The following is a 52,570-nucleotide window of genomic DNA, read 5'->3' as shown; positions in this document are numbered from 1 at the left end:
ATTAATTTATTATAAAGAATAATGGGAAAAATGAACCCATAATAAGTATTTACATATATACAACTTTCAGCAAAGCAACAATTATTACAATGTGGGGAAAAGAACTTGGACCATGCCAAAATCAAATAAATAAATAAAACAATAACCAATCTTACTAAAAGAAAATAAACACTCCTAATCTAACCCAATAGTTAGACTTCACAAGAAGCCCAAATAAGAGAAAAAAAATCTTCAGCGCCAAAGCGCCCTAAATAAACTACTCTCACTATAACCCAAAATACAAGGGGTGGCACGCATCACTAACCTAGTGTTCTAACACAATTGAAAACCTCAGTGTGGCACATGTATATCACCTGATATCTTACATGTCCCTTTTCTTTTCCACATTTATCATCGGTTAAACCAGGATAAATTAACACAAAGAGAGAAGATTAAAAGGAACGAATGAGCCGTGATACTAAGGAATCAAAGAACATGTCACGAACCCCGCTCCTCTGCCCCATCTCCGCTTCCTCGAGCACGCACCCATACACTCCGAGCGTGCTCGCTTCCCGCTCCCTCGCTCCGCCCCCTTGAGCTCGTACGCTCTTTTTCCTCCCTCAGGCTTTCACGCCCGGTTTGCTATTACGAGCTCTCGCTCGTAAACTCTCTCCCCCCTCTGACACACATGCACTCCGCGAGCGTGCTCTCTTCCCGCTCATCTGCCAGAACATTATGACCACTTACACTCACGCGCTTCCTATCCCCACACATTAGTTACACCTGCACTCGTCTCGTCACCTGTCATTGTTTACACCTGCACTCGCCCCTATAAATACACTATCCTTCCGTTTGTTTCCCGTTGGTTATTGTATGTATTGTATGTATTTAGATTCCCGTGTTTATGCCCCCGCTAGTCTCGTCTAGTTTTGCCCCTGCTAGTTTCGGTCTAGTTTCGACCTCCCTCCTCTTGATTATCCTCTTAGCTTGCCAACTCTCTCGTTCCCCTGTCTTTGTTCCCGCTAGTCTCGTCTTGTCCTTCGCCCTAGTTGTTAACTGTTTTCCCGCTTATCGTTCACCTCCCTCATTAGATCTGCCCCCTTGTTTATATCGTTGTTTCCCGGCTTCCGACCTTACGCTCCCCTCGACTACTCTCACTGGATTTCCCTTGTTTTGTACTTTTGCCTGCACTGCTTTTAATAAACATTAAAAGCAGTTTCATCCACATTGTGACTGTCTCATCTTGTGTGTGTGTGACCGGGTTACAGAATAACCAACCTCACCGTGAGACAGTCACAATGTACGCCACGGATTCGCGCAGCTCTCTAGAGCGGATTTTTGTGGCGTGTTCTGAGCGCTGGATTTGCGGCTGGGAGAGATTACCACGCACTCACGGCCCAGGGACAGCAGGTAAGCACTTTGTTTGACTTTTGTCACCCTGTTCTACCTGTGTCTGTCCCTGAGCCCGTTGATGCTCCCAGCGCATTTCTGAGCGCCGTGAGCCTTCAACCCCTGAGAGGTTTGACGGCTCTTCGGACGCTGAACAAGGGGTTTTTTGCGAGGCAGCGGTTATGTAACCCATAGCCCCGCCCTTAACATTGTGGAGCCAGCGGCTCGACTCGTGTGTTTGCGCCAGGGGAGTCGACCCTTGGAGGATTATGTTGTGGATTTTTGTGCCCTGGCCAACCAGGTGAATTTTAATGAGGTGGCTCTGAAGACTATTTTTCAGTGTGGACTGAATGAGCCAACCTCATCATTAATGCCTGGTGGTCGCTGCTCCCTCAACCTGGCTCAGTTTATTGACCTCGCCCTACTGTACGCTGGTTCCTCGTTGTAAGGTATGGCGGAGGATCAGTGCCTTAACAGATTCCTGAACAAACAAGAACTTACTGTTAAAAACCCCCCTAATTACTGAAATAGCGCCAACCAGCCTCCACAAGCACAATAAATGTATTGACAAAGAGACAATGAACTATTGACAGAGAACCGCATGTGACATCCGCATGCTCACCACGTGCTTATCATGTGGACAGGAAGGGGGAAACTTTGAACGTAAAAATGTGTGTGTGTGTGTGTGTTTTCCAGTTAAACACAGAACTGCATATTGCTAATGAAATACGTGTAATCCCTGTATGTTGTGTATTTCTGAGGTATATCAAACTCGTTAGAACTGTTTCGTTGTGTGTTTTAAACTCTGAGGCCTCATATTTAATAGCCTCAGTGTATATTCCCTTTCTAAGTGTACTAAATATACTTTTCTTGGTATCAAATTAAACCTTACGATTTGGCCTAGCTAAATTCGAATATAAGATCTTCAGTAGAATGATATTACGTTATGTTTTGCCATCTTTTGAGTCATTCAGCCCAAAATCTCTTACCGTCATAAACCCAGCCAGAAACATGCAAATGAGCCGTGACGGAACAAAGGAATCATTCTCCTGCCCAGAGTAATGGAGGCCTTTACGACCTCCAAAGGAATGTTCAGAGAAGTGCTGACCCTCCCTTCATTCTCTTACTGAGAAAGAGAAATGAACCCTGTTAATCCTATATATATATTCTATATATCCATGTGATAAATATTGACATATATCTAGTGTGCCATCTCACATTTTCCCTTAAATGTGCTTGATCTATGTTTTCTTGCAAACTAATGGGTTAATGTTTCAGACTTTGCATACTATGGTTAACCAAAATCATATGTGTGGCATATTTGGTCTCTATAACTTGGTATTTTGAAGATCGAAATGACTGTGTACATGATATGTCGATAACAACAACATATTAGTATTAAAAGTATATTTCCTATTTTCTTTCTTGCACATGCAATGGGCAATTTTACAACAAAGAGCAATAAACCAAATTCCCGCCTGGAACCCAAACCCTTCTCATTGGTCGAGCCAATGAGAGGTGGGACCTGTTTCCCGAGGGTATAAAATTGCTGCGCCCACTTCCTCTCTCCTCTTATCTTACCAACTCTTATCTCTTCGCTCTGTTATGCTCCTCCGGCTTCCTGCCTTTCTGGTTCTCTGAGCCTCGTGCTCTCTCACTCTCTCGCTGAATGATGCCAAACTAGGAGGCCCCAAGGACTCCCAAGCGTGTGCCAGGCTACGGCCTCGACTGCCCATTCACCAAGATCCTCTGACTCTCACTGGTTCTCTCTCTCATCAAGACAACATCATCAAAGATCAACTGGAGCCTCAACAAATTGCATCAGGACAGTTTAATTCAAATGGGACATGCAAGTATCAAACTTAGTCTCATTATTTGATACATTAAGTATCCTTAACCCCTTTCTAAAAAGGGCGTGTCAGAACTAATATGATGGTTTGCTCAGGCTGTTGATCTGCTGAACTTCAAACAATGCTATAACTTCTTGCCTTCCTGTATTCTGCTTCAGCCCTCTTTCCCTTGGTAAACTGTATGAATGTATGTATATGTATGTTAGAGTAGTTTAAATGTTTAGTCTAGTTAATAAAGTCTTGTTCATGTCACATGTAAAGTTGTCTGTGTCTCAAGCTCATATCTAAAGTCACTAATCATAGATTTTGACTACTTGCTCTTAATACTTAGTAAGAAAGACATTTCCCTTGCCCGGAAATGTACATTTCTATTAATTAATTAATTAATAACCAAAATTGAGTGTTCACGGGATGAACCGAGTATTTGGTTGTAATGTTAATGTAGCTACATCAAGTTAACCCGATTAACTGATCCAAATATTCATAATTGATTATAACAAGTTATGATTGATTATTAATATTTCATAGAACTGATTCAGCTACCTAATGGTGGAAGAATATAGAGCTGATTCGCTACATAATGGTGGAGAATGATGCGGGCATGATTAAACAAAGGTTATGAGCTTGAACCCCTGTCAACCTAAAAGTGTGCATTGAATAATTCCGGTCAGAATAGGACATGACATGCGAAACGGCATTTGCTTCACTAGTTGCTGGCTTGTTTGGATGCGGATAAGGTGATGGCTTGAATTGACATCTCTACTGTAATTGAAAGAGTTTTAAAACATTTAAGCATATTTTCAAAAGGTATCAGGGTACGAGTAATATGATTTTAGCGGAGAAACCCTAATTTCAGTATTAAAGTGTAAGTCTGTTTTGATGAAGGAATCTCAGCTCAGCGGCATGTAAACTGTACCAGAATTGATTGCTTAACCTGTTTCTGAGGAAGAAATCTCAGTACAGTGTTATATAAATGTAGATTTGGGCGATGCTCCCCTTTTCACAGTATAAAGGCCTTACAAATTATAGTTAGATTGATGTCCTTCATCTAAACCTTATGTGTGCGTCTAAAAGCTTAGCTTCCTGGTGATCAGAACTGTGTTTCACTCACTGAAACTCTGAAGTGCATTGGTTCCCATGACAACGACTTGTCACGGGAAGTGCTCACTCCAGATAGCGCATGTGTTTCCTTCCGACGCCATTTTGTAAACAAACCAGCCTAGGTGGCTAAGCTAACCCAACTTAGCAGCCCCTTAGCTTAGGCTAAGCTAACTAATAGCTTCAACAGTTAGCTGCTAGCATAATTTACATGAAGCCTTTATCTACAGCTTGTGTGCATGCATAGTGAAGTGATCTAAACCATTTTCCTTTAACCCCATTTCTGGTTTCTGAATTCTCACTTTCTCTTTCCTTAACTTTAATTCTTCTCATCTAACTTCACCTGCACCTTTCAGGTGCATCCCTTACTGAACGCTGTTCAGCTAAATTTGCAGTTACTTTGTTAATTAAATCTAAAAATTAATTACATGTAAACTGTTTAGATAGAGAATAATTTTTATAGTTATTGGGAACTTTCAATGGCACGTTGACTAAACTTTATAGAGGGACAAACAAATTGTGTGGTCTGGAACACGCAACAGCTGTGACCAACTATAGAATGATGTCCAAAGCAAATCTAGTTGTTGATCATAAGTGCTAATGATTATTCCCAATACAAGGTTATTCTGCTATTTTAATCACTTCTTCAAGTCTTTTTATTATTTTTACTAATAATAGAAGTCAGCTATTCATTTTCCCATTTAACCCTCTTGGTCTAGTGTGGTTTTATTTCCCCATAAAACTGCAAAAGTAACTAGACATACTTTTCTTCTCGATTTTGTGTTTATTTGCAACAAGTTGCTTAAATTTTATGAGCCAGCTACACTAGTAATCTAGACGATTTCTATGGCATAACTTTGAGCACCACTAATAGACACAATCTAATAGGAAAGCTCGTTTCTTCCTCTTTCTTTCTCCTCTTCATGTGTTCAAAGATCAAGCCTGTTGTATGCTATCAGTAAGTGCTGATAAATAATTTGACCCAAAGAAACATCTTAAGTCATTTATTAAATCTAGGCTTACGCTCTTTTAGCAAAGCCACTCAGATCCACACAAATCTGAGCATCCTGCTATTTGCAGCTAAGATAGTAATAATCAGGAACACATTTCAATTGTTAACCACACCTAGCAAAACCTAGCTGTACATTATACACCTTGCTGTCTCACTTTGCCTTTAGCTCCAAATTCTGTTTGATCTTGCATTAGTCTCTTGCCCTTACTCTCACCAGAAGTGTGCCAAAAATGTTGCAGATGCTCAGCCTAACTGCCCAGATGGCAGGCCAAAAGGACTGGCTAGGTGTTTTGAGGAACACCCTTTTATCCATGGCTGCTGACGACCTTCAGCAACAGAACAAAAAGCAACTGGAAAACGAGGGAAAAGAACTAATGACAGACGACTCAAACCAGAGGTATGAGCACAAATATCTGACTGAGGTTATCGTCCTGGCCCACAACCTCACAGGTTTGAAACAGGAGGTAAACAACCTCAAACGCCAGATCACTGAGTCCCAAACGGAGCTGACACATGCTAAAAGCCGCATAGACCAGCTAGAGATGGAGGCTCAGGACAGACACAAGGACCCTGGCAGAAGGGAGTCACAGGAGGTAATCCACAGACTTCAAACGGCTCTGACAGCTGCTAAACAACAAGAGCAGTTGGAAAAGACAGCTAGAGAGCACCTGGAAAAGGTACTTTTTCACAAAGATTCACTGTTAAAAACAGCAAATTCTGAACTCTTGGACAAAGATGCCAGAATCATGGCCTGTGAAGGTCAACTGAATGTGTCCAGAGCTGAAGTTAAAGTGCTGACTCAGCAGCTGGACAACACCAAAGATGAACTTGACATGGTCCAACGAGAACTGAGACACTCTTACCTGCTGCAAAAGAAACCACAGCAGGAGAGACATCTCACTCCCCCACTTGCAATCAGCAGAGAAACCTCCCCCAGCCAAGCACAGAGTTACAAAGGACAAACCCCTCTGCTTAACACGTCATCGGACAGTTTCCTTAAAGCTTCTGCAGCCGCGGAAGGAAAAGGATTGATTCAGACGAATCTTGAAACGACACGTGTAGCGACACTCAAAGACCTCAACCGAATGGCCAGACATATCCCTGCATTTACACCAGAGCTTGCAGGAGACCACGACGTCCACGCTTACCTGCGAGACATTGACTTTCACCTGCAGTCTTTGATGAGTGTGAACCATCAAGATAGACTCCATCTGATCTGGATCACGTCCAGCCCAGAGTTGCGACGCTTTCTGGCTCGACAGCCAGAAAACATCCAGTCTAACTACCAGCAGCTGAAACAAGCCATCATAAGGGAATTCTCAGAGTCTAAGAACGGACTGATCGCTGCCCTAGACACCAAACAGGGTCGGCATGAAACTCCCTATGTTTACTACCACAGACTCAGACGAGCTTACTTCGGAGCTCGCAACAAACCTGGGATGGAGGAGGACACCAGCTTCAAGTGCCTTTTCCTCCGAAACCTCCATCCTATGGTAAGTCACCATTTAGGCATTATGGCCTGCCCCCACACAATGCCTATCCAACAACTGCGTGACCTGACACAGAAGGCCTTTAACAAACACAAGGCCTCACCCAGCAAACACCACAGGACGTCCCACAGCAGTCTACAACAACATCCTCCTGTACACCTTTCAAACAGGTGCCAAACAGAGGCTGCACAAAGACAGCTAGAAACGCCTGTTACTGAGTTACAAGAGCTGCTAGCACTAGCAAAAGAGCTCCTGGAACAGAACTCCCCTGAGGAGTACTGGGAAGAACAAACCTCTGACTCTTGCCCAACACCACTCAGGCAAGCTCAAGTCAGCACTGCTGCCAGAGCAGAGTAACACTGCAGACTTCAGACACCTGGTGACTAGGTGCCGAACCAAGGGCTGAACGGCCACCTGCTGCCCTTTTGCTACCAGTACTAGGTCAGTCTGAAACTCTCTCCACACTACACAATGCCCATAACCACTCCCTGCAGCCACAAACAAGCACCTGCCTCAAACGAACTGACTTCATAATGACAGGTGACACACTGTCAAGGCACCTGCTGCCTCTGCACCTGCTGCAGAGACCTGGATGTGGCTACTGTCTACATCACCCACCGTGGAACAACCACCTGCTACAAAACCCTCATGATTCACCTGCCATCCGCCATTGTGATGATTGTCGTCCGATGATGTCTCCAACAGGGACACCACCTGGCGAAAAAGGGGGACTGTAAGGTATGGCGGAGGATCAGTGCCTTAACAGATTCCCGAACAAACAAGAACTTACTGTTAAAAACCCCTAATTACTGAAATAGCGCCAACCAGCCTCCACAAGCACAATAAATGTATTGACAAAGAGACAATGAACTATTGACAGAGAACCGCATGTGACATCCGCATGCTCACCACGTGCTTATCATGTGGACAGGAAGGGGAAACTTTGAACGTAAAAATGTGTGTGTGTGTGTGTGTTTTCCAGTTAAACACAGAACTGCATATTGCTAATGAAATACGTGTAATCCCTGTATGTTGTGTATTTCTGAGGTATATCAAACTCGTTAGAACTGTTTCGTGTGTGTTTTAAACTCTGAGGCCTCATATTTAATAGCCTCAGTGTATATTCCCTTTCTAAGTGTACTAAATATACTTTTCTTGGTATCAAATTAAACCTTACGATTTGGCCTAGCTAAATTCGAATATAAGATCTTCGTAGAATGATATTACGTTATGTTTTGCCATCTTTTGAGTCATTCAGCCCAAAATCTCTTACCGTCATAAACCCAGCCAGAAACATGCAAATGAGCCGTGACGGAACAAAGGAATCATTCTCCTGCCCAGAGTAATGGAGGCCTTTACGACCTCCAAAGGAATGTTCAGAGAAGTGCTGACCCTCCCTTCATTCTCTTACTGAGAAAGAGAAATGAACCCTGTTAATCCTATATATATATTCTATATATCCATGTGATAAATATTGACATATATCTAGTGTGCCATCTCACATTTTCCCTTAAATGTGCTTGATCTATGTTTTCTTGCAAACTAATGGGTTAATGTTTCAGACTTTGCATACTATGGTTAACCAAAATCATATGTGTGGCATATTTGGTCTCTATAACTTGGTATTTTGAAGATCGAAATGACTGTGTACATGATATGTCGATAACAACAACATATTAGTATTAAAAGTATATTTCCTATTTTCTTTCTTGCACATGCAATGGGCAATTTTACAACAAAGAGCAATAAACCAAATTCCCGCCTGGAACCCAAACCCTTCTCATTGGTCGAGCCAATGAGAGGTGGGACCTGTTTCCCGAGGGTATAAAATTGCTGCGCCCACTTCCTCTCATCCTCTTATCTTACCAACTCTTATCTCTTCGCTCTGTTATGCTCCTCCAGCTTCCTGCCTTTCTGGTTCTCTGAGCCTTGTGCTCTCTCACTCTCTCGCTGAATGATGCCAAACTAGAAGGCCCCAAGGACTCCCAAGCGTGTGCCAGGCTACGGCCTCGACTGCCCATTCACCAAGATCCTCTGACTCTCACTGGTTCTCTCTCTCATCAAGACAACATCATCAAAGATCAACTGGAGCCTCAACAAATTGCATCAGGACAGTTTAATTCAAATGGGACATGCAAGTATCAAACTTAGTCTCATTATTTGATACATTAAGTATCCTTAACCCCTTTCTAAAAAGGGCGTGTCAGAACTAATATGATGGTTTGCTCAGGCTGTTGATCTGCTGAACTTCAAACAATGCTATAACTTCTTGCCTTCCTGTATTCTGCTTCAGCCCTCTTTCCCTTGGTAAACTGTATGAATGTATGTATATGTATGTTAGAGTAGTTTAAATGTTTAGTCTAGTTAATAAAGTCTTGTTCATGTCACATGTAAAGTTGTCTGTGTCTCAAGCTCATATCTAAAGTCACTAATCATAGATTTTGACTACTTGCTCTTAATACTTAGTAAGAAAGACATTTCCCTTGCCCCGGAAATGTACATTTCTATTAATTAATTAATTAATAACCAAAATTGAGTGTTCACGGGATGAACCGAGTATTTGGTTGTAATGTTAATGTAGCTACATCAAGTTAACCCGATTAACTGATCCAAATATTCATAATTGATTATAACAAGTTATGATTGATTATTAATATTTCATAGAGCTGATTCGCTACCTAATGGTGGAAGAATATAGAGCTGATTCGCTACATCGTTTACTGTGGGGGAGGCAGATACTGAACCAGCGCTCTACACCACGGCCCCCGCTTTGAGGCCTACCACGGCCCCCACTTTGAAGCCTACCACGGCCCCCGCTTTGAAGCCTACCACGGCCCGAGTCCCTAAGCCTGACACGGCCCCAGTCCCTAAGCCTGACACGGCCCCAGTCCCTAAGCCTGACACGGCCCCAGTCCCGAGGCCTGTCACGGCCCCAGCCTCGAGGCCTGGCACGGCCAGCGAGTCAACGCCCATGCCCGCCACGGCCAATGAGCCGGCGCCCATGCCCGCCACGGCCAACGAGCCGGCGCCCATGCCCGCCACGGCCAACGAGCCGGCGGCCATGCCCGCCACGGCCAACGAGCCGGCGGCCATGCCCGCCACGGCCAACGAGCCAGCGGCCATGCCCGCCACGGCCGGTGAGCCAGCGCCCCTGCCTGCCACGGCCGGTGAGCCAGCGCCCATGTCTGCCACGGTCAGCGAGCCAGCGCCTGTAGCCTCGACCCCCCCCGAGCCAGCGCCTGTAGCCTCGACCGTCCCCATGGCCACGTCCCCTGTTGGCCAAAGACGTAAGAGAAGGAAGAGGGTCCCTTCTCCCCAGTCTCGTCTTGTGCTCAAGACCTCTGCTCCGCCCTCAGAGTCTTCCACGGCTCTGCAGACCTCTGCTCCGCCCTCAGAGTCTTCCACGGCTCTGCAGACCTCTGCTCCGCCCTCAGAGCCTCCCATGGCTCTGCCGGGTTCTGCTCCGCCCTCAGAGCCTCCCACGGCTCTGCCGGGTTCTGCTCCGCCCTCAGAGCCTCCCACGGCTCTGTCGGGTTCTGCTCGCCCCTCTGAGCCCTCCCGGGCTCCGCCTCCACGAGTCTCCAAGGGCCCCTCCACGAGCCTCCTAGGGCTCCTCCTCACGAGCCTCCCAGAGCTCTACCCCTCAAGTCCCTCAGGGCTCCACCCTTCAAGCCTCTCACGGCTTCGCCTCTCGAGTCTCTCAGGGCTCCATCCCTCGAGTCTTTCATGGCTCCACCCCTCAAGCCTCTCACGGCTCGCCTCTCCGAGTCTCTCAGGGCTCCATCCCTCGAGTCTTTCATGGCTCCACCCCTCAAGCCTCTCACGGCTTCGCCTCTCGAGTCTCTCAGGGCTCCATCCCTCGAGTCTTTCATGGCTCCACCCCTCAAGCCTCTCACGGCTTCGCCTCTCGAGTCTTTCAGGGCTCCATCCCTCGAGTCTTTCATGGCTCCACCCCTCAAGCCTCTCACGGCTTCGCCTCTCGAGCCTCTCAGGGCTCCCCCTCTCGAGCCTCTCAGGGCTCCCCCTCTCGAGTCTCTCAGGGCTCCTCCCCCTCTCAAGCCTCTCAGGGCTCCCCCTCTCGAGTCTTTCAGGGCTCCTCCTCCTCTCAAGCCTCTCAGGGCTTCGTCTCTCGAGTCTTTCAAGGCTCCCCCCTCAAGCCTCTCGAGCCTCCCAGGGCTCGGCCACTAGAGGCTCCTATGGCTCTGCCTCCCGAGCCTCCTACGGCTCCCCCTCCAGAGCCTCCTACGGCTCCACCTCCCGAGCCTCCCAGGGCTCGGCCACTAGAGGCTCCTATGGCTCTGCCTCCCGAGCCTCCTCACGGCTCCCCTTCCAGAGCCTCCTACGGCTCCACCTCCCGAGCCTCTCATGGCTCTGCTCCCAAAGACTCCAGAGCTTCCTAGGGCTCCGCCTCTTGAGCCTTCCACGGCTCCACCACCCGAGCCTCCTACGGCTCCCCCTCCAGAGCCTCCTACGGCTCCACCTCCCGAGCCTCCCAGGGCTCGGCCACTAGAGGCTCCTATGGCTCTGCCTCCCGAGCCTCCTACGGCTCCCCCTCCAGAGCCTCCTACGGCTCCACCTCCCGAGCCTCTCATGGCTCTGCTCCCTAGGACTCCAGAGCTTCCTAGGGCTCCGCCTCTCGAGCCTTCCACGGCTCCACCACCAGAGCCTCCTACGGCTCCACCTCCCGAGCCTCTCATGGCTCTGCTCCCTAAGACTCCAGAGCCCTCTAGAGATTCGCCTCTGGAGCCTCCTGCTGGCTCCACCTCCCTACGGCGTCACCTCCCCCGGCTCTGCCTTCAGAGCCTACCAGGGCTTCACTCCTGGAGCCTCCTACGGCGCCACCTCCCACGGCGTCACCTCCCTCGGCTCTGCCTCCAGAGCCTTCCAGGGCTTCACCTCTGGAGCCTCCTACGGCGCCACCTCCATGGGCTCCACTTCCTGAGCCTTCCAGGCCTTCGCCCCTAAAGCCCCCCTTGGCTCCACCTCCAGAGCCTTCCAGGCCTTCGCCCCTAAAGCCTCCTTCGGCTCCGCCTCCTGAGCCTTCCAGGCCTTCACCCCTAAAGCCCCCCTTGGCTCCACCTCCAGAGCCTTCCAGGCCTTCGCCCCTAAAGCCTCCTTCGGCTCCACCTCCGGAGCCTTCCAGGACCCCACCTCCGGAGCCAACTACGGTGCCGCCCCTGACGGCTCCGCCTTTCACGGCTCAGCCCGGACTTCCTGACCCTCTACCTGTCCTGTGGCCTCTTCCCTGGCCTCCGGACCCTATTCCTGTCTGGTGGTCACCTTCCAGACCCCGGACCCAATCCCTGTCCTCCAGTTGCCTTCCAGACCTCCTGACCCAGTCTCTGCCCTATGGCTGCCCCCTAGACCTCCCGACCACCCGCCTGTCCACTATGTTCCCCCTGACCTTGCCTTGAACTGCCCGTTGACCCCCATGGACTGTTTCATTCCCCTTTTGTGCCTTCTGTCCCCTCGAGCTCACTGCGCTCGTTCTGTCCCCTCGAGCTCACACGCTCGTTCTGTCCCCTCGAGCTACGCAACCCAGCGTGGCCGTCAGGAGCCGTCCTATTCAGAGGGGGGAGTACTGTCACGAACCCCGCTCCTCTGCCCCATCTCCGCTTCCTCGAGCACGCACCCATACACTCCGAGCGTGCTCGCTTCCCGCTCCCTCGCTCCGCCCCCTTGAGCTCGTACGCTCTTTTTCCTCCCTCAGGCTTTCACGCCCGGTTTGCTATTACGAGCTCTCGCTCGTAAACTCTCTCCCCCCTCTGACACACATGCACTCCGCGAGCGTGCTCTCTTCCCGCTCATCTGCCAGAACATTATGACCACTTACACTCACGCGCTTCCTATCCCCACACATTAGTTACACCTGCACTCGTCTCGTCACCTGTCATTGTTTACACCTGCACTCGCCCCTATAAATACACTATCCTTCCGTTTGTTTCCCGTTGGTTATTGTATGTATTGTATGTATTTAGATTCCCGTGTTTATGCCCCCGCTAGTCTCGTCTAGTTTTGCCCCTGCTAGTTTCGTCTAGTTTCGACCTCCCTCCTCTTGATTATCCTCTTAGCTTGCCAACTCTCTCGTTCCCCTGTCTTTGTTCCCGCTAGTCTCGTCTTGTCCTTCGCCCTAGTTGTTAACTGTTTTCCCCGCTTATCGTTCACCTCCCTCATTAGATCTGCCCCCTTGTTTATATCGTTGTTTCCCCGGCTTCCGACCTTACGCTCCCCCTCGACTACTCTCACTGGATTTCCCTTGTTTTGTACTTTTGCCTGCACTGCTTTTAATAAACATTAAAAGCAGTTTCATCCACATTGTGACTGTCTCATCTTGTGTGTGTGTGACCGGGTTACAGAACACAGACTTTACCTGGGGACATAAACATTACCTGGGGACATGGATGATACAGGGCAAACCACTACAACAGGTGCACATGTATGAATCAAATAAAGAAAAGAGATCCCGCTTCCCACGCAGGCCCTTTTTTATACTCGCATAGCTCGCCCTCATTGGTGGAGACGCGCAATGTCGTCAACATGCGTCTCCAAGATTGACAGATGAACGAACCAATTAAATACGTCAACCTGCTGAAAACGAAAGTAAAGAGCAAGAGACAGAGTGAGAGAGAAGAAAAACACAACACTCCAAAACAAAAGTCACACTTATTACATGGAATGTAACACCAGCAAATTTGTTAATTTTGATCGATGTGGACAGGTGGGCTTCATTACATTTATCTATGATTGGGAAGTTTAATGTAATTAAAATTAATTGTATTCCAAAATTCCAATACCTGTTACAATCTCTCTCTATAGATGTACCCCTCTCTTATTTTAAGCAATTTGATAGCATAGCGAAGTCCTTATTTTGGAATGTTAAGCATCCCATGTTAAATTTTAATATGTTACATTGGCTGATTGACAAAGGTGGGTTAGGCCTACCCAAGAATTTGTTTTATTACTATGCATTCGGTCTCAGACATTTGGCTCATTTGTCGCTTCCACCTGAGAGAGCCCCTCCCTGGTTTTGTATTGAAAAGGAATTTCTTGACCCTATCTTGCCACTGCAAAGCCTTTCGATCAAACTAATCGGAGAAGTTAAGTCACACCTCGTTATCTTGCATTCACACTTGATATGAACAAAAAGTGTTTAACTTGGATATTTATTTAAACGTAGCCTTGAGCATATGGCTGAACATATAGTTTAGTGCATATAGTTTAGTGAACCCTAAACTATGTATTAATAAGTCCCCTTTCTGTTGCTCAGATTGGATTGTGATGGGGGGTTAATACACTCTGTGACCTATATGAGAGTGGAGTATTGAGATCTTTTGAAAAGTTGGTTCATCATTTTAGGATTCCCAGATCTCAATTTTATAAGTATTTACAGCTGCGCTACCTACTTTACTCTGTTTTTGGAGTGGCACGCACCCCCCCTAGTGTGGCAGATACTCTGGGAGTGGTGATTGCTGCTTTTGGGAAAGGTCATGAGGCATCAGTGTATTACTCCCTGCTAATTCAGAGTCTGGGGGACGGAGCTTTAAATTCTCTCAAAAGATTATTTGAGGAAGATTTAAATGTGTTATTGGAGGAGGGAGTGTGGGCTAGGATTCTAAAGAACAACAAGTCTGCATCAAGCTTGGTCTTAAGGGAACACCCACCTGCTGGCGATGCCATTCAGAAGATGGAGACACCACCCATATTTTTTGGGGGTGTCGTAAGATCCAAGAATTTAGGTTGAAGGTGCAATGTTTTGTATATGAGGGGTTGGAGACTCAAATATTGTTCTGCCCCAGACTCTGTAGTTTGGGACAGGATAAGTACATAAAAAATTGGGTTTTGACCAGTGTGATGATTGGTAGGCAGGTTATTTTAAGGGGATAGAAGTCAGATGGAGCTCCCTCGTTCCAGGAGTGGTGTCCGGAGTTGATGAGGGTGTATGCCTTCGAGGGGGGGTCGAGCAGTAGGATGGGAGTTAGGACATTTTGGGTGCAATTATTTAGCATTTTTGGGAGACTCACGAGGAGGGGTGATGGAGAGAGTAATTAAGAGTTTCGTTTAGAGGTCAACTTTTCTCACAATGCCCACTTTGATCCTGAAAGGATCACTCAGAATCTCAGTTGTATGAAGCATAGCAATATTATGTCTGTTTAACAAAGCAGTGACCCTTTGAATAAATACATTGTAACAAACATGGGCCAAATAATAACAATATAAAAATGCATACAATTATTGGAATAATAGTAGACATCCAAGACAAACCAACCAAACATTTAAAAAATATTTCCCCATATGCCTTTGAAGCCGGCGATTGTGGTAAAGTCTTTATTCAACTTATCCATTTCCTTCAGGACCGTGGTAAACTCCCCATCATCAGCAGCATGCCCAGGAATATAAGTAAAGCATTTGTCACCAAACATTTTACACACCCCTCCTTCCTTAGCCAAGAGATAATCTAGTGCTATTCTATTCTGTTTAGTTATCTCACAATTGCAATCATCCCCTGACCAATTCGAAGGCTTTGTTTGTCTTATTGAAATAACGCTGTCGATTGTAATATAGATAATTAATCCACTCTAAATTCCTATTTGGGGTTACCCATATAAAAACAGACTCAAACCCAGAGGCAAACTCATGTCTAGCATTGAATTTGTCAGGAATACCTCTTGGCTATCCAATGTTATCTAGATAAACTTCAGGATCAATAGCTGCATCATCATCATCCAAGTATCTTCGCTTCCGAACTGTGCACTGGGGTCTTATAATAAAATGTTCTAACAAGACCATAAAAAATAGACTGTTAAATAACCATGATGGGCTATCAGAACAGATCCACCAGATATTCTAACCCCTCATATTGCGGAACACCAAATGCAGAAAACCCCGGTCCCTTTATACAAATATGTATAGGTCACCTTAGAACAGAATTTATTGTGGAATTCGGTTACATTCACTAGGTTGTTACTGTAGTTTGTAAAGTAATAATTTTCTGTTTTATTACATTTTCGGCAAGAAACTTCCTCCGGTAGAGCTTTACCAGGAACCAGCCAGTTCGTGCAGTTCCACTTGCTCAAAGTGAAATTATCATCATATGAGATACTGGACTGATAGAGAAGACATTTCCAAGGGCGTAGTGGTCCATTGTTCATCTGTGGTTTGTCTTGCCAACGCTTCATCGATTGTCCACTTGAAGTATTGATATAAGTACAACATTGACAATCTGGCCTAAGATTCATACATTTTATTTCATGCTTTCTACAAGTGGTGGTATTGATTGGCAGAGGGATTACGTATGGGATTGCTGCGGGGGACCTAAATCAAGAAATGCATCATTACCCATCCGCTGTATAGTTAATCAGCAACCACCACAGGTTATTCTTAGGGAGTGGAATGACGGCCTTCACAAGTGGTTGAACAACCGAGCTGGAATCTGACATCCATGGCAAAGCATTAGCGGAAGCAGCTGCTTGCAGAAGAAAGATAAGCACTATTACTCTGTGCATCCAAGTTTTTCTTCCCTCCTCTGGTCCTCATAATTCTCAAGTTCTCGGTTAGGCACTGGCACTGCATGTTCAGCTCCTCCAGTTCTTTCACCGCTCACTTTCGAAATAGACGGACTCTCCTCAGGTGCAGGTTTCACCCGGCTTACGTGTATCCACTGTGGTTGCAGATCCGTTAGCACTCCAGTTCTGGTCAATTCCAGGACAGCAGCTGGGCCCAGATACTTTGGCTCCCAAAACTTAGTAGGTTTTAGACACCTGATCAGGACCTGTTGACCTGGAACAAATGGTAAGAAGGGCATTCTGCAGGCAGAGTGAGAGAGAGACCATTTATGCCAATTAATGTCTTAATGAGGGAATCCACATATACTGCAATCACCACCTCTGTGTTACCAGTGGAGAGAGAGCCAGCACGGCCTTTGACCCATGGGGTCGGGAAAGGCCTACCCATTAGTATTTCAAATGGAGAGAGCTTAACGACAGAAGATGGTGACATTCTGAGCTCAGTCAACACAGTAGGCAATACATCAACCCATGTTCATCCGGTTTCAGTACAGGCCTTGTGCAGAAGTTCTCTGGATAGTTCTCTCCACCACACCAGGTGACTGTGAATGATAAGGTATGTTAAAATGCCAGTTTATGTTTAGTCCTTTTGCTAAGAGCTGTGTTACATTTGAAGCAAATGGTGTGCCATTATCACTTTCAGTGACCGATGGGATACCAAACATCGGTATTATTTCTATATCGGTATCGGTACAATTTCAACCATGGTCTTAGCATTTTCCCTCGCACACAGGAAGGCTTCCATCCACTTGGAGAAGCAGTCCACTACGACAAATAATAGTTTATTGTTTTTACACATTAGCATGTAGGTAAAATCAATTTGCAAATGTTGGAATGGTAGTTTCGGATGCAGTAATGAGTCATGTTTTATTTGTCTGTTATTCTATGTGCATGTTAAACATGAATCCAGGATCAAATTTACAGTGCCATGATAATGTCGGCAAAGTACCACTATGGCTGTTTCAGCTAGATGGCATTGTTTGTCTCGTAACAAATTGTTTTGATCTGGTTTTACTTCATTAGAGGCCCAATGTTGGAGATCAGATTCAGATGGATAGGCCTGCAACAATTTGATGTCAATATCTTTGACTAAAGTGGATTGCATCATCGAAACAGTTTAATCAGATTGATATAGATCAGGGCTTACCACAACTTCCTTCGCAGCCCATTTCGCAACCTCATCAGCTAAACTGTTTCTCCTTGCCTTCTCAGAATCTCCTATCATGTGTCCTGCAACTTTTATTACAGCCAATTTAGCAGGCATCTGTGCTGCTCTCAGGAGCTCTGCTACTATGTTATGATGGGATATCGGCTTGCCCTCGGCTGTCTTATAATCTCTTCCCACATACGGGCAAAATTGTGCACCACCCATACTCGTATTTTGAGTCTGTGTATATATTGATTGATTTATCTTTATCCAGTTGACATGCTCTAATCAAAGCAAACAACTCAGCTGCTTGTGCGGATTTGTATGAAATTGAATCTTCAATAATATGATTTGTAAGTTCAGTTACGGCATAACCACACCAGTATACAGCCTCATTCGGTTTTTAAGATGACCCATCTATATAACAGTGAGCCCCCTCCTCCAGGGCAGATGAGAAAACATCCGGCCTGCAAGAGGTGGATGCATGCAGACAATCCAAACAATCATGTGAATCATCAGAAAACTGGCCATTGTTTAACAACTTATACAATGACAAAGTTGGACCATGCACAACAGTGGTTGGTTTAATAGTCAGATTAGCAGTAGCCAACAAAATAGCTTCATACCCCGATCAACGTTGTGCTGTCATGTGTTGTGTACTAATATTATGCATAATTGCTCCTACCTGATGCGAGATATGCAGTCATAGGGTGTGAAAGAACCATGCATCCTGCATCTTGTACCATCAATGCCGCAGCAGCAACAGCCCACAGACACGCAGGGAGGCCTTTGGTGACTGCATCTAATGTCATCGACAAGTACGCCACCAGTCTATATGTTCCACCATGGGACTGGGCAAGGATCGCTGCTGTTGTGTCTCCAGCCTCATGCACGTACAGATGGAAAGGTTCACCATAGTTTGGCAGACCTACAGCTGGTGGGAAACTTAGACTGTTACGCAAGTGCTTGAAATCCATGTCCAATTTATGGGCTCTTCGGCCCCTGAGAGTGTGGCCTCTCTCAATATTTTGACATTCAATGAGCAGTTCGGGACCCAGGCTCAACAATAATTAACTAAGCCCAGAAAACTCTGCATTTGGGTCTTTGTTGTCGGATGCTGAAAGGTGGTTATTGTTGGTTATCTGTGCTCTATCTGTGGGAGAGACAAACGCTTCCTTTCTTCAGCTCATGACACAGATAGTCAAATCTCGATTTCACCCATTGCAGCTTGTCTTTTGATGCCTTGAAACCAGCCTGCACTAGTATATTGCAAACAATCGTTGAGGCAGCAGTGCATGATTCAGCGTCCACATCAGCGTTTTGCAGCAGAAATGTCTGTGGTGGCAGCTTGGTGTCTTTCAAAGTAGCATCCACTACAGCAGAGAACACAGCAGGTGAGTCTTTAAATCCCTGGGGCATTCTTGTCCACGTGTATTGTTGCCTCCGTACTTGAACGTAAACAGGGGCTGCGTGACAGGCAAGGATGGCACACTGAAAAAGGCAGAACACAGATCAATAACAGTAAAATAAGTGTGGTCTGCTGGAACAGAATTAATAGGTGTGTTCATATCTGGCACACAGGAGACTATGGAACAATTAAATAATACATTTTCCTCAAATCTTGTGTTAGTTGCCACATACCATTAGCCTTTTTGAAAGGATTGATCTGTGTGTTATGTCGTCAATGGGTTGGTTCCAATATTGTGACGGCAACCGTTGTATTATTGGACCAATACCTTCTTCCTTTCCTTTTGAGAGTGGGTACTGTTTGCAGTACACTGGTATGTTACTGGTATGACCGAAGTTTAGCCACAAATTGCCTAACATCAATTAGGCCAGCCTCATCTTTGTGGGCAGCCCACAATGCTGGATTGACATTGAGTAGTTCCTGTTTCACATCAGAAGACCTCACAGACGTTGAGCTGAGCACTTCACCACAAGCTCCTGTACACACAGACTGAAAATACACTGAAGGAAATAAAAGTTGCAAGGAGTTGGACTCCTTAGACTAAGACTTGCATGCTATCTTGGCACCAGTTTTGTATATCAGCCCCAGTAAGCAGAATGGAGAGACAGGTAGAATGACAAAATCATGCATTTTGAACAGAGTTGGGTTGTCTGGGGAGGTAACAGGCTATTTTGGTGTCATTTGACATTTTACAGGGACGCCGATAATTCCCACAGAGTTTATGGTGCGTCCCGTAATCAAGCCCTCATAACAATGCCCCACCAGGGAACTTTTAGAAGCACCAGTATCTACCAAGAAAGTATAGGGTTTACGATCAACATACAGCTCAAGAAAGAGCAAGGTAGAAATGTCAAAACACAAAACAGAAGGTAGAATATATCATGAGGGCTCTGTACTCTGCGGGCATCCCTAGCGCAGGGTCCACTCTGTGGGGTTATCAAGCACAGAGCACTCTGAGCGTCTATTACGCAGAGCATTTCGGTTGTCATTACGATTTACACGGTCATCCTGTCAGCAACTGTGCCAGCTTTTACACTGTTGTAAATCTTATTGCTTCTTTCGACATTCACACTTAAAGTGTCCAAGTTGGCCACACTAATGGCAATTTCTGTAATTTATACCTTGTACAACTTTACTGGTGCCATTACTGGGGTTGGTTTAGAAAAAAAAGCACCCGCGGAGGGCAATTCGCATAGTCGCTTCCCTAACTGATCAGTGGTCATTGCGGTCAGATTTGAGGTCATGATCAGAATCAATCTGGCGGTTTCTGGATCCATGCTTTTAAGAAACATATTGATAAACAAAATCGACTGATAGTCATCTGTTGACAAGGATGATTCATCAGTCCATGATGCTTTGAAACGGGAGACGAAAGCTACCGGGCTTTCCCTTTTCATTTGTTTCATTTAAGCCGCATGAGTAATATCTCTCCTTGAGGCTGCTAAGTCTTTTAAGACTTGTAGTAGATGTTTTGTAAATACGGTCATGCATCCTCACTCACGTGAGCCAAAGTCATAGTTGGGGCTTTAGTCTCTTTTCCGTCTCTAAGTGCGGCACCTTCGACGTCCGTTGGGTGGGTGTATTATAATTTCAGCATGGGATCTTCATTGAGCAAATCCTTTTCAATTACGTCAGCTGGTAGGGTTTTTGACAGAATGAAATGATATTTATGTCCCGTTAACTAGCTATACGCAGTTTAAAGTTTCTTTAAGATGTTCACATATTGTACTGGCAATTCCTTAGAAATGGCCAGTGCTTCCGCCACAGTCAGGGATAATTTTATACCCATCTGGACACTGAATAAAATGAAAAGCAACCGATGCCGAAGTGCCCTCCTCAAACCCCAGCTGAGCTGAGGGTGTGGCAACATAGACTTTAGCGGGCATGTAACAGCATGCAGTTTTCTCATGCACTATTATTTCTCAGATTTTGTTAGATCCGGATACAACGGAGCACCCAAGGCAGTGGAATTCTCATATCAGTAAATTCAGGTACGGCTGTGGTTTTAACGACGTTGTCATATTATGGAGGTTCCACGCATTGACCTGCAGTGGCGTTGCACTCAAGACCTTTGTCCCAAAAAGGTTTCATCTTCTTCCATACGTCATACGATTCCTTCATATATTTGTAATCCCATTGCGGATCTCCTTACCCACTTTTAACTATCAATTTGACCTCACTCATATATCAATTGTCAAATGAGCCATCTCTTGTGTACGGATCTAATTGTGTTTTTCCCTCTGACCACCCAGCCAAATTACTGATATACAGCTCAGAATTATAACCTTGATTATTACGAAACATCCATCGTTTCCTCCGGTAAAGGACGGCTTATCTCATGTCTCATAATGTCACCACAGTTTGAATATTCAGGTATATAGTTAGTCAAGAGGAATGAAGCAAGTTAGTAAAGAAAAATGCTATCTGGATGGAGAACAGGACAGCAGACCAATACCTACTATTTATTTATTTTTGACACCCAGAGAAATTTGACTTTGAGATTGAGCTCTCTTTCCTATTTATATTTCAAAATAGGGTTACCCAGACTATAGTCGCAAATTTAAGGTGTAAAACCTCCTTATTTATCTTTCAAAATAAGGCTCTAGCAAATGTTATGCTTAATATTTCGACAGACAGGAGTTTTTAAAATTTTTAAATTTAAAATATCCCACTTGCTGACACCAAGGCTGTTAGAAATATTCAGGATTTGCCCATAAATACCAGATCAGGTCTGCAGTCGCTGTCTTGATCCAGATCCTCAAGGGGAGAAATGACTGACACAGACACTTAAGTATGCATCGGAGATTTCTCGTACTTTATTGTTCAGCACAGCATTATATATCTTTGCAAGAACAGAAAAAGCAGTATATTAACTACCTTATCCAATGAGATCAACATATTCTAGAATAGAGGAGTGATGTTCAAATTTTGACCTCGGACATTCAGAGAAGAACAACAGGAAACCCATTCCACATGATTTCCATTACTGACACACACACACACACACACACACACACACACACACACACACACACACACACACACACACACACACACACACACACACACACACACTATGAAAATAGGAACTGAGTACTAGTTGTGAAATGTCAGTTTGCTTAAATATATATCAACTGAGAGGTCAACTTTTCGCACAATTAATTTTTATTTATTAAAATCATTTGAAATTGGTTCTTTAAGCTTAAACACTTAAAAACAGTTTGAAATACAATGAACAAATCAACTGAAAATGTAGCCTACCTCTGGAACATCTGCTATGGCCTCAACGTTTACATCCTTGAAATTGTTATAAGGTTCCTGTTTTCTTACCCCTTTAATTATGTGCTTTGTTTATATTTTTTAAATGAGATGACCACTACTGCCTACTGTATTTGGGAAGGAAAATCATCATCTTACAAAATATTATTTTAACCACCAATTATGCTACGTTGAAATACATTGTGTAGTGTGATATCAATTGAAGTGAATAACAAAATAGCAAGGATGTAACCAGTTTGTTTCATTTAATATTTCTACTAACTGTATGTACTGTAACTGTAAGCTTACTAACTCTCATGTAAGACTCACTGCAGAGTCAGACAAACAAATGACAGTCCAAATCGATATTTTACTTCAGAACAATTTGATTTGGCATTTATTTCTGAAGAGATTTTATTGTTTTAACGGAGGTTATTTTAAATGGCAGGAATACCCTTGAACCTGTTAAATGTGCACTCAGTAATTCAGTTGAATTGTAATTTTATAACATATGTATAAAAACATTTTATTCTACATGGAGCAGGGGCGCCTCATTGGGGCAGCCATGTTACCAGCTGAATACTACTCTTAATCTCAGAAACTGCCATGTTATTGAACACTTTCACTCATGGATTAAATGAATCCTGTTTTACCATGCATAGTGAATTTCTACAATGGCATCTATAACTGAAAACTACTGTTTTTGAATGATGCAGCATCCAGGCCACTAACTGGCCATACTTGCCATACTTAAATAATTTACTGATTGCACCTATACATTTTCATACTGACCTTTCATGTTTCTAAGAACATTCATAGTGATGGCACACCTGGGTTCCCACACCTTTTGACCAATTCATTTCCAAGACTTTTTGCATTTGTGATTATCGAATATAAATTTGATATAATTTTACATAACTGACCATATGGCTTTTCCATGAATTTTAAAGATTTAGCACATTTCCAGGCCTGGAAATCACAATTTTAATTTCCCAGACCTCAAGGTTTTCCATGATCATGGAAAACACATTACACGTATTGTGGTAAGATCTGTGTCTGTCACTATATGTCATTCTAAATTGTCGGTGTCTGCAGCTGAAATGTTTTATTAGTCTTGTACTGATACAATTTCATGACAGATAAATGCTAAACAATGCAACAGGACATTTTTGTGGTTGCCTTTTAAATTAGCAAGAGTATAAAACAACACCCAAAAATCTACTTTGATTGAACATATATACATTTTACACATATTTTGTGATGAAAGTCCATGTTGATACCAAATGTGCATAGCTTGCAGTGTATATGGATAATAGTGGCTAGCCATGGAGAGTCCCAGAAGACAACATTCATGTAAACTTTATAATAAAGCTCCACAGAAGCTTTTGATTTGAGGTGGGTTGGCTAATTTTGCATTAAAATAAAAATATCTTGCGATTCCTATTTGGAATCAGCTTTTCTCAGACACCTGTTTGCTAACACTGGCTCAGTATGAGGCATATTGGATAAACTGCAGCAACGCTGCATTGTGGAGAAGGCATATAATTCCATCTAACTGTCACACAGTGATGATGTAAGCACTGTGCTTGTGAGCAGGAAAAAAGTCTGTAACATGTCATTCAAAATTGTTAAGCAGCTCTTTTCCATATAGTGACAATAGGGTCCACATCTGTGCTCCAAGGGGGGGCATTTCATGACACCATGAATTATACATTACATTTTGGGTTGCCAACTTTTTGCCATGTGAATACAGGATGCTTGAACATTTTTACATTTCTATATGGGACACAAGGCATTCAATGCAGGACTTTCCACCATTTTCACTGCTAAAATAAGGAACAGTAGGCATCTATTGTCCTGTATTATGTTTGAAGTCATTCATGTCTAATTCATGTGCCATATTTGATTTGAGGGCTATGGTGGAGAGGAAGTTGTATGGACTACTGTTATGATATGATTGTCATTTTTAGAGCTTGACCGACATGGTCATTATGAACTGTAAGTGTATAAGTGTATGGAATAGAGCTATGTTAAGATTCTTTAAAAAATCTTCTTTTGTATTCCACTGAAAAAAAATAACAGTATAAATGTGTGGAAAACATGAAGGTGAGTAAATAATTATATTTTTGGGGTTAGCTATTTCTTTAATGATGCCTCATACTGAGGATGCACCGTGCCTGCAAACAGGAATAGCCTAATCTTCCACAGTGTTGATGACAACACCTGTGCCGAAATACCGGCTGAATGTCCTACAGTGACGATGTCAACACTGTGTCTGTGAGCAGGAGTACAGACAGAGCAGGATGAAGCTATCTATAAGGAGGACACAGTAGAGGCAACGCTGTGTGTGCAAACTCTGGGCCCTCTGGAAACGCGTCAACAGCACTGCCAGCAGGAGGAAGAAAGTGGTTATATTCAAAATGAGGAAGAGGCGGATATACGAGGTGGAGCCGGACATATCGTCACTCCCTGTAGTACCCACTAAGCGCACTTCTTTGAATTTCCGCCCCTTCACAAATCCCACTTTTCTACCCTTTCGTACATCACTGTACTCAATGAATGCCCTCGAGTCACCATCTGCCTCCTCTGGAACCTCCTCATAGATGCGTTTCATTGTCCGCTGCCTCTCTTTGTTCTCATTCGCCTCAATCTGGGCAAAGATGTCTGGTAGGTTGTCAGAGAGGCTTGCCTTCTTGCCACCCTTTCCCTGCTTTTTAGAGAGGGCAAACATCTTCTCAACTGTCCCTGGTGCCTTCCTCTTGTCTGAAGACTTCAGGAGGCGCTCAGCAGTTTTGTGAAAGCTATCTGTGTTAAGAACATGTGACAGGATGTGTCTTTCTAACTGCTGGAAGACTGGTTTGACATGCTGAAGATTGTCTTCCACGACATGAACATATTTCTCTACTTCTTCCAAGGGGTGCTCCTCTATCCCTGATGCTCTTTCAAACACCACTTTCTTTTGATTCATCAACACCATCGCATACAAACGTTTAGTGGGAACCCCACCTGTAAACAGATAGATGGTGTAGGTGTGTTCTCTGGTGGCCAGATAAATGTCTAGTCTTTCTGAGTCGCCATGTACACTGAAACTCTGCACATCAACTCCTGGCCCAAAGAAGATGTAAGCCACTCTGCTGGTAGGATACCTCAATGGCATAGTCACATTCACATAGTTTGACCCATTGTAGGGGTATCCACGGGGGTAGCTCCTATAGCCTGCTATTGCCCTTTCACTGCCACCCGTTTCATCCAGCCAGAACATCTTGTACAATTCATCTCCGTGTTTGATCAGAGCACCATGCACACCATCAACCTGGGTGTTCTTGAAGGGCAGGTCTGTGTTGTGGAAGAAGCTGCTCATGCTGCGTGTTAGGCTGCCTGAATGGAGCTGAATGTGGTCTACCATCAGCAGCAGCTGAGGATGAAGAAGCAGGAGGTTCCTCTGAAAATTCTTGATCTTCAGCTCTGGGTTGTAAGCTGCTTGGCCCTCGCCACGAATAAACACCATGCCCTGACGATCAAGAGCGGCCTCCACCTGACCTTGGCAATCTGCTGCTTGCCCGTGCTTATAGTTTAGCCATTTAGAGTTACACGCCTCCGTAACTTGGCCTTCCCACGGTGCAAAGCAGCTCTCAGACACTGCAGGCCCGAACATGACTGCATTGTTGAAGGAGGTGTATTTGGGTCCATACAATGCCTCTGTGATGAATGGAACGCCGTTTGGAGCGAATGTGAAAGAGTTCTGGTCCGGGTGCTCATGGCCGGCATTAAAGTTACGCCACCCTTTGATCCAGTCTTTGTATTTGTTTTGGTGTACAATATCAAAAATTGCACGTCCGCCAAGCTTACCCGACTTAAAGGACAGAAATGTGTAGTTTCTCCCTGCAGGTAGGGCACTTCCGTAGGTCACTACTCCCCAGTCTTCGAAATAATGCAGCCGCGATGTACCATAATCAGGAGGTGGGGTGGGCTGCAGGCTGGCATCATACCTGCACAGAGTAAGAGAAACACAAGGGAATTTAGTGGTGAAGCCACAATGCACAAGTGTCTGGTGCTTAATTATTATTTCCATCCATCTTTCCATCCATGAATCTATCCATATATCCATCTTTCCATCCATCCATCCTTACATTTATCTTTCTTCATCTATTCATCCATCCATCTCTGTGCATCCATCCATCCATCTATCCTTCTTTGTCCACCCATCCATCCATCTTTGTCCACCCATCCATCAATCCATCCATCTATCCTTCTTTGTCCACCCATCCATCCATCTTTGTCCACCCATCCATCAATCCATCCATCCACCTCTGTCCATCAATCCGTCCTTTTCTCTATATCCATCCATCTCTGTATGTCCATCTATCCATCATCCAACTTTCTTTGTCCGTCCATCCATCCATCATCCTTTTCTGTACATCCATTCACCCATCATCCATCCATCAATTCATCCATCCATCTTTCCATCCAACCATCCTCCCATTCATCTTTTTTATCCATCCATCTATGTATCCATTCATTCATCTCTGTCCATCCATCCATCCTTCTCTGTACATTCATTAATCCATCTCTGTATGTCCATCCATAATCCAACTTTTTGTCCATCCATCCATCCTTTTCTGTACATCCATTCACCCATCCATCCATCCATCATTTTTTTCATCCATCCATCCATCCCCGTCCATCTGTCCATCCATCCATTCATCTTTCTCCATCTGTCCATCCATCCATCCCCGTCCATCTGTCCATCCATCCATTCATCTTTCTCCATCTGTCCATCCATCCATCCAACCTTGCATGCATATGCACCTCCAAATGGCATAAATATAATGGATGAGTACCGTACTTAGGAATGCAACGACTGAGTAATAACTTGCACCAGGGTACTGTGGGTACTGTGGAAATAGTGAAGAACTTTGAACTCTTACCAGAGGAACTCTGTGTGCAGTGTGCACCATCGCTGACCCTTCCCTGCCTGTCCTGGACCCTCGAGAACACGGTTCTGCCTGATTATATCAGCCAGCCAATTCCCGCTGCCGTTTCGCATGACATACCGATCCAAAAACACTAGCTGACTCTCTGGCCCATAGAACCAGTTATAGTTGGAATCTGCGATTGCCACGGTCCTTTGAAAACCTGCAGGAGCACAGAAGCAAACCAACAAACAGCCTTTTTGAATGAACTTTCAGCATTGCTTAACATACACTGCCTTTTCAGGTCACTCACACAAGTCACAAGCAGTGATATTGTTGTTCGGTTTGTTTGGTCAATATTATTTCAATGTTGTACTGAAACATATTTGGGTGAAGTGTGTAAATTCTGAGCCACTAGCGGCACCAAAAAAGAGAAAAGAATGCTTATTAAGTTACTATTTATAAAAGGTTTCAAACACACCTCCCCTTTGCTTATTTTTAGACAAACAGGTTGTCCCACCCCAAACTCACGCTATTGCCAATGTTGTTATGTTGCACCCAACTGAGCTGCTCAAACAAACATATTACAATTCCATTTGGTATAGCTTGTTTGCACATGACGTCACGTCAGTGCGTTGTTGTGGCACGAAATGCAGATGGCACTATCACAAGCTCAATATGCCTATGTTTTGCATCATTTACGGTTGCTCAAATCGACCAAACCGAGAAACCACAAGGAGCTTTTATCGTGTACAAAAAGTTATTGTTCATAAGGGGGAAAATGCAAGAAATTGACTGAAAAACGCTTGGAAAATGGCTTGTAAACCTGTGTCTGCGGTCTGGAGGAGCCACTTCGTCAAAGGTAAGTTAATACAACTTATGTGGCTAGGTTTATGTAACGTTAGCCGTTTCTGTACTTTGTAAAGTTAAAATAATAGTTTTTTCTTCTTTTTGAATAGGTACCTCTGTAATAGAACAAAAATACATAACTATAGCAAAGCTAATTAAAAAGTATTTGCAGGAGAACGTAAATAACTTAACCTGCCATGCAATTACTTCTCTGTCTTGTTTCGCGATGATCCATGTTTTTAGTGGGGTTTCGGCAGACCTTTGAGAGTGGTTAACCTTATCACGTAAACAACCGCAACGCTAACATCGAGAGGCCGCGTAGCGTTTAATGTTTGTTGTTAGGTTAATCCACAGGACAAAAAAATAAATGCCACTCACCCGGGCGAAAACCAAACGACAGTCATTGTGGAGCACCTTGGTACCGAGGTCGTTGACCCAACCACTAACAAAAAAGCTGTATGCCTCCATACTTTTATATGCTTTCATTTGTTTTCTGGAGTAGAAGGATGTTTGGAGGACAAGGTAGTTGCTTATATCTACTGCCTCGATGGCAGGCAAGTATTTCAATTCAGTTGAAAAATCGCTCCTCTTCAAAACATAAGGATCACGTCCAACATATGTGTTTATATCTTTCTCTCGTAATCGCATCTAAACTAGTACAAAACGGACTTTCCTCCATCTCGTCCATTCTGCTTTTCACTTCCTGCCCTCCATCTGAATATCGTGCGTCATCAGAATCACATGACTGCAAACAAGCTATTGCAGTGGCACAGAAATTGCACATTTCACCTTTAATTCTTCAAAGTCAGTTCTTGCAAAGAAGCCAACTAAAATCATATGTATTTGTATTCATATTGTTTCAAACAAACCTCACGTTTAACATTGATATTTATTTCTAGTGTGTATGAAATAAAAGGCAATACTTTGAACAGAAGCCAGTGTGACTGCTGTAGAAGCGAACACATGGTTCGAATTAATGCGGCTGGATGAAGATTGGAGGAAGAAAAGCAACTAGATGTTAAAAGGGATGTTAAACCTAGCAACCAGTAGAAAATATTTAGCCATAATGAATCACTTGTGTGCAAAGAATGACAGCGGTAAGCACTGCATGGAACTAATGAGAGTGAAGTTTGTATTTACACCAGTTTACCAACAGAGAATCACAACCCCTGCTAAGTTCAGACAAATACAAAAAAGGCAAAGAGGAGTCCATTATCTGCAGACATCACAGCACTGAATCTGTATACAGTTTCATGGAGGGTAGAAACAGAGAGAGAGAGAGAGAGAGAGAGAATTGTGACTGCAAACCTTTTCCCTGTCCTGAACTGATTACGCAATCAAGCATTTGCTACGATAATCAGGCTGCTGGCAAAAGGTTGTTAACTGTCCAAACCTGACACATAAAAACAGCTTAACCGTTCTCTAACCTGGCTTCTACATTAGTCTTTGATTTGCACAGAGAGCTGTTGTCACTTTTGTAACATTTCACAGTCTGGGCTTTGGTTTGGTTTAGATCAGGTTACGGCTACACAGTTTTAAGATGACACAAGCATCCCACTCAAAAGAGATTTGTTACTATGACTGGTATTCACAAAGCAGATTAGTATTAAATCTGACTTTAGGTCTATTTGGCCCATTTTACCACAATAAAAGAAAATCTTCCAGGCTTTTTTTTAAATATAAAATTGTTTCTTTTTCCTTGTGAGTCAAATTCGATCTACTATTCATTTAGAAATGAGTGGTTTAAATTTGTTTTCAGTATGGTCCTTGATCACATGAGTCTGACCCTGAACAGTTTGAGCGGCACATCAGTATGCAGCTTGGATTGTATACTGATCCTGTCACAATGTAAAAGACCTGAAAGCAAATTTAAAGTCCTTTAGTAATAATTGTAACTCATTTTACATTTTAATAACATTTTAAGTAGACCTCAGGGGGAAAAAGTTACAAAATTCTGTCACCATTTACTCACCTTCAAGCTGTCTCAAACTTATATGACTTCTTTCTTTTGCAGAACAGATACACACACGCATGCACGCACACAAGAAGAATGTCTCAGCTGTTTTTATCCACACAATGTAGGTCAGTGGGGTCCAAAACTTTCAAGCTCCAAAAAGGACATAAAGGCAGCATAAAAGTAATCCATACGACTCTAGTGGTTTCATTCAGGCAGCATAAAAGTAATCCATATATATATATATATATATATATATGGATTACTTATATATATATATATATATATATATATATATATGGATTACTTTCTCACCTTTGGGTGAGAAACACACCACAAGTTCAATCCTTTTTCAATATAAATCTACACTTCCACTCTCTGCTATGCACAATCATGCGAAGTTTCACACACTTCCATCTGCCTGATGCGTCTGCAGAGCACTGACGTATTATGATACCAAGTTTGAGTGTTCCTATTGGGATGGAGGTCAAGATTTATAATGAATAAAGACTTACATTTTGGCCTGTTTCTTACCCAAAGCTATTTTATCCCTTTATAAAATGTGTACCATACCCCTCAAATCGGATGGATTACTTTTATGCTGCCTTTATGTCCTATATGAAGCCTGAAAGTTTTGGACCCCATTGACTTCTATGGAAATAAAAAAAACACTCAATACATTCTTTAAAATATCTTTCATTGTGTTCTGCAGGAGAAAGAAAGTCATACATGTTTGAGATGACATGAGGGGTGAATAAATGAGAGAATCATCATTTTTGTGTGACCTTTCCTTTAAAATGTAAATACACTACTATTCCATACAGGACCAGGCAATTATATCCTTACCAGGTAACAATGTCCTGTAGAGAAATGCAAAGTGTTTGTGCAGCCAGGGATGGTTGAAGTGACCAATAGCAAAGTGCCTCTGTACCAAATACATGTATTGAAAGAGTGAACGAGTGGTGTAAGTTCCATAGGCCACACCCTCATACAGAGATCCATCTGTCACGTCTTGGAGAAGCACCATGGACTTTTCCATTATTGCAAGAGCCTGTTTTGTCCAGAGGTATGCTTCCTGGAGATATCCTAAAATGCAAAGAGCAAACAATAATGACTTGTGTGAGGTGATTTGAAACTCTGTCATTCTGAGTGTACATATTTGTGTGTAAAAAAATTAGGCAAATATTTTCACACATACATCTGAATCATTAATAAGTTTGCACTTACCGGTAAGTTTATAATAAATTTACAATAACATATATAACCAAATGAAACCACACATACACACAAATCACAAACTCCCTAGGCCCTGAAACCATGGAATGTATTAAGTCCAAATTTAGGCCAAGTCTGCACTAAAACAGTGTTGATAAAAAACACATTAATTTAGCTATGTTAACACCTCTCATCAACACCAGAATGCCATTTTCCTCCATGGACATCTACATTTGCTCCAAGTTAAATTAAAGCTAACTTATAGCTAAAGATAATGTAATGTTAATTCATTTATGTATTGCTTCAGGTCTTAGTAGAGTTCTCTGCATCATAGTGAATGTTTTATGAGACATTAAGAGCAGTTCTGTTTACTTACACTAATAATATCACTTGTGTAATCACTATCAAATGACACTTTTCTCTTTGCAAGTGGCTGTAATAATCGTTTGCCTCTATTCTGATTCAGTCTCCACAATTTTTAATGAAATTACAGTGTAATTTTACTAAAAACGTCACATAAATATGTTTACATTGTCACTCTTTGTTCCAGAGCAAGTAAGAATATTGTCAATACTGATTATGAGAATATTTTGTCAGAATGAATCTCCCATTCATTCCTATGGGAAGTTTTGCAAAACTTGTCAAGAGTGGGCAATGTAGGCGGAGCTAAGCAAAGGGTCAGTTGACAGCCCTGATCATTTGGTCATGAATTATGTAAATTAAAAACGGCGGGCATGCTCTCGGTTATTAAGAATAATCCTGATTCATTAACATTAGAAAGAGAGTAAAAACAAATGTATGTGTGTATTCACCTGGACATTTTCGTAATTAATAATTTCACAATTTGTGCACATTTATTAGTCAATGAGACCCACTGTTTTTCCTTTCAAGGTTGGCATATGTTGTAACAGATGAAAAGGACACTTTAAAGACAGCAGAAAAAAGTTCTTAGACGTTACAGTCAGCAATTCAGCATAGAGAGATCAAACAGAAACCACAGCACTTTAACCTCAAGTGCTGCTTGATAGTTTAAAAGATGAATTGTGCAGTTATAATTATGACTGTGTGAAGTAGGAGACATACAGACACTGAGAGTCTTTGTAAACCTCGAAAATCCCTCAACTAATTTGAGCTAAACTCTTACTAAACCACAGCATTTCACATGCACAGCCGGGCTTAATTTCAGGAAAATGTTTCAAATTCACTACCCCACCTCCTCTGCCTGCATGCCTGTGTGAGTATAAAACAAACCACATAAACATTTAGACCACAGCTCATCAATGTATTGAGTAATCCAGACACACCAAAGTCTTTCTGGAACACACACTAGATCCTCCCACATAGCACTCCTTAAAGGGGTCATGACATGGGTTTTTTTATTGTATTATTATGTTCCCTTAGGTGCAATTATAGTATTAATATATTTTTTTTTAAGAAAAACTTTTAAAATCTAGTGATTTATGACCTTTTCCCACCCTGTTTCTCATCCTCTGATTCAAACAGTCTGTTTTGGGGGCGTTTTCCATTTAAGACTTCAGTGTTAACGCCCACTGTTATGATTGGCTAACGTCAGTGCCTATGTATCAATTATTGACGCTCCCAGCCAGAACAATATGCAAGTAAACTAAGTAAAAACACTGTGATTATTCATAATGAATGAAATTGCGCTTTAAAAAGTAGTTTAAAGTTTAAAATAGATTACTTACAGTTTGCGTCGTCGTTGTTCCCAGAATAGTCGGCACGGACTTATCTTTGAGCAACAGTTTTCTGGCAAAGCCAGCATCATATTGAGATTTGTTCTCAAAACAGTCATCCTTAAAATGTACAGAACAAATGCTTAAGTTAACACTGCCGTGACTGGGACGTCCCAAAAAATAAACTGCATCCATTTTTCCCTGACGTCTGGATCTTTCGGCAGCTTATTCAGAGGTTTTGTTTGACCACAGCCAGGAACAGCACATCTGTGTGGCATCGTAATTTTCCTGTGCACAAGTAGTCTCTGTCAGAGCTCGCTGTCCATCGACTGAACACTTGTGAGGCGACGGCGATACTGAAATGAGCGTAGTTGTCTTGGCGCTTAAAGCGTAGTTATCTTGTGCTGGAGGCGGTCATATGCAAACGCTGGTACGTCACTTCTAACCGTCACGTCACTTCTAACCATGAATCCAGAACGAGCTGTATTTTGAGCTTGATTAAATAAATGATTCGTTTAGAATGGGGAGGACGTCTTAAAATATTAAACTTGCAGGACGTTTTAATGATACAAAGACCTCTTATATACCTAAAAACGGTATGTTTATGATGTGACACACTCCAAAAGTGTCCTTAGAAAAGCCCTTAAAATACAACTTTGATTGTTGTGAACTGTAGGCCAATGATAAGACTTATTTTCAATAATATGGAAATATACAATATATTGCCTTCTACAGCTAATTCTTTATATTACCTATCCATCCATCCATCTATCAATCCTGTGTGTCTATACATATACAGAATATATATATATATATATATATATATATATATATATATATATATATATATATATATATATATATATATATATACACTGCATATAATTATTTTGATATATTGAATTATTATTATTTGAGAGTCTTTTTCAGCACATTGATAGATGTAATTAATTGTGATTAATTGGATTGAAATTTTTAATCGATTGACAGCCCTATTAATAATAAGCTTCAAACAAACGGCTTGCTAAAATGTTGTGTCTTTCATCATATTGCTCTTACCATTTTATAATAGCATTAAATGCATTACAGTTATTTGGCTTTGGGTGAGGGGAGTTCTTAGGCACAGTGTGAAGCTGTAAACCTGTTCAATCCGCAGGGTCCCTAAGCAGTGTTCACTACTCACTGAGCACAGGATATCGGTTGAAGTTCACTTCGCTTGATTTCGTTAATTTGGAATACCGTGCAACATCATCAAACACAGATAACGCTTGAGTCGCGCTGATCACGGGGTTCAATTAACATAACGCAATAGACTGTGTAAATACATTTAAATGAACAATAAATAACCTACATCCATATATATGTATAAAGTACATTTAAATAATATATCCACGTGTACAATTATTAAAATGTATTGTATATATTTAACTTAATATATTTGATAAATTAATACTTTAAACCTGTAATATAAATGACTGTTGATTATTTTTATAAAAAAATATATGTTATGTAGTTATTTTATAATACGTGTGTCATATTAACTGTTACATGACCAATTGTCATTATAATGGATGTAACAGTCACATCTCGTGCGCTTTGCATTCAAGCACGACCGCATAGAAAGGACACCTGATGTCAATTAAGCTTAATTAAAATGACAGCGTCTCAAACATCTTTTGTTTATTTGATTTTAGTGTTTATTTTAGCTAAATTATGTCAGTGCTCTGCTGGTTTGCAATGAATGGTGGGTAAATTTGCCTCTCCATTTCCCGTGAATTGATGTATCAACTGAACATAAACATTCCTTTTGTATTGGAATCTCACTTAAGATGACTGAATACCATGTGAAGTCCACTTCGGAGGACCCTAACGGTCGTCTGGAAAGCACTTTGTAACCCACAGGCTCTTGTGAGTTATTGCTTTAAACCATGGTTTGAAACATCATTTATTGCACACAGCATACTTTTTGACAGGCATTTTTTACAAAATAGAGCAGTATACTGTACATGCTATAAAGTAAGCAATAAGCTCCATGGAATTATACCACTTCCAACATAGCCAGTGAGATGGTGTCAAATCTCAGAGAAATGTATCATCTGGTTAGAATTTAACGGTGCAGAACACAGGATGCCGAGTCAAATGTTAACTATTCCTGCAGACAAAAACCACACAAACACAATGCTATGACCAACTATTAAATGAATAGTTCACCCCAAAATTAAAGTTTATCATTATTTTCTCACTCTCATGTTGTTCCAAACATTTGTTTTTTCAATGCGACAAATTTGAGTTGTTATTCTCTGAAAATCTCCCCTACATTCAAAGAAAATGACATATTGCATTCGGTTATTACATGTGTTTCGGCATCAATTACATTGACATTCCGTTTTTAAAACTGGACACTGTCGAATGGCTTCAAAATCTTGGAATAAGTCATATGGACTTGATTTTTTGTCCTTTTTGAGCTTGACAGACATGGTCACAACTCTTCTTGTTGTATGAAAAGAGCTGAGAATCTTTAAAAAAATAAATTGTATTCCACAGTTAAAGGAACAGCATATGGGTTTACAACAACAAGAGGAAAAGTCAATGTAACCACTTTGGAGATAGGCCTACTCCAAACATTCACTGTGTGTTAAGAGGGCTGGATAAAACTTGATTGTGAGTTTCTGTTCATGGAAGGGTGGTTGGTGTTTCTTTGACGCTTCCAACTACTTCATGACATTCATAAAATGGCCAGAGCAAACCCTGCATCACACTGTAATCTCCACAAATTTACCCCATTTTTGTATATCAGTGCTGTTATTTTATACAGAAACTAATTTATGAGACTGAGCAGCCTGAGCTGCGAATGCTGGGAAGATTTCGGCAAAAGAACCTCCACATATTTGGAAGGAAATGAGAGAAGCCGTTTTAAAAAGACAGGCAAAAGAACGGCAGGACCTACTTTCAAGGCCAAAAACTACAGATTATGTTAAGAATAGCTGCAGGGGAGGAATAGAGACAAAGAAAGACAAAAAGAAAGCCAGAGAGAGAGGGGGGGGAGGATAACTTTTCTAAAAGTAAAGGAGACATGTGGAGAATTGCACCACTGGAGAAATAATTACTGAGGCTCAAGTTCAGCTCTGCAGAATGACCCCGAGCAGCCTTAGATCCCAGGCAGGAATGCTGAGTGAGAGGGGGTTCCTCCTTCAAAATGTGTGTGTGGCAGGAGAATGAACTTTCTCCAAAAGCCATATGTCATTTTAGGTGGGAGTCACAATAACCCACACTCTTAAAAGCATAGTTCACCCAAAAATTAAAATTTTCTCATTATTTACTCACTCTCATGATATCCCAAGAGTGTCTGATTTATTTCATAACCAGAACACATTTGAAGAAAAATAGAAAAATATCTTAGAAGGTCCTTAAAGTGCAAGTGAATGGAGATTTCTCTTTTGAAGCTCCAAAAATCACAGACAGTCAGTATAAACGGTCATGTGTGTTGCAGAGATGAGGACCAAAATGCAGATATAAAAAAACAAAACACTTTAATTACCAAACAAACCCCCACGAGAGAGAAAGCCTTGTTCCCTTCTGCTTAGGCAGAAGGGAACAAGGAATCAGGAACGACTGGACCGAGACCAGGAACAGGGATCAGGAATGACAGGAGCACTCGGAAAAACATACAGGACTGACTGGAGAACAAGACGAACTGGCAATGGACAGCACAGACGAGAAGACTAATATAGGGAGAGAAATCAAGCAGGTTAATAAAGGGCAGGTGTTACTAACAATGAGCAAACAAGGAGGCGGGGTGTGATGTAAGACAGAGAAACATGCGGCAGTACAGAAATAATAACAAAGCCGCGTGTTCTCACAAGAAAGCAATCCGATTGGCATCCGATTGGCATGAGCGCACATCGGCAAGATAATGAGGTGATACACACTCATGCCAACCGACAAACAAGACGAGAGAAGACACTTGTGTGAGAGTTCGGAAGTGACTGAAACTCAGCACAAACATGAAGACCCAGATGCGTGGTGCAAACTGAGCACAACGCGCGTTCGTGGATGTGAGAGACAGACACAAAAACCGACATAGATTATTGATGGAAGTGCATGCAGCCAAGATGACACAAGTGCACCCACGTCAATAACAGACAGACAAGGAGTATGAATGTCCGGGTACCGACACATATCGAAACCAAACTAGACAGGAAGTGAGGACACCATACTCCAGACATGAAACACAACAGTCATTTGTGCATAGGGTAGTTTATCTTCCCTCTTGATGCTACTGGAAGAGTGTTGCATTAACAGCGTGGGAGACCGGGGTTCGAATCCCGTGATGTACCAGGAAGTAATCGTGTTTGCATTATCAGTGATGAATGCAATTTGGAAGTTGTGTTTTTCCCTCTAACATTACATTTTTACTCCACTGATGGTTAGGTTTAGGTTTTGGGTTGGGTTGGACATTTCAGTTTATAAAATATATACAGCCTGTACAGGTGTAAACATCTCTCTTCACAGCTCTCTTTTGGTGCCCCTCCATGGTTATTTCACCAAGAAATAGAGGCTCATACATGCCCACATGCCCAACAAAATGTACCACGTTGGCTACTTGGGACAGTGATTGAAGCACAGAATGATTTTAGCTAAAGAAATGTCAACCTACTGTTTCGGATTTCACTGCGAGTTCAGTCTGGAATAAAATGTGTTCTTTCAGAGGTGGGACTACATTTCTTGGTGGATGAACTTCTGATTAAGCAATACCAACATAATTCCTGTTGGATATACAACATACTCTGAAGAAATGTTAGGCTCACCTTGGTTCATGAGCACAAGACTGCCGGTTAAAAGCGCAACGCAGTTAGTTGGTTGGTGGTTGTGGAGGTACTGAAATCCCCAGCCACGGTGGTAAGATTTCTCGTACATGTAGCGTGAAGCATTCCCAATCACCTGCAGGAAACGCTCCTGCTGAACTTTGCTAAGGTACTCATACAGGAAGTCATATGCTGTGGCAAAGCCAACCAGAGAGTGAGCCATTGGAACTTCATCCCAGGGAGCATCTTTCACCAACCTGAAACACACACACAGTTGTCCTTAAAATACAGTGGGATCCAAATGTCTGAGTCTATATTGAAAATCTGGGACTCAAAATCTGAATTAATCCTCGAAAAGTTTAGGATGACATTTTGTTTTCAGTTATGACTGATATAAGTTACTAAAGTTTGTGAACTTTTTCTAGATCAATTATCAAATACAAAGGACTACAAAATAAAATCATTGTCACTCTTTTCGACACACGCCTTTCAAATTAGCCTTCAAATTAAATTATGTCTCAGTCATAAAAGTCTATTAATTAACACTGCACTATTCCTGCCTGCGGAAAACAGATGATTCTGTTAATTTTCTAGCGATCATGGTAGCAGAACAGTTATTGCTAAGAGTGCTAGGATGTGAAGGATAAAGCATACTATCATGATCTGTCATACTTTACTAGGACTGTACAGCATCACTCCACTACTGTGATCCAGGCACCTGAATAGGCTTTGGCTCTTTAAAATGCTGAACGTATGCTCGATTACATTGCATAGATCTAGACAAGAGGTATATTGTTCTTCTCCATCATTTGAAGAATTACTGCTGCCATGTAGGGCTGGGCAATTCATTTCTATAGGGTAGGGCGATTCTCTGTGCAGTCAGCGCCACAAATTTTTGTCACTCGCGTGGGTTTGCTGCAGCTAGATTATAACGTGATGGCTCACGATGTAGTGAATCATAATATATGTGTCACATTCACTGTGTTTATCTTATCATGAAGAAAATTGGCGATACGCAGCTCTATTAAGAAGAGAAAATTTGTTTTTTTGTGAGTTGAAGATAATATCTAAAATGTATATTTATTTTAGGAGCTATACAGCAGAAGAAAAAAAGTTGTTATTGTAGAATGTTGAATACAATATTTTACCAGGGTTTGACATTACCGCTTGTCTGCTTGTCTGGGACAAGTGGATTTTTGAAGGGGCAAGTGAAAGAGAATTTTCCTTGCCTGACTGGACAAACGGACTAATTAAAATGTCAATAACAAAAAAATAACCAGCTATATTTGTGATAGCCTAGGCCTGTGTAACGTTTTAGAAATGTTATATTCTTATTGTGCTGTTGAAGGTAATTTTACCATTCGTAAGTAACAGCTGTGCATTGTTTGATTGACAGGCGGTGTATGTGTGAACATGCACGTGTTTGCGCATCTGAACGGTCAGCAACTGTGAAATACACTTCAAAATTCCCGTCTTGGTGAGGTATTCATGAAAACACAGAGACTGATGCCTAAAGTGAACGTAAACAGTGGAGAAAAAGGCAGATTTGTATTAAAGGGGCATTCAGTAGTTCTATAGCTAGCGTTAGCACTGCTCTTCTTCGTGTACTTTAAGCACCAATGTTACAGTGGTGTTAGATGCTATACTGTCATCCTTCAATGTGGATCAGCACGATCGTCTCTGCTGCCCCCGTTAGCTTTGGAATATCATTTGTATCTGTAAAATGTCGGCATTTGAGGTAATTTCTAAAGTTATTTATTACTCCTATAATATAATTACTTTGCCTAAAAACAAACATCAGAAATCAAGTGAACATGCTTCTACTGTTAAGGATAGATTATTATTGTCCCTCATATCAATAATCTTTGGAGGCGGTCTACGTTTCACGTTATTTCTAAAGACAGTAATTACCTTTATTAGAGAACTGCTTAGCGTAAAATAAACCTAAATTATCTAGCGATACAGAATGCTATGGAAAAGGAAAGATTAGAATTGTTTTTGATGATCAAATTTAGCATGTCCATGAATACTGTATTTGAAGAACTCGTTTTATTTCCAAGCAACCAATGTCATGGTTTACACAAAATCCACAACAATCGCTGTGCCAAGCTACTTTGCACTAAACTAATGAAGACGTAGATGCCTTACCATTACCGTTTTTTACCTTCTTGCTGAGCAAGTTGCTTCAGACCTTTTTTGCTTCTTCAGCCGCATAACTACTGGTTGTCTTCGCAGCTAAAGCACGATAAATAAGTAGGTTCCATTGTGTTCTGTCACCATGACAAATTCCTTGTGTGTGTTAGCAGACTTGGCAATAAAACACACTCTGATTCTTTTCGCTATTTGCGTCACCAAACGACACTTTTCTAAGCATAGTCAAGCATATCTAAACAGGTGGCCTCCAATGAGTGTTAGGATTCTCTTCTTTGACGCTTAGTGAAACACCGCAGGTTATGTGATTTCAACATGGTGAAACACATTGAAGGTGGTGACACGAACCATGTAGAATGAAACACTTTCTATAGAAAACTATTATGAGTACAATCTTCATCTCATGTGAGTATAAATCATTCGGATTAAACTTCACAAAAACACAATTCATTTGTTAATGTATAAAACTTTTTAAATTGGCTCCAAACTACTGAATACACTGAAATGTCGGACTTGTAAGTGTAAATGTAATCTAATAGACATTGCTGCCGTCTAGTGTAGTGTGTCATTATAATAATCAAACAACCACAACAAGAAAATGAGAAAACCGCTCACTGCTCTTGACTGGACAACTTGAGTAGTTTTAAAAGGTTCAATAATTGCACAATGTTTCCAAAGTCATTGAGTTACCATGTTAAATAATTGTGATTATGATTTTTGCCATAACCGAGCAACCCTACTGCCATGATTGCCAGAAAATATACTGAAACATCTGCTTTCCACATGCGGGCAGTATAAGTGCAATGTTAATTTATAGGCTTTTGTGAATGTGACATAATCTATTATAAGCCTAATTTAAAATGGTGTGTGTGTTCCAAAAAGAATGAGGATTAATAGCAATTTCTAGCAATGAACAAATAGACATGGTATTATAGACAAAATTAATAAAATATGAAAAATTATTTAATTAAAATGATATGCGAGAATATTTACATATCTATCTATCTATCTACTATCTATCTATCTATCTACCTATACTGTATATATATATATATATATATATATATATATATATATATATATATATATATATTACATTAAATATTTAAATACAGTATAATATGCAATAATGCAATAAGAAGGCATACATGTAAATTTCTTCATGTGTTCTGCGCTGATTTGGCAGAAACATCTGCAGAATTCTGCAAAATGGATTCAGAAATGGTGTTAAATGGAACCAAGAATACTACACTGTTATTGCTGGTTAAATGTATAATCAAATGAGCTAAATATATAATAAACCACGTGCACAAGTTGTAAGATTTTTAGAACTTTGAGAATGATGGATGTTCAAATTCACTTAAGCTTGGCACCAAGTTTCATGTCTAATAGCCTAAATGTAATATAATGTACATTTTTCATATAGAGAGGAAATTGGTCTAAATTCTAAAGAGCAGTGAATGGTTTAGATTTGAATCTGCTGCAGCTTTACTGAGAGAATCTGGAGTGTTCGCAATAATGACAATGTTACGAGTGCCAGGAGTTGGAGGTTTGTGTTAGGCTGGTCCCGGTTGGCCGCTACATGCTGGCAGCTGTGCAAATGAGAGTGTAGGAGAACCACAGCAGTTAACCCCAACCATCCACAACCCTCTACAGCAGCCTGAACAGAAACATCAGCACCTAATCTGAGGTACCACAGGAGGCCACACATCTGAACACACGAGTATGTGAGGAAAGGACTTGAATTACCAATTTGTAGGCCTTGAAAACACAAATCAAGGACAACTTAAAAGCTTTTCAGAGCCCAAGCACACAGAGAAAACCAGAATTTTGAATATATTTTAGCAGTCACAGAAAAATTTAGGAATATTAGAGGCAAGATAAGCATATATGAGATGTACAGGACACATGCTCAGATCAGAGACAAGTCTAACTGTCTGTCAATGCATTAAAGGCTGCTTTGTGGTATAAATATGAGATGCATGTCTGGCTGTGTCAGGAACATTTTTTAAGGTATCTATACAGAGGCAGTATGGCTGAATAAGAAATTGTCCAAGGAATATGATCAACACGATTCCAACGCTCAATGTTGAGATACTGCACTCAAACAAGTATATTTTAAACAGAATTATTCTTATTATTAGCATAATTATTATATAAAAATGGCACACTCCATCTAGTAATTGAAGGTGTCTTGTAGAAATAAAAGGACATAAAAGCACAAAGATTTTATAGGCAAAACGTCCTATTTACAATTGCTAAAATCCCTTATATTTTCTTGCTTTCAATTGAAAATAAATAAATAAAACATTGCCCTCACAAACTGCTTCAATGTGCAACAAAATCCATGTCTGTTTCTACACATCACCACTACCATCTCACATCTTGAGGTCTGTTAAACCTCAAGATGTGAGATGTTGTTAGTGATGTGTAGAGAGGAGTTTGTAGAATGAACATGTCAGCAAAAAAGCTTATTACCTACTTTTAGTTAGTTACCACATGTGTGCTTAGGCACATCTCAACTCCATGACACTGCTTAGTGGGGGCTAAGTAATCACTAGGGCTGGGGAAAAAAATCGATTCTGTTACAAATCGCGATTCTTGAGCCAAACGATTTTACAATCGTCTCCCTGATGATATATATATTATCTTAATGCTACAATGATTAATAGTTAAATATAGGATGCTGTATTTGTGCAGAGTTCCACACTTGTCTCTTTAATTCTTTACGTTTAGTCCTTTAATGCACCGCTGCTACAGCCATCAAAGTGCCGTTTGTTCACTGTCGGACGTCAAATCCTCTACTGTGATCAATGTTCCTTTTATTATGCATAATCCAGAGGTTAATTTGAGAGGTGTTGTGGAGAGATTTATAATATAACAGCCTAGTGGGTCATTTTGACATTTACCTGCCACTGTCGACAATAAATGCGTACTAGAGGAAACACACCTGATTATATTTTGAAGAACAGATGACAGAAATGTTTTTTCAGTCATCTGGAAGCAGTTTGTAAGAATAGTGTTGTCTATGAGAATGCTGCATAGGATCTCGGACTATCTCAGGATGCATATGTAAATAACATGCAAAAACACTGGGACTACATGTGAATTGTCATGTGTCATAATTCAGTACAACTTTACTCTTTAGCCTTCACTTGTATGTTGCAAAATAATAGTAGTAGCCTATGTTATATTTTATATTCTAAAATAAAAAAATTAGTTTGATTAGTTAAAATGATATGTATAACCTATATTTATTTGTTGAATACAAATGGACATAATGCAGCCTTATACAGTACATAGATTCCTTGGCACTAACTAGTCACCTAGCTCAGACAATGCACTGTTATTGTTATTTTTAAGTTCGTAGTTTTGCACATCCCACATTTTACCACATGCCTACATTTTACCTGCAAACTATATTTTAAAGGGTGAAAACAATTGTCATTTTAGAGACAACGGTTCTTGATTTATTTCTAAGAATAAAGAGTTAACAATTTTTTTTTTTTTTTATGGCCCACAAAATGTTGTTCCACATTGTATATCGCATTTAAGCACATTCTGCGGGAGAGGCAGATCTAAACACGGAGACAGCGCGCAAGAGCGTAAGTGAAAGCTGCCAGGGCAGCACACATACTGATAAAAGAACAAGAGTCAGTCAACTAATTGGAGGGGGGGGCCCACTGAATTTGTCTTGTACTGGGCCCAAGAATTTATAACAGCAGTCCTGAGCAAATCAATAACAAACTCGTCATTTCTGCTGCTGCTTGTAGTGAAATCTACTTTCTTTTTCAAATTGCTCACAACTTGCTTGCTTGTCTTTCATACTGTGATTCCATGGTTGTTTTGCAAACTTGTCAAGTAGTCCTCCTAATTTGTGATAGGCGGAGAGTGGACCAGCTGAAAGGTGCATTGCTGGTCGATCAGTGCCATCTATGGTAAAGACGTGAATGTGTTATCTGCGAATATTGTCATCGCTTTTGGTGTGAAGCGGACATTTGTCTGCAATTTGTCTCACTTTTTTTGCATCGCGTTCAGTGTGAAAGCCTTAAACAAATGCCCAGAGTTTGCAAAGCTGTAATCTAGATAAAAGGTGGCTACTTTAAAGAAGTTAAAATAATTTATTTACATCTTAGCATTTTTTGTTCACAACATACCTAAAATGTTCACAATAAATCAATTTGTGTTATTTATAGAACTGTCAATCGATAATTTTTTAAAATCCATTTAATTACATAACTTGTCAATTAATTAATCAGATTAATCGCAATTAATCATATATTATTATTAACTTAAAATGACGCTCAAATAAAGTTGATTTAGAATATGACAACTAAAATAATTATAAATAGTACAATCGATAGAATTAAAATACATTAAAACATCTTGTGGCAACAGACAAGCAAAGCATTTAGACTAGAGGTCGACCGATAGTGGATTTTGCTGAAATGATAACTAAGGTGGTGGGAAAGGTTAACTGATTAACTGGCCGATAGTTTTTTAAATGGATTTTTAGAATGTAAAAAAAATAATTTCCTTACTATGACGGGCACAGACAAAGAGTACTAAATTAATGAAATCTCAGATGGAGTTTATTGTTCAACCAAAATACCAAAAATAATAAAAAAATAAAAATTTGGTGCAAAACCGGATTTTTAAGTAGAAATAAGCTTGAAATACACTTGGAACTCTTATTTTGAAATGAAGAAATTATGAAAAAAATATCAGCACAGATTTCTTCTGATAACAATAGTTCCTAAAAGCAACTATGGGCTCCAATTAATGGGTAAAGCCAATCTACCTCTAATTTAGACAGTGCAAAACTGGTCTTAAAAGTCAAAATACTGTTTGTTTTATGAACATATCATTCAACATAGCTCTACTTTTGGCATACTTCCCTCTATTTTTAATTGTTGGTCTATGTACTTGTGTCCGACGGATGCTTTTGGGAGCATCTCACTTTGGATGCGTTACATCTGTAGTTTTTAGGCTCTCTAATCATAACAGTTTTTTAGGATGCTGTAAAGTAATATGTAGTTTGAAAAAACGCATCTTGAGATTCCGGCATTCTGTTGTGTTTGGTCCAGTGCTTGTGTGTGGAAGGCTGAGCTGCCTGTTCTCTTGTTGTTTTTGACGAGGCACGTTGCCTGTACAGCTGAAGCTGACTGCCCCCTCCTGCATAAAGGTGTTATCAAGCTTGAATTGCTGTGATGGAGGCATGATTAATGATCGGGCATGATTAATTGCCTGAATTTTAAATCATATAATTAGTCGCACTAAATTAATGCATTAAATCGACAACTCTTAGTTTAATGTGGAAAATAGTAATAATAAAGAATGAATAGGGGTGTCCAAACTTTTGACTGGCTTTAAATAGACCATATAGTGCTTATTCTTGACAGCATAAGAGGGGGGTAAATAAAGTCCTCACAAACCCATCATGGGAAAACCTTTAATTCAGTCTAAGGCTGTTTGCTGGTGTTAGTTGGTTTTTAGTTGGTGTAGCTGCCCATCCTTGCCAAGCTGGTGTCCAGCTGGTAGACCAGCTGGTCTTCTAACCTAGCCCAAAACCCTTATAAAACCATCAAACAGACCAGCATAACCAGCCTGGGCAGACTGGAAGATCATATAACCACCTTAGGCTCATTTAAGCAGTTTTTTTTTTCAGCAGGAAAATTAAATACAAGGCTGAGTGGAGCCCCAAATACACACCAGTTGGGCTGTGCAGCCATCCGCTCCATGTATTCCTTGGCCATGTCCAGCGCACCGGCACGGTGTGGATACAGCAGACAGAACATAGACAGCAGGCCTAAATTGTTCCCATAGACTTCGTTCCAGCGGGCGCTGAACTCGGCAGAGTTCCAGGGGGGTAGATACTCCTCCGGTCGCTCTAGCATGGCCTCCCCGGCCTCCCGGATCTGTTGGGCCAGAGCTTTGTGCGTCTCTATGGCTGCACGCTGTAGCTTCTCAACCTCTGCCTGGGCAAAGTAGAGCATGGGGTGAGTTCCATTGTAGTTCCCTCCAAGGAATGCAATGCCTCCGCTAGGATCCACTTCACCCAGAGCTGGGGATACCAGCACCCACAGTGCACTTATGAAGAACACTGTTGGTGCCCCACGGGTGTAGGTTCTCATTCTGGCATCAGAGAGTGAGAGACCACATCGCCTTGCTGTCTCTCAGCTGAGGAGAGAGAGAGAGAGATGTTATATTTCTTGCATTACACTGAAGGCTCTGAATGCCTGTGGTAATTAGACCCAGCTGTAGGGCTGATCTATCTGGGTTTCTATGCATTTTAGCAGGGTAAGAAGAAAGTTCAACAAGGCACTATGCCTCATGAGGCTCACTGGAAATGCCTCATGCCTGAACGCTCCCTGCATACAGCACTCAAAAAGACACTCTAATGAGCGAGATGAGACTAGCTGCACATTATTCCACACTTTAAAGGTCAATATTTCTGTATAACAATTATATAGAGCAGTGTTTGGAGTTTGAGCAGTTGAATCTAACGCTGCTCCTCTAAGAAGATCCATTGCTTTGGATTTAAAGCTAAAGTGTTCAGTTTCTGCTCTATAAACTTTCAAACAGGTTTTCTGAACAATTCCACCATCTATGGCATGCCGAATTTACTTTTAATCACCTACAGGATATACATATTCACTAGTTAAAATGCTTATATTTGATATCAGCAATGAAACTACTACTAGTAAGTGTTAAATCTTGATACCAAATCGATGTCATTGCTCGCATAAATTATCATTCTTGATATAAAAAATGGAATTATAAGTACTAAACTCCATAATGTTAATAAATACTAAATACTGTAACTGCACAGCTGTCAGTAGGTGGCTCACACAGACCCAACACTTACAGTGCAGTATTAATATATTACAATATATATTAATATATAAGTATACGTATTGTATTAATATATATATATATATACGCATTATTTACTTTTAATATTCAAAGTATTTTAAAGATTCAAGTATTGCAAAATAATTGCATAATTTTGGAGCACTCGCTTCTGAATCACAAATGACAACAAAAGAATAAATAAATAAATAAGACTGATTAAATTATTTAATCAATTACAATAATGACAATTATGCATGTGCACAATAGTTTTTTTTACTCTGTGCTTGTTCATTTTGGGATTTAAATGTATCCAAGTGGCTCGAGTGTTTTCATTACATTCACCAAAATTAGTTCAGATCCATTTAATAATTCAGTGACCATTTTTGGTGATGCCAGAATGTAGTGACAAATGAGTGTCTTGTGTGAATTGAGTTAGTCACTGAATAAACAATCAAAAGAATGTATGTCTACTGACCTACAAAGAGACTTTAGTAGAGGTTTTAAGCATTATAAGAACAAAGCAAATCTATAGTTTCCCTACACTTTGTGAGCTGCTCAGCATGACTTTTATTAAAAGACAAAAATTATAGTCTTATAATAATTATATTGAGTTTCAATAACATCTGTATGTTTTCATGTACAAAAAAGCATGTCCACATGTCTATTCACTTTAGTAAAAGTGTTCTAAGAACACATCTATATTTTTCCCCAACAGTTTGTCAAATGCACACCAACATAGAGGTAAAGAACAGGAGCTGATATTAAAAATAGCTTTACATATTTAAACACAGATCAAGTAATCTGCTTAAATTGACAAAAACAAGCTATCAAACTATAACCTCATAAATCTTTTAATAACCGGCATCAGATGATGCATTTTCCTGTTTGGCCGATTTGTTTCTTGAGGGCTCTGAGAATCTCCTGTTTGCATGTGAAGCGACTGAGACATATTAATGACCAATCAAGGTTCGTTTTGTTGTTTCGTGCCACCGTGTTACTACAATAATAGACCGGTGTGCAACACAGTCTCATGTAAACGGTCACATATCAGAGCCGCGGCAGACGCATTTGAGCTCATTATGTTAAAGTGCTCACCTGTTTCATTCTCCCTCTCTCTTCTCATCAGTTCCCTGTAACTTTTAACTGTCTTGTCTAAGGATAAAAAGGCAAATATTGATAAAACTAATATCATATACCATCTGCAAATATGCACATATCTCGTTTAAACAGATGTAATAAACAAACCTCACAAAACTTCAGCAGATCCAGCAAACTGTGGAGCGATCATATATCTTCCTCTGAAGCACGCATTCTAACAGTCTCTCCTCAACAGTTTTCTATAACTTTTCTAATGATGAAAGCAAATATCAATATAACTTCTATTATATACCATCTGCAATTATGATTGTTTAAACAGATGTAATTCACGAACCTCACAAAAATCCAGTGTTTTCATCCCGTTGAGCACTCATCTACAGTAAAAATCTTCCTCTGAAGTGCATATTCTATCAGCCAGTATCAAAACTTCAGTATCAGGAGCAAAAGTTCCTCTGATTCACAAATCAAGATGGTCAGTCCATGACAATCCAAGCAGCCGATCCAGGTTGTAAAACTGTAAGGAGATTTCTGATATTAATATCGGCATGAAACAGAATTTTTGTTTGTCTGTGCATGTAAGTGTAACAACATTATTCTGAAGGCAGGAGGTGTCAAGCAAAATGTAGTTTAAAAATTATAATAATAATGTTACATATATACAGTGCCTTACCAGAGGTAGCAAAATTTAAAGAAGAAAAAAAAAGACAGAGCATGTTTCAGTTTCTTCCTTTTATATAAGGTGGAATATTCCTAACAGATTAATGCTCTATGGAGCTTTTAAACCTTTATCGAGCATTTTAACTTTTTTGTAGAATAAAGTCTCAACTAGTTCATTACCTTAATCGCTGATGTAAATATAAATGTGGTCAACTTTAAGTGACAGACAGACAAGCTCTGACATGAAATCATCACCTCAGGTCAGGAATTGAACATTGCACTCAGGTTTAGGCTATAAATGAATACATGGGAATCGTGTGTGAATTGTGCGATACATTAACATAGACATTTCAAGAAGTGGAACGTATATATGATGTCGTATCTTAATGTTACACTTGATAAGCTTCAGATGCACACAAAAACAGAGACCACAAACAGAGTCGAGACCACGCCCATCTGATCTAAAATCACTGAAATATTTTTTATATTATTCGGATTAATCCATTATTATTTTTGAAGTCTATTTAGCCTAATTATTTGTGCCTTTCCAAATAAGATATTTGACTTCGGGCACATCCCTAGTATTGGCCACCATACTCTCTGGATATCGGTCGATCACTAGTAAACTCCACTTACAATGTGTGCTTTAAAGAAGGAGTTTCCTTTGTGTTTTTTGTTCTGCAGTATATTGCCCGTAATATTGCCAAACAAGAATGATATGCTGATAAATATCTCTCGTTTGTGTATTCCTCATCTCTAGATTATTCATTTAGATCAAAATCAATACAGATAAAAATCATGGATAAATGAGCATTGTAGAAATGAATGGAGCCGTGTTGATTAGAATCTCTGATGGCCTATTACGCAAGGGTTGTTTCGCTAACGAAACTCACCTGTGATTGGCTGGATGGTTGCTCAATCAGCCCAAAGTAACAAAAAAATGCAAAGAATACTGTATACAAATCCACCATTTGAACTCAGTATGGGTTTAGCTTGGAAAAATGCAGAGGACAAAAATCACCATTTTAAAGAGTGTGGGGACGTGTCCCTCACTTCCCCCGCGGCCGCTACGCCCTTGGAACCTTATTGCAAAGCGTTACAACTTAATTTATTAGTAGTCGAACTTCCAAATACGATATCAGCTCATATACCTTTCACTAGTAAAAATGTAATTTTTTTGATATCAATAATTACATTGTTACTAGTACAATTATCTATTCATGATATCAACAATTGAGTTACAACTAGTAAAAATGCCAATAGTTGATATCTGAAATTTGTTTTTCACCATGGTAAAATAGTAGTAGTTTCATACATATGGAAATTGATTTTAAATATCATTAAATTGGAGATTTATTAAATGTATCTTAAAAGGCTTTCTTGCTTGTTACCATGACATCTTAGATGGCTACAACTGAAAACCAAATTACAGATATAAAATTGGCATTTTTTTACTAGTTGCAATTCAATTGTTGATATTAGAAATGGCCATTTAAAAAAATAATAATGCAATTATTGATATTGAAAATAATCGCATATAACTGATATTCTGCTACAGATATTAAGAAATTTCAGCTTTTACTAGTACATTTTTTTACATCAATAATGGATATTTATACGAGTAATGATAGTTTTTTTTTTATCAAGATTCAATGTTTTTCTAGTGCAAATAGAAATATTACTGATGTAAATAAATTAGCATTTTCACTAGTAGAAATTTTATTAAAAGTGCACTCAGTAAATTGTTGCTCATGTCATCTTTGGCTTACAGTGAAACCTACTGGTGTGGATGCAGCATCATTAAAAATGTAAAGTATGTAGTAGTATTTTGCTGGTCATGCGATTCTAACATGGTAGCCCCCATGTGGGGACCCGCTCCATGTAGAATAAAACAGCTTTTATAAAGTTACTGATATGACTGGAGTCTTCATCTCATGTGGGTGGTCATGATTTTATACATAAGTTTCAAAATTACAGTTCATTTTTTGATGAGTAAAACTTTTTTAATGGGGGAAAGAAATTACTCTGTGCACCTTTAATAACAATAATTACCATTTTATTTAGTGAAAATGTAATTATAGATGTCTGTAAATGATATCCTGCATTGTTAAATGTTGAAAGGGCTTGTGATACACCATCTGCCAAAAAGATAATCCCACCCTAAACTCCCACCAATGGTTGATTGAATGTTGCTATGTTGGACTGGTCGTGAAGCTCAAAAAAAGAAAAAAAAGAAAACTGAGCAATATTTTGACAGCGCTACACAGCCACAGTGTGACACAATTTTCAGGGCTGATGTAGAAAGCATTTTTTTTAATTCTTAAAAAAACAAAAAGAACATTCACTTTTAATGAAATAGTGAGTAATTCATTCTGCCAATCAACGGACCTTTCATATAATACTCACCTGTTATGATTATTTAAATTTAAGCTTGTCGTTGCGTCTAAGAGTGGCCAACTCACTTCTATTCAGCGAACCACAACTGTATCTTTCCAACAACAGGAATGCGAGCCCTCAACTCCTCCTCCATACTGACTAACACTCCATCTGCCAAATGGAAAATTAGGTGGTCCAGTTTTATGGGGTGTCTAGACGCTCCACTCCAGTGCAGCCGGTATCTATTACCTCTTTCTCCTTAACAGTCTTAAAACACACATAGTCCAAACAAGCTCAGCCTGTTGCACAATAATGCAGCAATCCAATCACAACTTCAGTGGAATCATGGACACATAATTTCCTTTAAGTTTGCACTGTGCTTATTGGAATCCAGATTCCCCTTCATGAAAGGTGAGACTAACTAGGACAAGTCACAGCAGTGGCCTTTGACCTCTGAATTCCTGCTGGGAAACACATGGTCAAACAGCTAATGCTTGCTTGAGCTGTGTGAGGAATATGAACACACACACACACACACACACACACACACATCTCTCTCTCTCTCTCTCTCTCTCTCTCTCTCTCTCTCAGAGCTGTGGATAACTGGCTTGTTTCTATCCAGTTTGTATCTTAGAAATTGATAAGATAGCTCTATGAAAATTTGTCAAGTTCTTCTATATGTCTAATATAGAACAAATATAAACTAACAGAGGCAGGAGTCTAATTCAGCCTATTTTTTGATTAAAATAATTCCTCTTCTATATTAAATATATTAAAACCAACATTTGTATAACAATATTGTGAACAGCCTTCGTAAATTCAAGTCTTGCCATTAAGAATGAATTAGCGGGAAATTTCTAGAGTTCTAGTCTAAAGTTCTTCAAACGTCTTGTTGTGGGCACACAAACATATAGCCATATCTGAAAGAGAGGAAATGTAGTAAAACATAATACTCAACTAAGCTTAAACAAAACAACGTATTGCGTGTTTATTACTTATATTACATGTTAATCTAGCAAAATAAATGAATACAACTAACTTTTTTCTCATCCGCCGCACACTTGGTGAGGGGAAGATTTTCCTAATAGACACCAACACTATCAGCGTTATTAAATCGTAAATGAAGTTGTAAACATTTCAGTTACCTCTCTGTCCACTTGCCTTATCTTCACTCCCCGAAGTTGTCGGTCGCATGCATGATGGAGGGCTTTAAAGTGTTCTTCGTCAATACATGCTTAGAACCGAAATCAGCAGCGCAGGAAGAAAGTCGATAGACCGAAAGCGTCACATCTGCTGGAAGACGTGCTGTGTGAAGGGAGGGAGGGGGAAATCTACGTTTTATTTCTTGGTTCTTTATTGTCTCTGTCTTTCCAGAAACACTTCCAATAAAGCCAGTTCATAATGTGTTCTCAATACATACTAATGCTTGTATGATGTAAGAAAGATAGAAAAAAAAAAAATCTGTATTATCAGCTGTATGTTGTATTTGTAACCACAATTATATTTTATATCATATTGCTTAAATATCCATGCTTACACCTTTTAAAGAGTAGGCTACAATGCATTGTAACACATGAAATTACACATCAAATTTGGTTTCCATGCTATAATGCATTATACCCCTAATATGTTTACCCATGAGTATTATAGTACATTATAACAGTGTGGAAAAAACGATATATAATGGATAACAGTGTGCATTATGAGCCAATAGGAATACCTTTATAATGCATTAACACTAGGGAATAT

The 52,570-nt window shown here is 40.8% G+C and overlaps 1 protein-coding gene across 4 annotated transcripts; it reads right to left on the bottom strand.

The window, feature by feature from the left end:
• Nucleotides 1-12,429: 12,429 nt before the first annotated feature.
• Nucleotides 12,430-52,105, bottom strand: LOC127624264 (dermatan-sulfate epimerase-like). 4 transcript variants are annotated; one of them, XR_007968137.1, is made up of 11 exons: nucleotides 51,967-52,105; nucleotides 48,123-48,302; nucleotides 47,936-48,038; nucleotides 47,786-47,842; nucleotides 45,548-46,015; nucleotides 37,688-37,941; nucleotides 30,817-31,056; nucleotides 27,183-27,390; nucleotides 19,170-26,243; nucleotides 18,214-19,019; nucleotides 12,430-16,923 (listed from the first exon to the last, which is right to left on the bottom strand). XR_007968137.1 is itself a non-coding variant. In XM_052099006.1 (9 exons), exons 5-9 carry the CDS (start codon nucleotides 45,967-45,969, stop codon nucleotides 24,518-24,520), a joined length of 2,850 nt encoding a protein of 949 aa, XP_051954966.1. In that variant the 5' UTR covers nucleotides 45,970-46,015; nucleotides 47,786-47,842; nucleotides 47,936-48,038; nucleotides 48,123-48,302; nucleotides 51,967-52,105; the 3' UTR covers nucleotides 19,148-24,517. The 4 variants fall into 4 exon arrangements, 1 of the variants encoding a protein (XP_051954966.1); XR_007968138.1 differs by lacking the exon at nucleotides 47,786-47,842; XR_007968139.1 differs by lacking the exons at nucleotides 47,786-47,842; nucleotides 47,936-48,038.
• Nucleotides 52,106-52,570: the final 465 nt, after the last annotated feature.

This window comes from Xyrauchen texanus, chromosome 30, assembly GCF_025860055.1.
Source record: "Xyrauchen texanus isolate HMW12.3.18 chromosome 30, RBS_HiC_50CHRs, whole genome shotgun sequence".
Classification (NCBI taxonomy): Eukaryota; Metazoa; Chordata; class Actinopteri; order Cypriniformes; family Catostomidae; genus Xyrauchen; species Xyrauchen texanus.
Note: the sequence above shows the minus strand (reverse complement) of the source record. Positions and strands in the feature narration are given on the sequence as shown.

Bases quoted from the DNA above. Each gene is read 5' to 3' on its own strand.
- LOC127624264 (XM_052099006.1), bottom strand. From the start codon at position 45,969: ATGAGAACCTACACCCGTGGGGCACCAACAGTGTTCTTCATAAGTGCA. The intron at 37,942-45,547 runs GTGTGTATTTGG...TGTGTGTTTCAG, and splicing joins ATGGCTGCACAGCCCAACTG to GTTGGTGAAAGATGCTCCCT. The intron at 26,244-27,182 runs GTAAGAGTTCAA...TACTCTGTGCAG, and splicing joins CTGCACACAGAGTTCCTCTG to GTATGATGCCAGCCTGCAGC.